The sequence below is a fragment of the Gymnogyps californianus genome, chromosome 3 (genome assembly GCF_018139145.2).
Source record: "Gymnogyps californianus isolate 813 chromosome 3, ASM1813914v2, whole genome shotgun sequence".
Taxonomy (NCBI): domain Eukaryota; kingdom Metazoa; phylum Chordata; class Aves; order Accipitriformes; family Cathartidae; genus Gymnogyps; species Gymnogyps californianus.
This window is the reverse complement of record NC_059473.1, coordinates 24536061-24607931: the sequence shown is the minus strand read 5'-3', so window position 1 is coordinate 24607931 and position 71871 is coordinate 24536061. Positions and strand designations below refer to the sequence as shown.

Genomic DNA, 71871 nt, shown 5'->3' with positions numbered 1-71871 from the left:
ACCAGAGTTTTTCCAACTGTCTGTTTCTTGTGAGCATTAAATCAAGTAAGTTAAACATTAAAGTAACTTTCAGATGAACCAGAATAAGCAAGATGACTGTAACTTAAGACTGGGCACCACTCTCCTCAGAACCAGCTGGTCTAGCAAGGTAACAACTAATTTCAGCTGTTTTCAAGCACTTTGATGTCTAAGTATCAAAAAGCCCTTGTCCCTGCAAAATAGTGAGATAATCGAGATAGCGGAGGACTACACAAACCGTGTATCGCACAACAGCGTTCTGGCTGGGCTCTCTAGAGGGTGCTGTGAAACACTCTGTTAATTAATAGGAAAGGAGTAATAATTCATTAGCATTCATTCATTTAGGATTTAAATCCTGATTAGAAATGTATCCTGCCCTACAGCTATCGGTACCTTTTTTCTCTGTGCTGGAATCTGTAAAAGGGAACACGGTTCCCACCTTCACTCCTCTATTCCCTTCCTCCACCTGCATCAGCTGTCAGACTGAAATCTATTTTCCTAATTACCGTATCCCTGCTCTGAGGTAGGTAACATGCAGCCCATCTTAATGTGGAATAAAGTGAAGCCTAAGAAAATTGTTTTTTTCTTAAAGAGCCTTTTTTTTCCAGGTTCTCTACTTGGGGCCAACCAAAACCCAGCAGCTACTTCAAAACAACATAACCTGTGACAGCAGGGCAAGTCATTAGTCCACAGAAAGCAATGAGTACTTTCCAGGATGTGGCCCAGAAGTACTTGCCTCATATATTTGCTTTAAACACACCGGGTCAGGCTCTGTCTCATGGTGGATGGACACAGACCTACTTCTTAGCAAGTAAATCCCAAGAGAGAGGGAATTGCAGCTTTACCTATGTCTAAGTACCAAGCTCAAGGATAAATGCCTTGCAACCTACAAAGTCATAAAAAGTAAAATTAGTGGGGGTGAAATGAACGAGGATTGCACCAGTGTAATTGGCAGAAACACGACCCACTGCATTCCAGCTTCACGAAAAGCAGCAGGAGTAAAGGAAGCCTAAGTATTTCTGAATTTATTTGAACATATGGGCAGAAAAGTACCCCACATTTGTTTTGCCTGAGTTTTAATGATAATTCCGCTCTGAGTCAGAAAAGCTTTATTTTCTCCAACCTTTAGAAATTTGTTGACATGAAAGCTTCTAGGCATGGCTATTACATTCAGTAGCACAGGAAGCTGGAAGTGAGGTTAAGTCCCAGGTCTGCTAGGTACTGTACAAACTCAAGGTAAGAGATGGTGTCTCATGCAAAGGACTAGCAATAAAAATAAAAAAGGCATCCGGAAAGTGGCAACAGAAAGAGAAGCATAGAGGTGAAGTGACTTAATAAGGTTACATAGCAGAGCTAAGAGTAGAATACAACTCTACTCATGCCTTCTTAAGTACCCACTAGAAGAGGCCATAGACCTCCTTCAGTGTTTCCAGGCAGACCCCCAGTATTTGTTACCCTCGACTGGATGCCTTCACTTGATCTTTTGGCAAAAAAAAAGGTCCTTGGACTGTACTTCACAGTGTTGCCACACTACTTTACAACTATAAACAGCTACAAGTGAGTTTGAGCTCATTTATTAGTTTTATTTTACCCATTTTGCACATTTATGTAGTTGGTTGTATAGGAATATAAGTATATGTGGGGTTTGACTCCTTTCTCCTATCCGTACAGACCACCTTTCGCAGTCTGACAATATGGCACCCATGGTTGATAATCTCTGTTATGAGGCTGCCACAGACAGTTTGTGGAGAAAGCACTTTGTCAGTATTGTTTGCTTGACTCAAAAAGAAAATAAGAACCAAATATGATCTGAGAGTGACAGCTTCCATGGAAGTCTACACATCCTTTTCTCTCTTAACAGCGGAGAAGCCAACCAGAGGTGCAACACCTCAATCTTCTCAGACTGACAGTAAAGAAGAACTTAACTCCACTCACTTCACACAACAGCATACACTGAAAGGGAAGGCATAGGTGTCTCTGGTTGTCAAAACCTCATGGAAGAGCTAAAGTCATGCTGATTGCAAGCCTAGGAGTGAACAAATAAATGCTGTTGATATGTATGTATTAACATGTACTTTTGAGAAGCGGAGGGGAAGCACTCATAGCTCCAGAGGACACTGGCAATCACAGATTCACTGGGGAGGTATTGACTGGTGTCAGGTAATGCCCAGTCCTCACTGGCCCAGCTGCAGCAACTGCCTGTCTCCCAGCCTTCCCGCTTTTCTTTCTGTCCAAGGAAACCAAACGACTGCTTTGTCTGCTCTGGAGGTATCCATCACTCTTTTCTCTCAAATTGCCCAATTGACCAGCGTAGTTAAGTCCAACTCAGAGGGACTATTCCCAGCCTTTACTTAGCTTGCTGACATTTCTGCTCCAGACTGGAAGGAAGTTTTGTGTACCAAAACCCACACCTGATATTCTAGCCTGACCTAGACGCAGATACTCTTCTTCCAAACCTTGCCTCTCTCCCACTGGGCTCTGCACACTTCTGTCTGCCGCAGAAACTCTGCCTTGCAGAAGGGTATCATCAGGGAAATGGAGAGGCCATGGAGAAGAATCACCGTGTGCAGGAGATCCCCTTTGCTGCTATGATTGTTACCAGCGAGATTCACTAACTCTGTCAATAATGTCACCTACCACACAGTGCTCTCCGATATCCTGAGGAAAGGTCATAAAGAACAACCTAGGAGCTGGGAACCTAACTGGCACCCGTAAGATTAGATGGGATAGAAGACATGGCCAACAGAGATGAGAGAGATGTGGAAATCAGACGTGCAAAAGAGGTGGGTGCAGACTTCCCCCAGAGTCAAAAGTCTGAAGTGCCAGTGAAGCCTTTGCTTCTGAGTCCTTCCCTAACGCTGGTGGACGACGCAGAAATACAGATTTTTGGTCAGACCTACACTGCCTTGCCAGCTTTACAGATGTGCCTTTCCTCTTCTGCATTTTTAAGCTGTGCAGCTACCAAGATAATTCTACAATGTTGAGCTTTATCTTCGGAATAAAAGATGTCATCTTGTGTCCAAAAAGACTTAGTGTTTCTCTCCATACATATAATTTTATGATTTGTCCTTCCTCATTTACAGTAACATTGTAGTTCCTTAATGGTCAGAAACCTAGGGCCTGATTTTCAAGTGTCAAGGACCATAAAAAAAAAATTCCCTGTGAAGTGAACAAGATCTGTGTGTGCACTCAGCACCTTTGAAAATCAGGCTCTCTCGTGCTTAGCTATCAAAATGATTGGCACTAGGCATATCCCTAGACAGTGTGATCTATATAAAAGTATTCCTCTTTCAAAATCTTGTCACTAATTCCAAATCACATTCCTTCAAAACCCTGTCAAAAATATATTAAATTTCTACATAATCCAGTCCAGCTTCTCTGCAGAAGAACAGTTTCATTCACCCTGTTCAATCTGGTTAGGCTACTCAAATTCTCCATTCAATTAGGCTCACTCTATTTTTGATCACATCAGCACCAGAACAAACATCATTTCCCAGATACGGTCTCAGGACATTCACCTTTTAATGTCTCCACTCAAACTCTGCCGTTTTGATGCTTTTTCTTCTGTTCCCCAGTCCTCTTCCTACATTTTGTATCATTTCCAAAGGATTTCTTTCTATGGTGCCCTGTGAGACCTTCCTCCACCATCTCATGGAGTGCCCCAAAAGTGAATGGCGATTTGCCTTCTTTTTGGTCATTATCCTTTATGTGTACATTTGCGAAATCAACAGCATTCTCTTTATGAAGGTAGTGACACTGTTCTTTCATACACCACTACTAATATTTCTTTTGTGTCTGTGGTCTTTCCCAGGAAAATTGGGATGACAGAAGGTGTCTCAACAATGGTTAGGGAATTCTCCCTATTTTTGTTGAGTGTGCTTACATCAGGCAGGCTTGTATGTGCACATCCACCCACAAGTATCTATATTTTTATAGCAAATTCAGTCCATCTAGTAGATGGAGATCAAAAGGGCTACACTGCCCTGTGACACATCTACCAAATACCCAGGAGAAAAACTTGGCATTAACCTTCAATAAATGAATGGATTATATTGCAAATAATAAGATGGCTAAATATAGGCACAGTCTATGAATTAAACATTGCCTAACTTTGCATGATGCTAATTTATTTCGGCATATCTTGATGATTGTGCTGTGGCTGTGTCCTTCTGAATGCTTTTTAATTGTCCAGTGGTTGTCCTTTATAATCCAGCTGCTGGCTACAGTAAAATATACAGTAATCCATGTCAACCCTAGATATACAACTGCACACACACATTGTATACTGGACATGGATTACGCTTTGTGTGGTACAGGTAGACAGACAGGCATATATGTACACAAGGCCTCATTAATTTAAAAAAAAAACAAAGCAAAATTCAGTCTATTGAACTGATTAGAAATACTGTCAGTAGAGTAACTGTTTGTGTATAATATGACCGTAGACTAAAGTTTTATGTGCATTTCCAAACAACAAAGCTCATCTCGCCTGTACAGAGAAATGTTATCTTATTCTTAGGAGTAAATCTCTGTATTTGGCCTTCTGTAAAAACTAGAGGCCTCCACCAAGATAAAAGCAACCTTTATTGGGCGCTGTACAACAACAGAAGAATGAGCCACTGCTCCAAAGGCAGTCTAACATAAAAAAGAGATGACAGCAGGTAGAAAGCAAACATACAGACAGGGGACTTGCCCAAAGTCCCAGGTGCATGGCGGGTATTCAGCTCCTGTAAGCTTCTGCTTGAAAGCAGGATGAGACTAACACCAGACAAGAGATGGGACAGCTGTTGGTGGGAAGGCAGCTATAGGAATAATTACCGATGAGAGAGGCTGGTTGAAGAGAGAGAATTCGAAGAGGAGCAACAAAGAGCTGAAACGCCCCGTTGCAGGTTGCAGAAGGCCCCGCGCCAAGACAGGAGGATGTGCTGAACCTGTCCCTGGCTGGGGTGCCATGAAAGGGCGCTCACGCCATAGCAGAGACATCCCTATGTATACGCATAGGGCATGCATTCACTTAAATGACACTTAGCATTATGAGCAGCTTGGTATGTACTCGGCACAACCATTTATAGCAGGGCCAGTACTATATGGCATATGACTTTGTCCTCACATGTCCATTTCAAACACAGATGCACTGTAAGCGCCATGCTCCTTTTAGCCAGAAAGGCTGTTTGATCCATAAACACGCTTTTTACTCTTTTGCTCCTCTTAGAAGCCCACCTGTGCCTCAGAACTAATTCTTGAGTGGGACTTTTAAATGCTCCAAGGGTGCTTGTTCCCCTCTCCACTCCCAGAGCTTTACCATATCTGTTCTCCCCCAAGTCAGAAAATGCACCTAAGGAAAATGTGCCAATACCTTCACACAAGACATTGTGCATATCACTGACATGCTAAGACACATAAATTCAGCCTCTGCCACCTTCCCTGTGTTCTAAATGGACGGTCACCTGGAAGGAAGCCGCAAAATCAAGCAAAGAAAATATATTTACCATTGGTCACTGTTAGAGGACACATAGCATCCAAGCCATTACAGCCTGTAAAACCTCCTGGACCAAACCAGGCGCAACGTACCCTTGTTTATTGTCTTTCTTCCTAAATTCATTTATGCAAATCCTGCTCAAGTTTCTCAGGTACCAATATCAATGGCTTGATTCATGCAAATGAGGGCTGGAGAGGGCTTTGGCCCTTTAAAATTTGTCTTTGGCACTATCATTTTTACCATGTTTTTCCTGTTATTTTCTTTCCAACTCAAAATATGGAATGTTTTGTCACTTTAAATCTGCAGGTAAGAAGATTAGCCAGCTTTGAAACATGGAAATGTGCTTCTAAGCAAGTGGCAAGCACCACCTCAAACACGCAGCCCTGAAGATGTGCTCAGTAAACTAGTATGATTTTTTTTTTAATAAAGAGATGAGCTTCCCATTGCTCTCTCTCGTGTAAAGCTCATTATGGAAGCCAGTTTCACCAGTTCACCCCCCTGTTTACCAAAACTGTATACTGAGAGCTCAGAGAAATAAAAGAAAATGCAGAAGTATATAAAATAATAAATATTGGAAATTATATGTTTAATTCATACAGCAAATTACCAGAGATTACTTGTACAAGTAGCCTGCAATGTCCTTAAAAATATTCTTTAACTGAGGAAAAGTTTTCTGACCTTTGGAGGAAATGCTTGCTTCTAGCTATGACTAAAAAGAGATTTCCTTCTTTCTCTGTTGTGTTAAGAATCTTTTCTTCTTATAAAGAAGGCACCACAGTGGTTTATAACTGTCATAAAAGCCTGCAATCCTTTTGAGGTTAAGCTACTCAGCTATTCAACTTTTACTACAGAAACTTTGAAATTCAAAAAGAAAAAATAATGTAAGTTTTTGAAGGACATGTGTTGCTGTAGGTGATCCTGTTAATTAAAAGTGATTGCCTGCTAGGAAATCATACTTTAAAAAGTTTCATGAATTTATTAGAACCCTGAAGGTATCTTTGTATGCACAGGGCTTTACATGCCATTTATGCAATTTTGTTTCAGATCTGTTTAAAGCTTCACTGACGCTCCCTGAGCAGGGAACAGCACTGCCAGCATTTGTATGTATTTTGGCTAATTGAATTATGTGAAAATACATACTAATGAAGCTTTACCAGTGATGTTTGCTGAGGATAGTTTAAGTCTCATTTTCTTCTACATTAGCAGTATCTTTCTGTTGCAGATTTACCTTTTTGAAGAGCACAGATTCCTATAGGTTTTTGTGCAGAAACTAAGTCCCATTTTTTTGCAGTGTTATTCAGAAAGTAGCTATGTGAATGTATATGTGAATGTATGTCAATGGACACGCAGCTTTTAATAGAGATGAAAAGAAGACAAACAGTAAACTGATTTGAGATTAAAATATACTAGATCGTTATTAGGAGTGAACAATTTTAAATGCAAAATTAATGAACACCTATTGTAACAATTTATTTTTCCTGTTACTAGATTTACAGATTGTATTTTAATTGGTCATTACTTAATTATCCATTTCTGCACAAATCCATCTGGCAATATTCTTATATAGACTTTTCCTCAGCAATGCTTTGCTACCCCTTGAGGTATAAATGACTGAGACAGAACAGTTGTTTATTGTGTGTGGTTTTTTTAACCTGAACCATGGGAAATACCAAAGCTGAGGTATATGAATCTGTTGCACTTGAGATGGGTGGGGATCCAAATCCCTACGCTCACCAACTGACTGCAGGTATCTCGAGTTTGTCACTACTTCACAAAAGCAATCAGCTAATTGCCTAATAAAAATTGCGATTGAGTATTTGCTACTCACATTTTCTTTTTCAGGTCACAGACATTAGAAAACTCTTTTTTTCTTTTCCGTCATGTCATTTTTGTACTTTGCATGGTATTGCATAAACTAACCCAATATGTAGGCAGCACCCTGCCTTGGTGTAATATCAAATACTGAAATGTTAAAAGGAAAAAAAAAATCCTCTGTGACTCTTACCAGCCAAGAAAAAAAGAGCTGAGGAAAAGTAACAGGAGATTTATGAAAGTTCACCGTACACTTTGATGAATGTGTGGGCAGGTAGTTTTGCACATGCTTTGGAATATGTTGTCTGTAACAGAGAAATTTATGCATCCCAGGATTGACTTGGAATGATTAGTGTTGGGGAGTTGTTGAGACTTGACTGGGCACTCGGTAACGTTAGCGTTCATCTGGAGCCGCCGCGCTCTCTTTTGCTGAGCTTTTCCAGATTGACACCATTTTAAATAATATCCCAGTGTAGCTATAGACAATGATGTGCATGATTTCAGAAAAAAGCATATTAATAGCAAGCAGGGGAAACTGTCCTTTGGTATAATTCAATCCTCTTTTTTAACTCTAGAGTTCTTTTAAATTATTGTTCTTTGTTTCATAAAGACTGGAATTTAATTTTTTCAAGCTGGGCTTCCCAGGCTATTTATGAAATTTAATGGCAGCACCTTTAGAAACTCAAATATTTAGGGTTTGCATGTGGGTATGCATGTGCATGCACTTCAGAGTCAACGTTAGAGGCTTGAGAGTTCTGTCTATATTTTACCTTTTTAAAGTCAGAATCTGCATTTATCTGATATGTCTACCAGCTGCAGCATGGACAGTTTGTTATGTAATGCATGAATAAGAGATGGATGCATTTGTGAATAACAAAGCCAAGAGTTAATACTTTAGAGGGGAATATAAAGTACAGTAAGAAAAGCAAATATGCAATTTTTATCAGTCTCCCACTAATATTGGTACTGTCAATCTAGACTATAATGTCTTTAAGGATTAAATAAATGTGTCAGTTCATCTGAATGACTGAGTGAATAATGTATTAATGTGCATTTGATGTGCACATTTACGAATATGTATCTGCCAAGCCCAGTAAAAAAATCTCTTCTACAGAGACTCTCCTTTTTTCAGAAATGATACCTCTTGAGGCATTAGAAAGAAACAGGGCTTTTCCCTCAAGCTCTTATAGTCCCTCTTCACCCTCCAAAGTAATCAGATAAACATTATTGACATGTCAGCGAATTCATCATTAAATAATCTTTAACTTCCATCACTATAATAGCAACGTGTTTCAGAAAACTTAAATGAAAGAAGCCTGCAGGTTAAGGGGAAGACTTTGTTCAGTCATGCAAGACATGTACCTAATGTGGAAGAAAGCATCTGAAAAGACCCTGAGCCTTTTGAAAAATCTGTAACTTCTGACCAACAGAAAAGAAGCATATTTTGCATTTTGTCTTATTTATCTGTCATGGCTCTCTGCTCAGTGCTAGTATCTTGTAACTGCTTCTGCAGCAGGAGTCACAGCCAGTTCTACTACAAGTTCTGTGCCACCAGTACACACTCAAATACTCACCAGCTGTTTTGCTCTGAAAAGAAAAAAAAAGACAACCTGGTGTTGTTACCAAATGCCAAGACCCTAGTTGAGATGCAGACAATGTCTCCAGGCTCCCATTATGTTGCTTCAGCCCTGAGCTCTGAAGAGTATCGATAAGGGGCACAAAATAAAACAGAGAAATCAAGAGACGCTGAGTAATAGACCTTTGAATCTTTGTTATTGTTAGATTTACAAATAACACAAACTGGTTTGGGTAGGGAAGGGAAATCAGTTTGCAGTTCAGCATTGGCCTTGATACAATATCATTTCTCATATGTGGAAAAAAGCATATTTGAACACTGAGAGTCATCCTGGTACAATGAAAGTGAATAAATCATGGCTGCTGTATTAAAGGGTCAGCCTCTCCATACCCATGTAAAACGGTTAGCAGTTTTCATGCTAACGTAAAGCTTATCCACCTGAATGCATAGTGTATTATATGTGCATTGAAAGAGAATAGTTTTGTGTCCTGAGTATTTTCCATCTTGCAAGATCCTCTTTCCTTTGTATCAGGCGTTTTTTATCTCTCTTTATATTTTGCCTGCAGCCAGTAAAATCTTATGCTTTTGAACCCAAATGAAGATTTACATAGAAATTCTGGATTTTGAATGAAAAGAAACTCCAGAAGCTGAAAGCCTATTTTGTGTGGATGTCAGCTTGTGTGCATTTGCATGCAATTGTTCAGCCTTCTAGAAAGAACATATAGTTACGTGCTCTTAAAAATGTCACCAAACCCAAAACATTTTAAGCAAAGCATACTATGCTTTACTAAAAACCAAAAAGATTTCACCCTAAATGCTCATAATTGAAACCTTTCCCTGAAGAGATGCCTGGCACTCATCCAGCCCCAGGGCTTGCCAATCTTTGTCCCTGGGTACTGTCTGTCTCTGAGGGATGTCTGGGACTGCTGCGCCTTTTCCTAAGTCCTTGCTACATCACTGCCCTTTACCCATTCCAACAAAACTGTGGTGGCATGGTAGTCCCACCTCCCTGTCCCACCGGTGCTAGCTGCTGTCGTCCCCAGAGCAACAGGCTTCAAAATGCAAAATAACTGGAATGATCACAAAGTCAGTTTAGGGCAATTGTTTTAGATGGGTTGTAGACTCAGATGGACAAAATTGCCTTGCTTAGTTCAGATCAAATTTTCAGCATGTACAAAAATGAAAACTAAAAATAATGTATTCAAGGAAAAACTGTGGTTTTGCCATCTTTGCATGTCTCTGTAAATACATGGGCTTATTGTGCCACCACTGAACCTGGAACTCACATCCTTGGCTTCAGGTAGGGTTGTTATCTGCCTGCTTTCCAATCACACTGCCCAGTTTGGCCCACACATAGACTGATCTGTGCCTGCACAGCAGCCCTTTGTCTGAAGTGACTTGGGTTTTGTATTTCCAAGGTAGCAACCCTAGATGGAACAATAAATACTCTTTTCTGGCAACGTTTTTCTCCTTAAGATGGCAGCTTGCATCCCGTTATTTTTAAGGTAGTCCACTGAAGCAGGCTACTGCTTTGTGGCAAAACCACAAGGAAGCCAGCTCTATATGTGGTTCCTGGGTAAAACACACCATGATTTCCCACCAGACTGGTATTACAGTAGAGATTTAAACCTTTCCCAAAAGATCCACCTTTCTTGAGCCTCAGTTCCAACCAGTAAAGTAAAGGATGGGTCATCCAGAATTAAAAAAAAGAAAACAGACATGGCTTTTTGCAGCTTGCAGTCCTGATATAACAGCCTCCCCAGCCTCTGGGGGATCAGGTAACAATGGGGTTTGATAATACTGCCGGAGTTTATTTGAGGGATGTTGACAAGCCTAATTGCTTGGCAGCTCGGAGCAGCTGTAGGGCCCCTGGCTGGTCTGAGGGGGGGCATTAACTCTTGGCTTGCCTGTGGGGTTCCTCATCACAGCTGAAACACTGCCCGAGAGAGGGTTACTGTGACACCGAGCTGTGAGAAACACTCCTGGAAAGCATTTGAGTCCAAAAGATGGGAAGTGACTACGAAAGATACTGAGAGGATGTAACAGTACTAGAAGAATGAATAATGGATTTTAAATGGATAGCAGGTCTAGAAGTGGGCTTTCTGCATGAGTTCTCTGCACATTTAAAGTAATGTGCAGCAGTGTCAGTTCTTGCCATAGAAGCTTTTTCCGGTGTTATCCAGATAGCTAGTTGCCTGAAAAGAAAGACCAACCAAGGCAAAAAAGCCATGACAAATCATTTCTCTAACAGAGACAATGAGTCAACTTCCCTCAGCAGTCTCTCCACCATTTATTTTTACTTTTCACTGAACTTTGATTTTTAAAGCAAATGAGAAGAATATATTTAGTATTCTACTGAGAAACAGAAGTGAGTGGGGAAACATAACCCAACACCAGCATTGCTGACTGTGATATAAAACACTGCAGATGTTAGAATCTGCATCATTTCCACTTTGTGTTCTACCCTAGTGGAAATGGGTCGTTTGCAAGTCTAGCAGCAGGTATATAGCTGTAACATGGCAGGGTAAAGTTGCTGTGGGAGTTTCAACTGTGTATTTCCCGATTATTTTAGTGGAAGTGAAGTCTCCATTTTGCATTACAGTGGCGGTTTTGCAAACAATGTAGTTATCTGATGTGGAAAATAAAACACACAATTGTACAATTGTTTTGGAACACAATAAAACTGCAATTCTCATCATGCAGTGACCACTTAATACAGAAATTCCTGAATTACATCTTAAAATTTTGGATTAGTACTTGGCATTTCACCATTTCATGGCTTGTGCTAGCAGAAGTCTGAATAGCCAGAGTTTTAGCAGAAACCAAGAAACCTGCAACTCTTCACCATCACTGCCAAAAGGTCTGCATGGTGGTAGCCACAATGTCTTGCTTTTCTCAATTCTGTGTCAGTTGGGAAACAATCCTTAAAATTTGGCATGCAAGGGCAGCTCTAAGTCAGCCCACTTGGCACAACTATCCCAGGCCCAAAGGATTTCTAGGATTACTATCGTTCAGAGAGAACCCAGCTGTGGCATACAGTGTTACGACGTCTCCCTGCCGTGTACATGTGCTGTCCACTTTTCTACCTGGCCCAAAACACATGTCATCTCCCAGTAAGTGTCAAAAGGAAACATATTCCTTCTCTTAACTATGAATCTCTTCTTCTCCTTGTTTTTATCCTTATTTAAGCATTTAGGACAGTGTTTTGAACCCATTCCTGTAACATTTCTTCATGAAATCAGGCATTTCAAGTCTGTATCATCTGTATGTTCTGTACGTACGAAAGATTTTAATTCTTTTTACTGATACTGGGCCTTCAGTGCAAGGGTTTCTAACATAGGAGCTGCAAACCCTAGGGGATCTGTGAGCTATTTCTAAGAAATGCCTAAGAAAAGCAAGTATATTGCAAATAGTTATATTTTCTTTGCAAGCATCTAAATATTCACTAGAAAAATTTTCAAGGGTTACAAATCAGAAAAGGTTGAGAGCTACTGCATTACTGTATTCTTTCTGGGTATGTAATTCAGATATGCTTGCCGAAAAGATGACTCCCTGAGCTCTGAGAACACTGAAAGCTTCCTTTGCACAACTCATGTGATTTCTTTGTGTTTGTCATTTGGCTTGGATCAGTGAATCCCACACAGTGCATCATTTCTGATAGGAATGGCCAGAAGTGCTTATATATCAATCCACACTGTCTGCTATTCAGGGAATATTTTGGCCACACCTCTCTTTGGTGCAGACCTTTGGATTTTTCCTTTTGTGATTTGCAATGCTGACTTATATTTTCTTGGCAATGGATAAACTCTGAATATGACAGAGCTATTTTTAGCTGTACATCAACACATTAAAAACAAAGAAATCATTTCCAGTACCCACATACAAGCTAATGTATAGGAGGAGACAAGATTTTAGATAGCTAGTAAACTCAAGTTGCTTTTACAGGCTTTCATGGCTGGCAAGCTAACTGCTTGTTTTGCACTGAGTAAAGTAAAAAATACCTTCCTATCTGTTTTAAATAGTCTCTCCTTTCATCACTTCTATCAGAGAAGAATACTTTGTCGTTGTTTATGAGGTGTCTTGTCCTCTTAAAGTGCTGAGAGGATTGATAAAAGCTAGTCAGTTCCAGCATTTAAGATACAGTAAATGACACAATTACCATCTGTGTATTGATGCACATCAAGGTGATTAATTTTATTTTCTTACAGCTCAGTGAAAAAGAGCACAGTAAGGTAAAAGGGGCACTGGATTCCCAATGAGTATTTTCTCCTGCATCAATATTTTTCTTTCGCCTGGGACAGTTTTGCTTTTGATTAATTTTTTTGAATGCAGCTCTTAATTCCAGGCAACCCTACATGAGCCACCCAAAATGGCATTTATGCCAAGATAGCGGAGCGCCACAAAACTCAATCTGCCAGCAGTGTCTATGTGATTTCTAGTGCACAGTAAAAGCATATAGTGCTACGTAGTGCTCTGAGGACTCGGACACACAGTGCACATTAAAAGTAATGCCTGCTTAATTCTATTCCCTTTGACCATAAACAGTTCTGTTCCTAAGTGGCATGTTAAGGACAAATAACTGCTCGATCATTTCCAGGTAAATACTTTGAGGCAGCACTAATTTGAAACACCAGAGATGTGCTCAAAAATAACCTGAACACCTGCGTAGAAATCCTACACCTGGCCCTTTCTCCTTATGTGGCTCAGAGTCAGTTATCTGCAGTTCTTCGTGTCAGTCGACCCATCCAGAAGATGGGGACAGCTATAGCAACTCCTGCAACACCCAGGGATTACTCTAGCCTTCATTTGCTGGTGCTTATGAAGTACCTTAAAAGCACGTGGCTGAAGAAGAACTGGAATTTTATTCTGTCATTAACTCACCCTTTGGCCTTGAGCATATTATTTACATTCCTTGTATCTTCAGCGAAATGGTCAGAGGCAAAGGGCTTCTGAGGGATGCACTGGCCACAGTCACCATGTGAGAGCACGGACTCCTTCCAAAGCAGGGTAGTCCATTACAGTTTCCCTCTGCAAACACAGGGAAAGGGAGAACGTAAGTGGACACAGCATGGTCAGGCGAGCCCCACAATCTGCCTGCAATCCCCCCATTTCCCGGCTCTCCCAAGGCAGCGTGAAAAGCTGCTTATACACTTCAGCACAAGGAGCTTGCTTGAAATGATACGCTGCTGGCCCATGCCTGGGCGACGTTCCCTCAGCATCCCCACAAGCACCAACACCCACTCTAACTAAATACACCGGGGCCTGCATGTACCACTGGAAGAAGGGACTTTCCATAAAAAAAAAACCAAACAAAATGGGGAATATCACAAAGGAAGGGCGCTGGGCCCCCTTGCTCCGCTGTCACACACGGCCATGCCGACCCTGAGGAGAGGTCTGCAACCGCCCGTTCACTGTCCGGCCTGGTTCCTCAGGGAGGCTGCCGCTGGCTCTGCCCGAGGAAGGCCTCCCCAGGCCAGGCCGGCTCCTCGTCCCTGCTTGGCGGCCCTCCGAAATAATTCGTGCCGTAGCCAGCAGATGTCAGCAAGTGATAATAAAAAGCAGGCCGAGCCTCGCAGGAGAGCGTGAATTTGGGGTTGCCCGCACCTGGCGTGCGCAGAGGCCTGGAGGTGCACCCGCACATTCGTACGCCCGCAGAAAGGCGCCCCGCGCCCCAAAATCCTCCCTGCGACGCCCCGGCAGGCCACCGGCCCCAGCGCTGCTCAGAGGGCCCAGGCCACCCGGGGCCCCAAGTGGCTGTGGGGTGCTGGGTGGGACACGTTAGCCTCTGAGGGGAGCGAGCAGCGGGGCGCGCTCCCACCGGTGGCATCGCAACCCAGAGAAGGAGCCGTGCCCACCTGCAGTCACCTTCCAGCTGCTTTCTGCTTGCTTGATCCCCTCCTGACAACCGCCCGCTGGCCTTGAAATGAGGGGAGCTGCCACGATGCTGACATGGGGCCACCTGGGGAAGCGGGTGTACTGCCCAACAGGACACAAATGCATCAGGTGAGCCTGGTATGGTCGAAGACAACATGGCTGCTACATCCCCACTAATAAATGAAATGTGCCTGAAGTACCAGTGCTTGGGAGCATTCGCTGGCACTGCTCATTTTGCAGTATACGAATAGCCAATATGTCTCTGGACCTGCTGACGAACCACTGTTAAGAAGAATAAACAAAAAAACCCCAAACCGTAAGGCTCTATCCCAAAACTCTTACTGCAGGGATTTAAGAATCGCCTCAAGTGGCAAAATAGCATCGCAACAATCTCCATATAACGGTGCTTATGTCAGTGTAGTGTACTTTTTATATAGGTTTAGATTTTAATACAGCCACAGCCAGAAGTGGAAATGGGAATGCATTCAACTGAATAACATACTGATCCTCTGCAAAACATCAAATATATCTGCCGACACTTTTCAGAAACACTACTTAACATAACCAGCAAGTTTCATATCAGGACTTTATATCAGCTGCTGGGTATAAGATTAGTTTAGTTCTTATTGTGGTTTTAGTACCCCAGGTAGTAAATGTGAGCAGGGTCCCAGACCAACATCCTGCAAGTTATCTGCTGACTGCTAACTCTATTCTGGCCTCGCTAGCAGAGGGTGAGATAGCAAATTTTAATTCTTTTTGCACTTCTGGATGAACAACTCATCCCCTCATCAAGGAAACTGAAGCCATGTAAGCATTGACAAGGCACATGGAAAATTGCTGTACATTTGCTAGGATTTTGAAGTAAAGCCTCACAACTAAGCTTGGAGTAATCTGTGTCTGCACTGAGCTCCGCAGGCCTTCAGGAAAGCAGAATAAAATCCAGTGTCCTAGAGCCTGCAGCTGAAGTTTTGAGTGAACGGCTGAACCCTGGAGGCAGACAGGTCAGCACACACCCCAAGAGACAGTGGTGGATTTAAGTTGTCTTTGTGGCTCTTTGGAAAAATATCTACTTTTCTCACTTGGGGCCACACATAATGTTGTTACTCAGATTTCTAGCCTTTACAGAAGGACTGGAAAGCCTCTGATTAAAGCAATCAGATTACAGAAGCATTTGATTAAAAAGCAATGAAGGAAATCTTTTAATAGAAATAAAAGGCATTCAAGTGGCATCATATGAGGGTCTGGCCTGGCATCTTTAAAATTGCCTAACTTGTTTTCTTCATATTGGGCTTTCTTTTCAAGTCTCAACTATCCACAAAGAAATCCTTCTCACATAGCTCAACCCTCTGATTTCTCTGAGCCTGTGTGTGTGAGCTGGATAACTTACATTTTTTGGCCCTGGTTTGAAACTCCTCATTTCAGGTGGTTTGGAATTATCTGAGCCTGAAAATGGACTGGAACTTATGCAGAAAAATGGTATTTTTCATATGAGTATGCCAAAGGCTTTGCCAGTTCCGCCCCAGCTGTCTGAATTGTCACCAAGCACAGAAAATACCAGCCCCAAAGGAATTGCTCCTTGATATTTATGGGCTGCTAAAGTGAGGTAAGACCAAACCCTTCTGCCCTGGTCCTTTCAAGGAGTTGTCCAGGCAGGGAGCACTTAATCAATGCTGAGACCAATGAAGAAGGTGAACATGGATGAGAATAAGAATGTTGAAATTCATCAGTGCAAATTCTAGATGATGTCAGGAAGTTATAGGAAATTCCCTACTGTAAACCTATGTATGGAAGGAGTACAGGGAAAATGGGCAATGTGGCCAAAGGGGCTGGAGATCATCTCGCAATACTTGTTGCACTGGATTTAAGTCCATTCGGATGGACAAGAAAGTTGAAAACACAGGCCGGGTTAAAGAAGCTCCAGAAAGATCTGTAATTTCAGGAGTAAACGACATAAAAACATTGCTGAATAAAATTTATAAAATTAAAGTTGGAAATCAATAAAATTAGATTTAAGGACAAACTCATGATATTTTACATCTTATTATTAATTGGGGTAGCTAATTCTTCAGGCTCCCACATGCCCATGGTGCACTAATACAAAGTAACCCAAAGTCAGAAGATATCACTAACATTAATATTTACCTCAATAAAACAAGGCAGAGCAGGTTCCCACAGAGGCTGTTACATAACTTGGTATTTTCTTTTATGCTAAATTGCTATTGCTACAGTAACCCCAAGAAAACACGAAAGGAAGGATGTTTGCACAGGTGCAGCTGTGTTTGTTATTGCAGGGTTTCTCCCGAGGGCTGCAGCACCGAGGAGTGGATACAGGTGCTGGGGGCCGGCAGGGCCCAACAGCCGCAGCACGGCTCCCTGTCCTCTGACCCCCTCACCCTCTGCCCCTTACCTTCCTCTGAAAATACCTCGGTGATGTTGGACTATTTATCGCAAAACTTAGCAAGGGGGGCTGTAATTTGAGGGGCTTACTGGTGCCAGGGTGAGTTTTTCCATAGGGTTTCCATAGGGTTCAGACCCAGTTCTTAGGTCCTTATTTGCCCGTCCAGCTTATTCGCTGTAAACGTAAACATGTCCTTGCAGGATTAAAGCAGGTGTTTCGATTGCATAGCTGAATAGAGAGACATTTAAACACGTGCTTAAATGATTTGTGGAACTGAGGCCTGGAAACCCCCCAATTTCTGCTCAGCGTGAAGGAAGAATCAACAAATGACACGAGAAGTTCGTCATGGAGTTCAGAGAATTACCTTCCCCTCCCTGAAAGGAAATTCAGAGAAGAGGAAAGTTTAAAAAAAAAGAAAAAGAAAAACAAAGCCAAAACGCTCCTCTAGCACTTCATTTTTACAGAAAATGTCCCTGGTTTCCAGAAGAGTTTAATCTCTTTTCCAGTATCCACCAGAATAACAACCTTTCTCAAAACACCATCACAGATGCAATGTCAGATGCTATGTTCTGAGAAAGCAGGCAACAACCTTCGCAGTCCAGCAGGAAGAACGTCAGATCATCTTGCCCCTCTTTCTGCTTGGAAAACCCAATGCCGCTGTAAGAACTCTGCTCAGATGTGAAAATTTTCCTCGTCCCATGGCTGCTCTTCTCTCAGCTTGTGGAGATGGACCTACCTCAACCAGCAAAGCTCTGAGCCCAACAAATGCCTGGCATCATACTGCAGAATGTCCATTATATTCTTTCTATACATTTCATTCTTAGCAATCTCCCTGTCTTTTGGCTTAAATGTCATGTTCTTCCTCCTTTAATACAGATATAACCCCAAACTATGAGTTATTTCTCTAGTCCAGAATGTATCAGATATTTTAATTTTTCTTAATGATGTTTGACACCAGGAAGAAGAGCAGCACGGTTCTCCAAAGGCACCGTTCAGCATTTTACAGTTCTTTCTAACTTACTATTCTCTATTCACACTACTTAGGTCTTTCACTGTTCCTTTCTTTGTGTTGTCAGATTTCTCTTTTGATGACTGAATTAACTCTAATGGAAAGTTCTTTCAGCTGTTTTCATCGTTCCTGCTCTGTTTTTTTTTCCAGATAAAACAAGGGTACATCTCAGCTGCTGATGCACAGTTCCCAACAGCCCGTTATGTCCAGGAAAGCAGGCATTTTGGCAATGTCCCTTCACCTGTGGAAACGGAGTCACCCATGGGTTTCTTCAAATTTTTCTAAGGATTCCCAGAAGTCCATTATCACTTCTATCCTTCTCACCTCCCTCTGACCACACTGGAGTCATCCTGAGCCCAAACCCCACTTCAGGAAGGGTGAGCACAGGTTCTTCAGGAATCCCAATGCACTGTTTGAGTGCTGATGGCAAATAACTCTACGTGCCATAAGGCATGAAATATTTTATGACTGAAAGCAAATTTTAGTGGGAATCCTCCAGAAACATGAACGGCAGGGGGCTACCTTGGATGCAGTCCTGTCTTCCATCAGGCACTATATGTTGCTACCAAATGGATGGAGGTATTGGAGTTGCTATTTCAATCTTGATACTGCGCACTCCTCTTAGATTTTGCTTGTGCTAAGCAGCAATCCAAGTATCTTTTTGGCTATATTTTAGGAGGTAGTACAGGTTCCACATACACTTTTGTGTCTAAAACAGTAAGAAAAATTATTCTTTGCGATACGTGAGATCCCACTGCAAGGGAATGCTTGAGGAATCCTGATATTTAACAGGAGGGTGAGGTTTCTAAAGAACTGGCAATGTGGCCAGACTGCAGCAGGATCAAAGAGGAAAGACATCAACACTCTTTGACACATTGAGGTTTATATCATAAGCCTGAGATAAATGGGAATTTATCTAACGGTCTGAAGAGAAAACAAATAACTCCTTAGAGCAAAGCTGTACTCTCTCTTCATCCCATGTCAAGCCTAGTGAGTTCTGTGATTCCTGAACAGCTATTTTACCTGCACTTAAAAAAAAAATTTTCTTTATAATGTTTATATAACAAATTAACATCTAAAATTTTGAAGAAAAGACAACTTTTCTGATTGTATTGTTTGTACAATCTCAGACAGCTTTAAAATTATCAAAGTTGTAGTGAAATATAAGTAGCTCATCAGGCCAGTACCATGCAGCTGTCTAAAGATTACAAATGAAGGTAGAACATATCCATAAAAATAGAAAAATATGGATTATGGACTCATTCTTGTAGAGGACACTCTCAGCTTCTACAAATTTCATTGAGGGCTAGATTGTGATACTCTTACCCATGTCAAGTGATGTCTTAATACTTCATTCCAATGGGATAACTCAAAGAATTAGGTATTATTCAACTTGAGAAAAGTATCACAATCATCTAACCTTAAAAGCTGAGTGCTCTTAATGCACAATAGCACCAGGCACATTGTGGAGAAAATTAATGTTAGACTTTTGAGGTGAATAATATTAATTGTTTTCCATAAATGATACTTTCTACCAAAAATCATCTGAGAAATTGCTTAACTTACATGCTAAATCCTCTGGGGGGAGGGGAGAATAGCTCCAGTTTCACTGCCTAAGTGTCTGTTCCATTTAAAGGATATTAGCTAGCCAAATGAAAAATGCATGAATCAATCAGCAACAAGGACCTTGATCTCTGAATGAGACAATGCTGAGCTTTGAGATTTATGGTCTTGCTTCCAGAATTCCATTATTTGGAGGAACAACAACAATAACAATGGGAGATGACATCAGAATAGCGAGTGTTCTTCTTTTCCTTTCTTTTCCTGTTGATCACAAGATGCTGACTTCTGTGTCATTCACCCCTGTCAAATGAGTAAATGTTCAGTGCTTTAAAACATTACCACATGCATGCTCAGTTCAAAATAAAATAAGAATGTCTTGAATGGAAGGGCATTATTGCCGCTTGCATTTTGTACTGCTAATTAGTTTATCCACAGAGCAATTACCTATTGCTTACTTTTCTTCTGTATTTCTTCTGCAGGCAGAACTCCTTTTTATTTTTACACGTATTGTTGGGAGTCATACTGCACTGACGTAGAGCAGACAAGGATCTCATTCTAACCACTCATGATTCTTGTTTTCCATTTCCCTGGACGACTGCAGAAAACATAATAGAGTTGCCCCTTAACTTTATGATATTAACTTTATGATATCTACAGTGGGTGAAGTTCCTTCAGACATTGTCTGCCTGACAAGACCTGCCTAACAGGCTTAAACTCTTCTGCCATAGTGCCAAAAGTGAGAGAAGGTAGGAAGGGGATAGATTTACTGGAGGAGGCAAGAGGGACTCACATTAATACTGGCTGGACATGGTGACACTCTCACATAATGTGATATGCTTGTGACCATACAGCTGTGGGGTGTCCTTTCCCATTCAGGTTGGAGTTGTGCATCTTACTAGTGAGAAGTAAATCCTGTTTCAACCTGATCGCACAAAGTACGTGGAGAACCAGCAGAGGATAGATGGGGCCTTTTCTAGAGTCCAGGTTCAGGCCAACCTCTGGATTAGAAAAAACCCCAAGGCTCTTATGCCACCTTGAACATGACCAAAACACTCTGGTTACATGTATATAGAGAGATGGGTAGAGACAGATAAAGACTGGATGGAAATACTAAGAGGATAATGTGTTCAACATATAGATTATTAGTAGCCATTTATAGCACTAGTTCTGATATTCCTTTTAGCATGCAGCCGTATATACACATTTCTGGTAGGAGAAATAGGCAAAGGTAGCTTATTGTGAAAATATGCGTACATTTGAAAATGGCAGCAAAGATCAGATGCAAATCCAGCCCTAAAACTCTCTCCAGACTAGGGGATATTTGGATTTAGGCTTTGTTTGGTGCCTTATCTTGCATGAATGGCTCCCCTCTGGTGCTGTATCCCTTCTGCAAACATCACGGCATAGCTCAGCCAGTGAGGCAGGAAGGAAAGGTGAAGGATTTATCAGAGATGATAGGAATGCCATTGCTCCCTTATTTCAGCAAGTACAGGTTATCCAAAACCTTGATATAATCTTAAGACGCGTCAAGATAACCAGCTAAAGCTCTTTTCCTGATGACATGGTCCTCATTTGCGATGCCAGTGAGTTTAATACAGAATATATCATGTTAGGGAGGTAAAGCAAGAATTACATCACTTGAAACCTCCTCACATTTCAGGAGTGACTCAGTAACTGGTTACCTGCAATGAAAATGGCATCCAGAGGGAAGCCATGGCTCTGTATACAAATGTGTGTATAGAAAAAATAAATTCCAGTGTTAAACTGCAAAAGCAACAACCTCATTGGCATAGAATCTCTTCTCAGCAGCTTTGTACAACCTGTTGCAAATAAATCTGCACAGAACATAATTTACTTATTCTACTAGCATAGAGAAAACACCTCCAAAGAAATCGGTATATATGCTTGCTAACAGATAACAATGCATTTTCTGTATTTGGGTGCCATATCCAGTAGCAGGAGCAAAAAAATACACATAAAAGTTAGACCCGAGATAAATGTAGTAATAGACCTGTTGATAAATCTGTTACTTCTACGGTACTAGTTGACATGTTCTTGTGAAAAAAGTCAAAGCACTGATTACTAAACTGCAGCAGTGGTGGTGTTTGTAGCCATGAATGTATTGTGCTATCTGCTCGGTGTTCTTTGGAGAACGACCCAGCGTGCTGCAGACAGAACATCATTCAGTTCTCGGTAAGAAATCCACAGCTCCTAGCAGAAACATAATTTAAACCAAGACTGATTTCTTCCACAGATTACTTAAACATATATTTTAATCCTCTTTCAGCCTGAATATTTATAACATATTACATTTGCATTTGCTTTCCTGGAAAAACTTTTGTTTACCGTGTCAGGATACATTTTACAGAACTTATGATGAAGATTATGAGGAGAAAGCAACTGTCTTCAATACTTCTCACCTGATGCAAAAGCCACTGGAGTCAATATAGGAATTCCTCACTGGTTTTGGTGAGTTTAGGATTCGATAAAACACAACATATGTGTTTTAAATGGTCTAACGGAAAATGGACATGGGAAAATTCTGAAAATATGACAGCTAAGAAACCGTCTTGCTTGGAAAAATATTAGATTTAATAATAATTTTAAAAAGTCAAATGTTGTCCATTTTGTATACTTTGAATAAGTTATTATTATTTATTAGCATTACTGGGGATGCTTGCTTAACAAGAAATTCTTATGTTTTCAGAGTTCACTTGCTCCTGCTGTTTATAGGAGCAGTTTGCTGAGACCAGCAGTCCTCCAGCTTTTCAGGTCATTTATTTCAGACAAACCAACCTTTCCCTGTCTGGCTACCGCTGCTGTCCTGAGTGATGTGGCCATATAGAAGGCACTTCAATGTAGGACATCACGGCATTGTCTGGTGGTGGTTAGTTGATGACTCAGTGCCATTTCTAGGCAAAGCAAGTGACAGACAAACCCACCTGTGTATCTCATACATACCCAGGTGAATCAGGTTTTGGAGAGAGAGTTAGAGATAAGGCAATGGACTGCACATGAGCTCAAAATGAATCTGTAACCTTAAAAAAAAAGATCTCCATGCTTTATGGCCTTGAGGAATTAGAAGGTTTGTACAGCTTCAGGAAGAAAAACACAACTCAGTCTGAGGGGAAACAGTAAAGGTAAGCAGGAACTACAGTTTCCATTTTGTGGGAAATTCTACCTTTTTGAAAGTGTTTTCCCTATTCTGAAACAGAATAAAATTTCTTCCCAAGTTTTCCTTGAAGTAAAACACTAACATAAAAAAAGTATTTAAGATTTACCCAAATGCTTTGCTTTGACTTTGAAATTTTTAAAACATTTGAATTAAAATACATTTTGAAATGAAAATAAAAATGTAACATCTTTATTTCGATCGGGTGTTTTTTACATTTTTTTTGTAATCGGCTTGAGGTAATGAGGTAACATTTTCCATATACAGTTTTCTGTTTATTTCTGAAAATTTCCAGACAGGCAGGGAAAATAACTGGGAACAGTTACCACAGAGCTTTTAAAATATACCCCACTGCAGCAGGTAGCTACACATACAATAAGCCTTTGCCAGTGCCATTCTAACCTGGTCTCGGCACAAAGTTTCTTTACTTGCCTTCGTTGCTCCAAACGTTCTTCCAGACAGATAATCTGAAGGAAGGGTCCATATGGTCCTGTTGATGATGCTCTTTTATTTATCAATAGATTTCTACTGCAAAAAAAATGATAATGTCACTTCAGTGGCCCCCTGTGGATGGAGAAATCTGGAGATCTAAAGTTAGGTTTCCCATTTTAGCAACACATTGTACTAACTTACGATGGCTTTTCTTTTAGCTAAGAGCATCACCCAATTTCCAGCATGGTTACAGCTGCAGGAAAAGACTGGCAGCTAACATAGTAATGAGTCAGTATCTATTGAGATTCACTCATTACTATTAATTTCCCTGTTGCTTCCAACTGATTCAGGAACTACTTATGGAAATTCTTCTGTCTTCCTAAAATCCAGCACTGTTGCTGTCAAACCTGCCAACAGGCACAGCAATGCTACTGTGATAAAATAAGTCCAATTCTATCCCAATCTTGCTTTCCTAGGGAAGAACAGAACTCATTAAATAATTATCAACTGTGACAAGAAAGTAGCTGGCCAAACACTTGCTGCTAATCTAGGCATGACAGCAGGACTATACCTTTCAAAGCAGTAATTAGCTAGATGAACAACAACATAAGTACCAGACAATGACACGGAAAGGACTGTCCCTAAAGGACAGATTCATTATACGTAGGGTTTAGTGTTTGTGTGACTTATGAATGTTATTTTGCAGTATACAATTACATTTCTCTTCTGCTGCCTTTCTCTTTGTTTTCTGCACAGTTCATGGAAGGGGACAGAGAGAAAATCTGGAGCTGAAGCCATGAGAGAACAGGTGACAGAAGCTCTGCAAGACCTTCCTTATGTTCGTGAAACGAGGGTGGCTGCATAGATCTCATGGTAGAACAACACCATCAGCCTGCACCCCCATCTTGCGGGAATAAGAAATCCGGTACTTGCACCCTGCCCTCATTTTATGCTTGGACTGATATTCACCTAGTGTTTGTAGATTAGGTCTAGTAATCCTTATGATTTTTCTTTCTCAACAGGGCAGATTCTCAGTTGGTGTAAATTGGTGTAACGCTATTGAAGCCAGTGGAATAATATGGATTTATCCACAGCATACGCCAAACCAGCAGTCAGCACCAGTGCTAGAGGAGGTGTCCTATCAACTAAAAGAAATCACAAGCCCAGACTGCTTCCATTGAATGTAAAAGGCAGGACTACAATCACACCTAGAACCAATGCTGGAATTACACGCAGCCAAACTTGTTTTCAACTGGACTGTTCAAGTGCTTAAAGTTAAGCATACACATAAGTGTTTGCAGGATTAAAGCCTCCGTTTGGAATGACAGAGTAAATCCAAATGGAGATGGATTAGCTGGCAGGGGGCAGGTGAGGTGGTCAAAGGCACACGCAGTTTATCATATGGCTCTGTAATTTACTACATGATTATCACAACTACATATTTGGTGTGGGGATATAGATATACATCCACACGTGTATACACAGAGCCAAACTTTTTTGGCACGGGGGCCACACAGTCATTTCAAATTGAGACTCTGGGCTGCACTTGTTCCAGGACTGCTTGTCTGTTGCCAACACACTGAAGCGCCTCAGGCTTCAGTCTGATTCTTTGTTTGCTTGCCCATTAAAGTTCTTATCCCACACTCCCTTTTGGCAGAAAATTTTGTTATTTCTGCTTTATGCTGGCCTAGGCCCTTCTCTTGCCTCTGTTCCTATTAACCTATAGCAGTGACAGCCAGGAGCAAACTGAAGCAGCTGGTTGGAGACACTACTATCAGACTGCGAAACAGCTGTTGTGCAGAGGGGCCACCCTGAAAAACTTCTATTACAGGACTGCTGGGCCATATTTTGGCCATTGCAGACAGGGAATTGGGGAAAGAGAGCACTTTCATTTGCAGATATTTAATTGCTGAAAAATGTAGGGGTGTGTGCGGCATCTTTATTGGATGTCACACAGAAGTAATGCTTTCCAGGTATTTTTTTGGCACTTCGTGTCATTATCCTCTTACTGCCAGCATGCAGTGGCCCCATGTTGCAACTCAGTGTGAAACTGATTTCCAGTTTTTCTGTTTAAATTAATATTTACCAGTTGGTTATTTTTGGCAGACTTTTATTGATAGCATTGATTCAAGACAAATAGCCAAATTCAGTTCTTGGTTACAGCAGTATGACATCTGGAGTTAACTCCACTTTTATCAATGTCACCAAGAGCAGACCTGGTCCTTTCTCTGTCTTTTTATAGCGTAACATTTGGTCTGTCCTTACCTATAGATAAGAGTTGGGCTGCAGTTTTAACTTTGGAAAAGTTGGGATACAGCATTGAGTATAGCTCTGAAATTTATTGATTGGGCACTTCTCTAAGATACTTAACAGTACCTGCATCTTAACCTTCGGGAACCAGTCACTTCAGAATACCATTATGTATGTGCAGAAATAGCTCTTGCGAAAGCAGTATAAATTAGACATTCGCTATCAGCCAAAAAAAAAATATTGAGTACTTTTGTATCCATCATCAATCAGGTGGATTAATCACTTCAGAGTTATTTTAGCTATTTCTAAACTAAAGATGTAGCAGAATCATTGACCAGGGCATAGGTCCTACATTGTAATTTGAACGGACTCGTAGCAAGTGAGGTACTTGACGCAGCTGCACAGAATTGTCTGCATGTCCCGTTGTCTGGTAGGGGCATATTGCCTCCACATCTCTGTAAGTGTACAACAGTCCACATTGCCTAGACTGAATCCACTCTGTTGGATATTGATACAAGTAAATACCTCAGCTATGTCTATAGAAAAGCTATAAAATTGCACGACAATGCCTATGTAATTGGCATGCGAGCCTAAGCACTGTTGCGTTCAACTCACATTAAGAGCTGTACTTCGAACCACATTCCTGTTTGTCATCTTAAGGGTGGGAAATCGCTAAAAGAACAAAGTCAGCCACCAAGGCTGCCAAGCTAAGTTTGCTGTGACATTGATAAATATTCAAGCCAATGTCTTTCAAATGTTATTGTGAATCGCCTTTCCCTCCTTCCTTCCCCTGCTTCAGTCATCTTGCTGGCTCAGAATATCCACCTTTGTCTCAGACCTCAGCTGCCTTCACTTTATTGCATATGATTGCTATTGTCTTTGTCTCTTTTATCCGCTTCGCTGTGTCTCATTTTCCTAAAGTACCTGGCACCCACTTTTCCATAACACTGTTCCTTTGTTTCAGGAAAACATAATTTCAGGAGGCAGCAGAAATACAGTTCCAAAGGCCACAGGGTGACATCCTCTCTCACCTGATCTTTATTCATATCGGGGTTTAATGGCATTTTTTTTTTCCATTTCTCAAGCACCCTGCAACTCCCTTCCTCCCTGACAGGAAGGCACATTTTATTTCTCATAAAAATGCTTTCCTACCAATCTTCTGTTCTTCAGAAGTTTCAGAGGCCCTTCTGTTAAATGTTGGTTTTCTCATGTGGATGGACCTGTTGACCTGGTTGTGGTTTATTACTGTTTTGACATTTTTTCTCCTTCCTAAATTTGGAGGAACTTAGACCCTTTTGTCATTTCTAATCTCTGATGTATTGGCTTCAGCAGCAATCTTCCCAAACTCTGTTTTTAATTTGTGGTAGGAACAATTGAGAAGTTTCAGTATCTGAACTGGTTGGCTTTCTAAAAGTAGTATTTTTAACATACAGCTAATTTTGTGTTTGTGGTTCATACATAATCTACCTGCCTCAGATATCACCAACAAAAAAATGTAGTTTCTCTCATTTCTACCAAGTCGGGAAAGGATGCTGTTATGCAGTCCTTTATGTACACTTTCTTAGCTCCCTGATGCACTAAAAAAGGACCCTCAGTCCATTGAAATAATACAAAACCTCAGTTGCTGATGGAAGTGGTATGTGATTTTCTGTGTACATTTTACACCAGAAGGTACAGTGCCTATTGTACATCCCCCATTTAAAACTCAAACACAATGGCTCATGCAGCTGGATGGTGACCTGCCAATGAAGTTTAAGACGGCATAGACTTCCACGTGAATCTGCAGATTAATGAGACAGAGAACTATCTTCTTTTTTTACCCACAAAAGGCTACTGGCGCATTCAGAATGTGCTGCAGACTAAAACCAAAGTTCAGCTCGCCACAGGAGTAGAGAAGAAACACGCACAGGATACACCTCAGAAACAGCCCAGCCCTTATGGAAAACTCCTGTGGAATTTAACACAAAATGATAAGCTTTCTGCAGCTTTTTTTTTTTTTGTACCATCCTATAGCTCAGATACCTCTGCTATTAAATTCTATACAATGGCTCAAAAAAGTTCATATAAAAGAGGTAATGCTCCATAGGTTTTAGAATAATTTCTGCAGTGTTCTGTTACATTTCTATAGGACCCCCTTGTTTCTATTCCAATTATGTTACCTAGAACTCTTCATAAAAGACCTATCTTATAACAGGCCCTTTCCCTCTCTCCCCGTTTTCCTTTAAGTATAACAAAATGTGTACAGACATATATATTACATGTGTACTTCTTACAACTCCATGATTTTAGGTGTACTACCACATGTGGCAAAGGCATTATTTGTCTTTTGGCTAGTAAGGTAAGTAAACTAGTAAGCAAACTGTCAAAACACGACAAATATAAATAGCAACTGCCTTCTCATCTTGATTAGGCCAATGAAACAACACTAGTGTGGGAGAGAGGGAAAAATGAGCTTTCAATCCTTTTTTATTATAATTTTGAAGCAAAGCCCAAATTATAAACACTTACAGAAACCTTTATTTGTGAACGTCCTCTCAGGACATTATGTTGCAAGATGAAGTAAGTTGTGCAAGGGTTAATTTAGCTCCTCAGATAAATAAAAAAAGTCTTCAGGAAGTGTTTGGCCCATCATAGTCCTACAATTCTGATGTAATTCTTGCGTATCTGTCCTTCTGGAATACAGCGGCAGTTGTCTTATGTGTTGATTCAAGCAGTTCCATGAAAATGGGCTGCTTAATATTTGTCAGTGGACGCAAAGACAGCAGGTACTTCAAGGCTGACTAATCAGCTTTTAAGGTATTTTTGTTGTCTTTTCTTTTTTCCTCTCCTATCAGTCAAAATTTTCACAATTTGCTCTTACCCACCTCTTACCCTCTTATGACTGGACCCAGTGAGCTCCATTAGAGTCACTGTTTCTGTGTTCCCACCCCGTTATCTCCTGAACAGACTCTGGATCCACCTAGAGAGGTGTAGATTGTGGTGGAAATTTGGCCACGGGAGACACGGACAAGCTGCTTACACTCTACCAAGACTCAGTGGCAGTGCCAGTGGGATGGTGATGCTGTCAGGCAGGTGGCTGGGACAGCCTGATCACAGGTGACCCAAACTCAGAGCAAGTCAGGTTAAAAAGGAACATCTAATTTATCTCAACAGAGGCTCAGAGAGCACAACCCTTCATCTGCCTCTTCCTTCATCTGCCTCTTCCTCATCCTAGGGCTTGACGGGGAGAGCTGAAACAGAAGATTAATATGATCTGATACCTTTCTAACCAGAAGGTGGTAATCCACCATGGAAAGATAGTTCAGACTATTGTTTGAGCTAATAATTAGAGGCCAAATTAATTTAAAATGGACTGGAGAAATGGCAGTAATTAATAGAATTTTTCATTTTAAAGGTCACCTAGTTAACTATGTTATAACAACATTGGATTCACTGGTCCCTGTTTGTCATGGTCACAGCTTCAAACATGAAATTGTCTTCACATATGTCGCTCAGAGGGAAGGGGGCTGCAAGAAATTCCATATGACCTTATGATGAGCAATACAAATGACAGTGACTAAAGTGACACTGTCTAAGAAGTAGCTTTCATTATTCAGTTTTTGCATTTACAGAGGTAGCGATTGAAATAAGTAATTCGACATCTATGAAGGCAAATGCTGGTTATATGAAGTAATGTATAGAAGACTAAAAGTTAAAGTAATTGAACCAGTGAAGGTCCCATGGTCTATTATTTTTTTCTCTTCCATGAATTTCATAGAGTAACCATGTTTTAATCTTAAAGAGGCAGGAGATGGAAGCATAAAGCAAAGTGGCAGGCTTTAGCTTATCAATTTGAGACAAGTATTTTTAGTCACTGATTCTTGACACAAGGATTACCCATGCCAGCTTTCATGGCTTGAAGAGAAGGGGCCCCAGAAAGGTTTGTTGAAGTCAAAATGTCTTTAAAAATGACTCGCAGAAAAAATACAAGTTACAGCAATCCTCCTTGAGATGACTAACTTGATTTATTAAGCAACTATTTTGTGTTAGTTTTGGCTCATCAAGAGCTTATATAGCTCATGAGGATGCCTTTGATGGTGTAAAAAGATCTCTGAATACATGAATCACAATTCAATACCATCCAAAGCATCATCAGATGTCATATAAACGGATAAGTTCAAACACCCAAAGTGTTTATGTGGATAATGTCTCCACTTAGTTTTATTATCAAATCTTTATTTCATTCCTGAGACTACAATATCTTGTCTTACTGCTTTCATGATTGTTTCAATTCATCTAGTTTCTGCATATCTTTGAGTATTTACTTTTCATTTTTTAAGTAACTCCCTTGAGAAGCAGCTTTGCATTGACTCATTTTCTTTCTTTGCTTTCTTGAAGAAAGTTTTGTCTCTGTGGATTTTCTCTGAAGATGTTTGGAATTGATGACCTGCGATTTCAACACTGTTTCCCAGACTGACTTGAGCAGTAGAGTCTCATTCATGTCACGAGTGTGTTTGCTGAAGTTGGTACTATGGGTCCAGCTGAACACAGTTTTCAACTGTTCAATCCTAATGCATCTTCTGCTCTCTGTCTTTCCTTTGATAATTTAAAATATTTCTTGGAGTGTAGACAAGCCCTACTCCTCTTCAAAAGTACCATATTAATCTTTGGGGATGCTGATTTCTGTTTCTAGTTTTCTAGTGTTTGGAGAGATCCTGACTTCCTGTTAACACAGTCATTATCTGGGACAGAGCTTATGGTTGATATATTTGTCCATGCACTCCTGTTTTTAATTTTATTATTTTAATGAAACAGATTAAGTGAAATCAAAACAATATATTTTTACTTTCATATTTGCACCAAATCCTTGGGTGGATCTAAACCCAGCTCTGTTACCCAGATCTGCTGCTGAATAGCCTCATTTTCTCTCTTATATGTTGGATTTTTCCAAATTGTTGTCTTAAAGAACATTTCCTTTTCCATCTGGTCAATCATGTCTGCTATATTGGTCCCTCTACATGCCTGAGCCCTACAGTCCATTTACCCTGTGCAGCCCAGGTGCCCCAACCACATGTATGGAGTCTGACAGCTCCCAGTCCCACATAGCCTTCCTTTCTCACCATTCACAGACTTCTAAGTCACATAAACCTGCAGGACAGTCACACCTGAAGGTAAAAGTTCCCCTAGTTTTATCACTAATATTATTATTGCCATTGCCATTCTCTTAACTCTGAAAGCTAATGAGCACTGAAAACAGGCAAGGAAGAAGCAAGTATTTATCCAAAATGTACTTGTTCTGAATCTAAAATATTTTCACAATGTAAATCTCCACAGTGCTAAATACCTGAAATCCCTGATCAGTTCACACTGATAGCTTATTCTCTGGCTCTGTTCTGGACCGCTCCAAGTACATCCCCAAAACAGTGCCCTCGCAGTTTGACAGATGGTTTCCTCCAGAAAGCATTCCCAAAGGCAATACGGACAAGACTGCATCGTGTTATCTCCCTTCCCCATCCCCATGCCATTCAAGCCCTCCAAGTATTCCCCTGTGCAGTATCCCTGGGCTCACAGCATTCTGTTCAGTGGAACTAGCACCAAAGGGGCTGCAGCCTAGGGGCTGTGTTATTTCATATACGTTGAACAAACACCACAAATTACGAGTGCTCTCCTTGGGCCAAAGGCTCACCACCCCAGGCCCAAAGGTGAGCCCGTGTGAAGAAACGGCCCAGGGGACACAGCCAGCTTGCTGCAAAGAGCATTAGGTGCGGGCAGAGTGGACAGGAGCCAGACTGAGCCCCTTAGCCCCGGGGCCAGGGCTGCGCCCCAGGTCCTCTCCTAGTAGCAGTATAGACTCAGCCAGCAGCTAACAGCATAGCTCCCAAACACGTTTTAGCTCCCAAGCACATGGTCGAGGTGCAACTTCTTTTTAAATAACTATTTCGCTAAGTGTAAATGTAACATAGTAGTACGTGGCCTGATAGCTATCTTCCTATTAACGTAAAAGAGGCACAAGTCTACTTTCATTCAAAGCAAAACTCTCAGGCTTTGACTACATTTTTTTTTCTCTCCCACTAAGCAAAAAGGATCCCAAACAAGCAAAACCACCACCCAAAAAAATTCTTGCAAGGAATGAGAATTCCCCAAGTTATTGGTTGTAATAAAAATACTCTACATTTGTCTTTATTTTCAAATGCACTCTGTGCCCTCAGCTCTCGCTGGTACCAAATGCGAAGCTGGGAGAGCACTGTATTTCTGTATAAACACATCTGGAGGCCTTCTAGCTGCTGGTGGTGTGATGCCTCTCAGCGTGGGGTCGCTTACAAATATTTAGTACTCTGCTGGACCAGATTTCATCTTTCAAGAAGTAAAAGTCCCTGTCATCTGATGATGGATGGTGGCTCTTCTCGCAGTAAAAGTCTGTGTATTCTCAGCTTCTGTCCATGTAGAAAAGCAGTCACAGAAGGAAAAACAGAAGAAGTGGCTGGCAGAGAAACCACCAACTACGCGGATATGAATTAGCCTGTTGAAAGATGGGCCCCTCGGTCAATAGGGAACACCAGAAAAGGGAATAAGAGGAAGCTGGTATCACTCCTACTCCTTCTACCTGGAGCACACTTAAAAGAAGGCTCTTTGGTTCCCAGAATACATCCACTCAATGCTTGTTAGAGCACTGGGTGCAGCCAACTCTTTCATGAAGTTAAACTGGGACAGTAAGGTAAGAAGGTAAGAACAATATTAGTTATAATTAAAGAGACCCTGAAGATAGCAGAAGAATGAACTCTCTCCTTCCCCTTCTCTCTCCTTCCAGCTATTACTTCATTTTGTAGGAGGCAGAGATTAGAAGGAGGAATAGTGGCCTGCAGCAAAGGAAGAAAAAGGGGAATTATGACGCACAGAAAATTGAAGCTTAAGATATCTGCATATTCAGCAAGGCAAAAAAAAAAATGGACAAAAAAAAAAGAGTATTTGAAGTACATTATACACAGAAGAAATCCCAGCAATGGAATTAGCCAGTTACCAGATGAAGGTGGTAAAATCATTAATAATGAAGAAAGCCATATTCAATAAACATGTCTCTCCTTGATTTGGAAAAAGTAGGATGACAGCAGTATCATATCAGGCAGCCAAAGCCTTTTTCAGTCCATTAGTAACCAAATAGGATGTTAAACATCTACTTGTGATAAAAACCTGTAATTCATCAGGCCCAGATAACTTGCACCTGAGGAGTCTCAAATAGTTGGTGGAGGACATTCTTCCTTCCACACGTTAATTTTTAATGGGTCTTGAAATAATACAGAAATTCCAGAAGACTGGAAGAAGACTGATGTTTTGCCAGTATTCAGCAAGGACAAACATGATGACCTTGGTAAATATAAGCCAGCTAACCTAACATCAAACTGGAGAGGAGGTGAGGGGCAGCAAAATAATAGAATATGGGATTCAACTGATAAAGAATGAAAGGACAGGAAGTAATTAATGCCAGTCAGCATGGTTTTATGGAAAATAGGTCTTGTCAGACAAACCTGATTAGATTACAAATTTGGCTGAAAAGGTAACCGCTTCAGTGCTATATACTGAGACATTTGTAAGGCATTTGATTTAATTTTGCAAAACATTCTGATTAAAAATAATATTGTGCAGTCTCAGTGAAATAATACCCACTAGCAGAACAGTGGTCACTTAATAAGCAGCAAATCTCAAAAATGAGTTATCACTGGGAAGTCATTACTGAATAAAGATATTTTTAGCAAGGCTGGAAAGCAGTCAGTCTTAGGCCTGGCACTTGAGTATTTTTGTTGCTGAGTTAAATATAAATTACTGTTGATTCTACTGTTAAAGCAATCTTTGCACATATAAATAGAAGAGCAACCAATATGTATACAGATGTGATGTTACATCTTGATACAGCATTGGTGTGGCTACTGAAATGCCACACAGTTTCAGTGATCATGTGTTTAATGAAGCTGAAAAAAATCAGAAGTTTGGAAAATAGCTGCAAAAATCATTGTTACACCTGAAGAAAATGCCTTACCATTAGAACTTTAGAGAATACGGAGAGATTGCTTGATTACAGTGTGTAAATACGTCCATCAGCAGAAAAGCAGCTCACCCACTTTCCTTTTCCAGCATCCCCAGTGAGCTGGGGCAAAAGACGTACGCAGTCTTAGGGCCCAGGTCACCCTGAAGGGTTTCTGTTTCCACATCAGTAGCAGGATAGGTCAAGCACAGCCGGTGGCAATGGGGTGTCCCTCATGTCAGGAGGGGTGCCTGACCTACTACACACAGCAGCACTCATGTAGGTCGCCTGCATCTGTGAAGGCTCCAAGACTTTTCTCTTGCCTGTAATCCCTCTCCAAGTAAAAGGGCAGATAAAATGACCCTGGATAACTCAGGAAATGTCCTGGCCAATTATCTTAGGGAGCCTCAAGGAGTTATCAGAGGATCAAAGACCCTTCTCTAGTCTTCAACGCAGAAAAGTTGCAGCTAGATGACAAAAGGAGAGGCAGGGGAAGAATGTGACAACTTAATGATGCTATAGTAGCACCGGGTAAGATCCTCAGCTTGAGCGAGCAGGTGTTGTTCCTTCAAAGTCAGTGGAGAGATGCTGATTTACACCAGTGGAGAATCTGACATATTGTATTTTTTTATTTGCTTGAGTCCTGCCGTGGCTCCATAAGCAAAGGTTAATGCAGGTCTGCCAGGGGCAGGCTGGAGTTAACACAGAATGGCAGTTGTGAGGTTGCTGATTCTGATAAAAGCAAATTGTGAACTGCAAGCATCTGAGTGTTGAGTGTCACATTCACACCTAACAGCTGCCCTTGCCTGTTCCCCACAGTCATCCAGTTCTGTCATCATGATATGTTCCTGAAACCACATTTGTGCTGCTGTCACTTTTTGTCTTTGGAAAGACAGGCTTTCTGTAATGACATACTAAAAATGCTTGTAAACCTCAAATGAGTGGATTAAAATATATTTAACCCAGGCAAATCACTTCCATTAATTAGCCAGAAACTTGAGTCTTCACTTCTTCTAGGTCTGCGCTCTCCTCTGTAAAGACTTGCAGTCGGGATGTTAATATTTATAAAGTTGTAGGAGGTATCCAAGGGGTGAAGGTGGTGAAGAGTTTGTTCCTGTCATGAAAAAAATGAGGAACCTCTTTCTAGATCTCTGGGTCTTTCACTATCACAAATGTCTCTAAAGAGAAGAGACGGACATCTCTGTGGGGTTGCCCAGCTTCTCTGTTTCCACCAGTCCTTCTTGGTTGGGAACAGCCTGACTATCAACAGAGCCAGGGCATCTCTAGAGCATATTTGTCTGTGTAGCAGTACTGGGCAATGTCAATACTGTCAACATGTCAACAATCTGTGGCATAGATGTGGAAGATAACACGAGGACAGATTTTGAATGTCAAGCCCAGGCCCCTCCAGCTCTGGGAGCTGGGAGCACACCAGCCTGAGAGACGTACCGGTGACATGCCGTGCTTGCAGCCCCTACTGAATTCTGAACTCATTGTCATCCCTGAACTCCCACCTTGCAGGTTATTTCCTAAAAGTGATTAACTGCACTTTTCCTCTTTGAAAGGCAGCATTTCCTAGCTCCTGCTGAGTTTTTACCTTCACACTTAATCTCTGGTTTGCAAAGAATAATATAGACTTGCACTCACCTGCTGAAAAGGTGCAAATCTCTGAACCCAAACTACCCATAAATTGCCAAGATACCAGAAGGAGCTGCCTAGCTACAGCAGGACAGAGTTTACGGTGAGCCGTGAAATCTGCCCACAAAGTCTATCAAACCAGCTTACGCTGAGTTTTTTGTTACTTGGACTGCAGCGCACGACATGCTTCCAGCTGCCCCAGCTATCCTGTTGTCAGTACCTGCACTGGCCAGCTGAAAGCAGCTGATGGTACCAATAGTTTTGGGGGGAAAAAAAAAAGAAAAAAAAAGAAAAAAAAAAAACGACAAGGTTAGTAAACCAGATCTCTCTGGAAATAATTGCATTAAATATAGAAAAGGTTATACACAGTTTCCTTTGTCCTTTCTCTCCCCATAGGCTGCTGGCCTATGATCGTTCCTTGTACCTACCCTGTAGCTGATTTTATTGTTTATTCCTAGCTCACCCTCCAGTCTGCTCGGGGCCCTGTGTCTTAGCGAGTGACTCCCCGCTCCCCTTCCAAGTTCAGAACCTTTCTGGCTAAAGTCTGTGGTGACACGTAACACAAAAAGACAGCTTTGGGCACAGGGCGTGCAGCCGTTCCTGGAGAATACAGTCTGCGGTTCGGCGGTACCATTTCTGGAAGATTAAGTGATTAAGCCTAACTAAAAGTGACTGACAGGGATGGATCTTTTCCTGTCAAACACACACAGTTTTCTGTAGAGTGGCTCCAAGGTTGTGAGTGAAGGTGAATAGCTCTGCTTCTAAAGACTCCTTAATTTTAAGAAATTCAAAGAGCAGGCACGACACTTTGTTCTGTGACTTTCTTAAACCTATACCCTACTTCACATCCTTTCATGAGCCATCATCTTTCATATTTAAAACAGATGCAACGGAAGTTAAAAAAAGACAGAGGAGATGAGAAGTACAAGTCTCTGCAGATGTAAGGTATAATTTAGCAAAGTATCATTTTATCACCCAATCCTGCCAGGTCCTCAACACATCCTGCAGGGTACAGACTCCTCCGCTCATCTTGTGAGCAGTGGGGAGTGAGAGCACTCCAGTCTTTTTCTGGTTGCTTGAAACTCCCTGGTGTTAGCTATTTATTCAGCAGTTGCATGCATATTTATATGGCTAAAGCCTTGAGAATCTTCATAAATTGATTAACAAGTCTGTGTTTAGCAATAAACAATATTTATTTAGGCATTCAAACTGATTCATAAAAACCCATGTTCAGATTATCTGATGAGCATGGTATGAAAACACAGATGAAATAGGGAGATCCAAAAGAGTATGTTTTATTTACAGGTTTTGTATAAATATAGAAAAAGGGGGACAGGACAAATATACTAACAAAGTAGTTACAAAACTGTTTTCATTAATAACTTATCAAACCAGTTTTATTTCTTGAAAACATCCAAAGTAAGCTAAAAGCTATGCAGGCAGCTGGTCGAATGTCTCCTGGAGGGTTTGAATGGGGCTGCAGGCCGGTGCTGAATTTCACTCTTGTGAATAAATTCAGGCATTATCTCTTGGAAAGCAATGTTTTTCAGGGTGGAATAAAGCCTATTTAGTAAATTATTATTTTTGTTTTTAAAACTAAATGACTGTTTATTAAAAAAAAGAGCTACTGAAATTCAAATTTTTCCTCATTACCTGAGGCATAATCAAATTGTCAGCTGTTCAACAAGGGTGATAATGTGGAACAGGAGTGTGATAACGTTTGCCATCATCCCAGCTGGTTCCCCCCCAAAAGAAACCTCCTCACAAGCTTCTTGTCAGTGAACCTACACAAGAAACCTATGACCCAGCACAAGGTATCATTTAGAAGTGATCTGATAACGTGTATGAGTTGTTAGACCTCTTTTATTTGGACGCAAAGTTACTTGAAACGGAAATTAAATCCTGACTTCATTAAAGAACATAGGAATTTGTCATTGACTTCAGTGTGACCAGGATTTCACTACTGGAGTATATAATGCTATGTTTTCAGGTTTCAGAAGCAAATGCTGAATCATTTCATTTTACCAATGTCTACAAGTACTAATGCAGAGAGAAAAAAGCTGAGAACTTTTCAAGATAGTTTATAATCTTATAACAAGATCCAGTAGCTGAAAAGACAACTGGGCATATTAAGGGTAGAAATAAAGCATATGTGTTTAGTAGTTTTTTTGGTAAAACCACTTATTAAGGACATTTTAAAATCAAGGCTGGCTGTTTCCTAAAAGTTTTGCTCTGCTTTGAGCAGGAATTAGTTCAAGGAATTCAATAGCTTGTGCAGTATAAGAAGTCAGAGTAGATGGTTTTAGGAGCTGTGACTGTCTATCTATAATTGACCCATCAATTAATCAAACTGGATTGAACATAGGGGCAGTTTCCCAGTTAATGCTAATTCATTCATAAAGTGAATACATTATCGATTACTATTTTTAAATATACTTATTTGTAGAAATGCCTGTAATTAAGAGTCCAGACCTTTGAGCTAGACATCCATGATCTACACTGAACTGGGATACAGAGTAAATGGCAGTCCTCGCACGCAAGATGTGGTACTCCGTTAGTCAATTAGATACTGCTTTTATTATTCTAACTGGATACACTAATTCCATCCCTGCTGTCCATAGATCTACAGTGGGTCATGATTAACATTTAGCTCAGTGGTAGAGGGTGATAGCATATTTTTCAATGACAGAACCTATTTTTATTGCTCACTCTTTCCTTGTAAAAAAGCGATGTTTTAACTAATGCAAAAAATGCCGGTCCAGAAAGATACATTATTTTTGCAGCGGCTCCATTAGTTTCATCATGTTACGATGGATGAGAACGTCAAAGACGTTAAAGATATGCAACTGGATATAAAATACGTTAGTTATATGGAATAGTTTATTGTTAGGGCCCTGAGGGCACAAATAGGCCTTCATTTCCCTGGCCAGCCTCCCTGGGGACCCCCACCCACAACCTCCGCACCTTATCTCCTGCTGCCCCAGACAGGGCCTCTGGACCTGGTTCACCCCCTGGCCGTGCCTGGGGCTGTCGATGGACCTGTTTCCAGCACAGGGCTTTGTTTGTCCAGCTCAGCCCCTGCGCGAACGTGCCCCGGTGGGTGAGGCAGCCAGCTTCAAAACAGGGGGAGGCTGGGGTTTGGGGGGTTGCATCATTTCCCTGACACTAGAGTACTTCCAAATTCTGATTCTCGGGGTGGCCCCACAAACAGTTGAGCTTACGCAGCTGGGGAGGTGCTTCACAGCTGAAAATGGGATAAGGTTAGGGCAGATGCAGACATACCTACGCTGCAGCTCAGGTGGCGTGCTGAGTTAGCTCTGACGTGGCTCGTTCAGGTGCTGACAGTAGAGGAGGACCAGCAGTGCCCAGCCTGACGGACATCCATAATGCTGGGGAAAGTGCCTTGCGCCCCAGCGTTGCTTTTCACCCGTTTTGGCTGTCACCCTGTGTCTGCAATGAGGCAGTATGGGATGTGTTACATTTTTTACAAATTGAATTTTGCATGCTTATTGTCTCTACTGTTATTTTAATGTTTCTATTTCTACTTAGTTGAAATTATCCAGAGAAGCAGACTGGGTTGGAATATTAATATTGAATAGCTATAGACTACTGCTGCTGTTTTAATTTAGGACTAGATTCTCAGCTCAGCGACACAAGAGTAGCTTTAGCAAAATGAATAGCTCTGTTGCATACTGCACTGTTAATAAGATTAAAATCTAGTCCTTTCATCTTGATCCTACTGGATCAATTTTTATTTTATTTTTATTTAGTGACATTCTCAAAGCACTTTTGCAAGCTCATTTCTTATTTCAAGTTTGCTTCTTCAACATACTTCTTTTCTTTCCACTTTACTGATTTACTTCTTGTGGAAATTTTGAGCCTCAAGTTTCAACCGGTGTGTTTAGTCAAAAAGGAGCTTAGCAATGATTTATTGTACAAATAATTTAACACAAAACTAAATACACAGATACTCATAGCAGAGATTACAGCCTTTGGATGCTTACATCAATCTACACTGCTCGTGAACTACAAGTGGGACCAAAAATATTTTCATTCACTTCAATGCTTTACTCGTATTTCTGAAAGGAATATTCTTTTAGTGCTGTATCAGGGTGTTGTACAACTGATAATTCTATGCTAAATACTTGGGCACAAAGCTGTAGCACTTTTCTTAGTACAGACAGCTTTATTGGTTTCCCTTGGGTTGCATTTGGATTTCAGTAATAGATTTATTCTTAGTAGTTCTAAGATAGGAATTCTTACTTTGCATAAATTCAGTATTTTCTTGCTGTTGGAGGTTTTGGTGTATTTACAACACGGCTGTTGCTGTCATATTCAGGCTTCTTCTTGTCTGTTTCTTTGCCGATTGACTGATTTATTATAAAGAGAAGCCCATCCCTTATGACAATTTTTCATTAATTCCATGAGATTTTTTTTGGCTCAGACTGCAGGATATTATCCTAAAATACTAGGAGAGGATGGTCAGCTTTCCAGCCTCTGAGCTGTAACCTAAATCTGGCATCCACAAGCCACGCACGACAGCGCTGGGCTGGCCAAGGCCCTGGCCTGACTCTCAAGCTGGCCCAGCTGCAGCAGGTGTGGGCCAGCCACATCCAGAGGCCCACCCCACCATCTTCAGTGGCCTTGCTTCCTCACCGCACTGGAGAAATGGGTCATGTGTGGGTCCCTCTGCCATCACAGCCCTACGGTGGGTGACATAAACCAGGACGGGCGGTGGGGAAACCTGAATGGCACAGGACTTGGGTGAGCTGAGTCCTGCCCTAGTTATCAAGCAGGCCATGACACCTGGAGGCCCCTGTGGCCTGAACAGCAAAACTGCTCATGACTGAAGTGCTTTGTCTCCGGAGGCCTTGCTGTTACTCTGGATAGGGGCTGTGAGGCTGGTGGGGTGAGCCTTTCCCTGGGGTGCTCGCTGCTGGAGATCTGGGTCGAGGCCGGGTCTTGAGGAAGCTTCCGCCTCGTCTGCGAGTGGAGGTATGCGTGGGCAGCCCCCTCCCTGATGCCAGCCCACGGCGGGCGAGCTGAGGGGTCCGTCGGCCGGGCGGCTCTCCTGGCACCAGGGTTTCGGGGCCCAGCGGGCCGAAGCCGCCCCGGCCCCTTCCAGCCAGGCTCGGCGGGGCCGCGCCCGCAGCGGGAAGACGACTTCCCGGGTGCGCAGCCGCCGGCTGCCCTCCCCGCTCACCGCCGGCTAATCCCCCGCCGCCCGGAGGAGGCGCTCCCCGCACCGCACGGCGGACAGGGGCAGGCGGCAGCGGCCCTCCGGTGTCCCGCAGCGCGCTAGGACCCGGCGGGCCCCGGCCGCGGCCTCCCCGGGCGCCCGCCGCCGGCGTACGCGAGCCGGGAGGGGAGCCCGGCGGAGGCCTGCCCCGGCGCCCCTTCCCTTCCCCGCCGGCGGGATGCGCTCGGAGGCCGCGCCGCAGCCGGTCGGCCTGGAGAGGTTCGTCAGCGCCGGCAAGGGCCGGGGGCTGCGGGCGCGGCGGCGCTACGCCGTGGGGGAGCTGCTCTTCAGCTGCCCGGCCTACACCGCCGTGCTGACCGTCAGCGAGCGCGGCAGCCACTGCGACGGCTGCTTCGCCAGGTAGGGCCGGAGGGGAGGCCTGGGGCGGGCCCGGGGGGCGGCGGCGGCTCGGCGGGCGGCGGCGGGGCCTGCCCCGGGGCGGCTTCTCGCGGTTCGGCCGGCGGCGGCCCGCCCCAAGCCAGCGGCGGGTCGGCCCGCCCGCGTCCCCCGGCCGTGGCCGTGTCAGTCAGGGGCGTGCAGGCCGCCGCTCCGCGAGCGGGCCCTCTGCTCGGCCCCCCGGATGCTGATCCTGGCAGCGGTGCCCCGCAGAGGGTTTGGCAGGGCGGCTCCGGGGGCCTTTCTCTGCAAAACTTTCCTCCTCCTCGGCTCGTGGTTCTCTGGCGGCAGTGCTGTGACGAAACTTTTAGCTCAAAACTGGTTTTCCTTGCTTAACAGTTCAGGAAAAAGGAAAAAAAAAAAAAAAGTTTTGCTCTTCACATGCTCTGGCAGTTACGAAGACACGTGTGTAACCTTGCTCTCACGGGAAGTTTCATCGATCCATCTAGTTTTGTAGTAACGTAATACTCGCTGATTTTGATGAAGTTTTGACAAGGGAAAAAGGGTCTGCAATTGCCTAATCCACGCTTTGCATTTCCATGGTGCGAATGGAGTATATATGAATGGAATAGATATATATATCTGTAATGAAATATCGGATATGAAATACCTGTGTATTTCTGCTTCTCTGTCTGAAACGTTAGTCTTCTGGCAAATTACTTTTACTAGGGCAAAGCACAGGCAGCGCGAGAGGTTTGTTACCGTGTGGCTGTGAGCATTTAAACTCGAGTGCCGCGTGCGCTGACGGCAGGCCTGCTGCTGCACGTTTCGTGGCTCCTGGCTCTGGCAGGCTGCGGGGTGCTCGAGTTTTCTGGGGGCTCAGCAGCAGCCCTCCTCGCCTGTGTGGAGGGGCGGTTTGACCTGCTGCGGTGTTCCAGTGGTTGCCATAAACCTCTCAATGTCAGCTGCTGCAGCAAAAAAAAAAAAAAATGCAGTTTAGGGTTATCGTTAGAAAATTAGGCACGGATGTGACACTGTGGCATGTCACACCACACCACGTTTTTTAAAAGGTATAGTACTTTCCTGACTTCTGGCAGCTTGCTGAAGAATCGCAGTGCTTACCTGGTTATAACTCAGAGCGAATGTTAGTGTTTGCCTCAGTAAAGGAAAACTTTTGCTGTTGTCGTACTTTTTCTATTTTTATCAATACATAAGTATTGCTTGCATATGTAGACTGAGAGGCAGACTGAAGAATAGAATTATTACACTCTAGTAGGTCTTTTCATCTCATGTCCTGTCATCTTAGCTCACATTTTTCATTTTCTTCTCTTTTCTCTTGATGTTGTCCTTTTTCTTTCCTTATTACATTATCTACTTATATGACTTACTCATTTTATTCACCCCTCTCTTTGTATATGAGCACCTAATATAGTTCCTAGTGAAGTCAGTGAAGAGAGTCACATTAATTTGAAGAACTGTAGAACTGAGGTGATTTTCCTCTGCTCTTTCTTTTGTTGGGTTTTTTTTTTTTTATCTTGTGCCTAACCACAAATTCCCTTGTGCCACAGAAACTGGCTGGTTTTGTTTGTCACATCCAGAAGATTTCTCTCTGTAAAAGGACCAAGGAATACTTTCCATGCTCCATTGATATGAAGTAATATTGTAGAGATAATAGTTATCTCATGGAATAGCTTTTAAAGATCGTCTCCAGGAGCAGCCGATTTAAATGCTGCTTGTTCTCCATGCAAGCTTCTCCCCTGGAGCTCTGCAGGAGCGCAGTGATCAAGGAATATACTGAATGCAGTACCATAGCAGTTACAGTGGGGTAGTTTGAAACCTATTTCACACCAGAGTGATGAGGTTCCACTAAGAGGAAAGATATCTCGGTGATGTAACTTGATCTGCCAGTGCTCAGAAATGTGTTTTGTGTCTGTGCCCCGTTGCACTAGCACCGAACTAGCACATACTAGATTCTGAACTGTGCTTGTTGAACTTGCAAAGAGTGTTAAGAGGACGGTTGTGGGCTCAGCACTAGTCTTGGGAAGAGAAACTTTGCTAAGTGGTCATAAAACTGTTCTAGTAAAATGGGCAGAATGAGACTAGAACATTGTATTTGCATCTGATAGTATTTGTTACTTTAAATATGCAGCTGTGCTTGAGGTACATACTGTCAGCAAGCAGAGTCATGATGTTAGCCTGACTCACTCACTTTGCACCTTCTACTTTGCAAGAACAATCGGAGGATGTCAAGACTCGCTATGCTTCATGGACTCCGAATGCCAGTGACCTCTGAAGTGTTGTACAGTATCATGTTGTATGAGGACACTCACCCTTGTTTTACTCCAATAAACTTACCTGAGTTCAAGACAATTCTTTTGCCACTTGTACTGGGGAGGGTGTGTAGACATTTTAAAGTGTTCAATACTGAGAGATCCCTATTGCTGTCACACCAAAATGTCATGTGTTGGGTAACACATGCTCTATTTTTGATGGGATCTGCTGCAACACACGCACCTTGAAGCAGGAAAGGACCTTCCTTTTGGCAGTTCCCTGCGTTGGGATATATACAAATATGAAAAAAGGAGAGCACAAGCCTTAGGTCACCTTAGAATACACAGATATTGGAGCAGACATTAGCGGGACAGTAAGAGGCTATGTGGTGACAGGAAATCAAACAGTGTATTTAATAATGCAACATGTTTTCTTAGTGTTGGGAGGTGGTTACTCACGAAACAATGGTCATGCTTTCTGTAACCAGACAGAGAAGCAATGGAACTGGCAGAGCAGGAACAAAGGGTTAGTATCAGTGAGGAAGTACACAGAGCAATTGGGAAGTTTGGAAAGCAAGGAAAAGTTAGCTATCAGTATGCATCATATAGTGGCAAAATATGACGCTGTCTGTCAAACAGCATAGAATAACATGTTTCCAAACCCAGCAATTTATCGGGACAACACAGTGCTTTTGCATAATAACAGTTGTTAGGAAAAACTTGCTTTTGAAACTCTAAGCAAATAAAAATAGCGTCTGCCATCGGAAGATGGGGTTCAAGCTGTAGTTGTAGTGTTCTGAAGAAAATACAGTTTTCATTGTGAAATGCAAAATACTGTGCAAAAAGTGATACAGGATACATTTGTATGTCATTCAGATTTATAGAATAGAATAACTTCTGTTTTCTTTTTAAGGAAAGAAGGATTGTCCAAGTGTGGAAGATGTAAACAGGCCTTTTACTGCAATGTGGAATGTCAGGTACGGTAATGCAATTTGTGAGGATGTGGGGGGAAGGAGAGCGGGGGTAGCTGAACTCCATTTTTTGTTTGTGCGGCATTGATAGTCTCTAATTGTAGCTAGGGTTAATAGTAGTCCAGTCAGTTTCAGCATCCCACAGATGCTGACCATGGAGTTGTACACTGGACAATTACAGGATTTGGACATGGTCTGCATGAGTCTTTCAAGATCAGTAGCTCCAGGGCTTGGTACCACTGAGACTTTGATTAGAGCTGCCTGTCAGCCCACTAATTATGTCTGTATTACTTCTTTCTTTAAGCACAAACCAGATAATTTAACATTAGCTCGCTAAACTGGTAAGAGAGTCTGTGTCTGACGGAAAAATCAAATCACTAAATAGCTATCTTAAGGGGGTTTTGTTGGGGTTTTTTTTTTTTGGAATCTGTGCAAATATTTTGGGTGACCACAGCTAACAGTAGTCATAACCATTTGAAACCTACCATGTATTCTCCCTAACTCACTCATTCTGGCAACTTTTATTCTTTTTGTATACTTTGTTTTTTAAAAGCCCCTGACAATAGAATATAAGCATACACTGAGGTAGAGCAATATGAAGACATCCGAAACATTTGCATGCAGTTTCAATTCCATTTTTACTTCAAACTAGAATAAGCACCTTTTAAAAAAATAATTTTTGCCAGAACTAGTATCTAGCCTGTGTGGGCTGTCAGCTTGATATGGAAGAATAATCCAGTTTACGTGTGAAAAACTCAACTGGATTGCTAGCTAAATAATGTAAGCTATGTAAGATCTGTGGTGCTGGGCACAGAGTATGGAACAGTGCTCGTGAAGGATTTGAGTCACCAAAGGTCTGGCATGCAATTATGTGTTAGCTATAAATAATCCAAACCTTCTCCTACATAGTAACATGCTGTTGAGTGCGTGGGTTGCATGCAAAGTATTCTCCATTGTCATTATCTGGACGGAGATGTTGCGGTTTGTGCTGTTCAGTTCCCAAGCACTTCGGAGATGGCTACTGCTTTTATTTTGAGGATGTATCTTATTCTCCTATTGCGCAAGTTGCAAAGCGAGCCTGGCCTCCCCTTAGTTTTCCTTCTGTTGCCTCCCCAGATTCCTGCTTTCCCACAGTGTCTTAGTGAATTGTAGGTGAATCAAATGGCCTTTTGGTTTTGAAGCACCAGGAGGACTCAAAATGCTTAAAAGAAATAAGTTTTTTACAAAATTTGCAATAGTTCACAGAATATTGAAAGACTGACAGCCAGCAGTTGCTGGGAAGAAAGAGAACGCTTACTGTATGAGCATCGTTAAGGCTCTTGAGAGAAATGTGGATGAGTTTTAAAGACAGTATAGAAAAAAACCCGTGATTCATTCATGTGAAATGCTTATTTGTAACAAATACTTCCATATGACATTATTTCTTAGGAAGCTTTTAACTAGATAAGGGAAGGAAATACTTCAACAAAGCAATTTATTGGCTGTTTAGTGCTTTTTGTCTGAGATTGTGGGTTTCTTCTCTTACCACATAAAATTCACAATGGTTTATGAAGCAGGTAAGCAAGATTTACTGAAGTAGGAAAGCTCAGTGATTTGTGCCAGGAAAAACAGCAAGTAGATATCATGGTGGAAGTAGTAGAACTTATTTCAGCTGATCCACAGTCCTTTCCTTTTACGTCCAAGTCCCTTCTTCAGTCCATCCCTCAGTGTCCTGACTTCTAGCCTTGACAAAGTTTATACTTTTATATTTAAGAACAAGGAGGTTTTTTTCTCTCTTTCCCCTGGGTAGTCTTGTACATGTATTGCTTTCTTAATTTGTTTTTTTAATACGTTGGTTTTTTTGGTGGTCAGAATACTCTTTCTCTAGTGGGGCATATTCCAAGAATAAAAAACTGAACTGCTCAAACTGAGTGTCCTTAAGACTGCAGGAGATGATGCTCAGCAAAAGCCTGTCTGTCTGATAAGTTAATGAATTAAAATCTTTTCTACCTGTTGGTGTGTAGTATGATGCTTCAGGTATAAAGGCATTTTTTAGATGTTGTGATGTCTAGACAGTAGTATGACAAGCACAGGTACTAGCGCTTCACTCTTACTGGTGATATGCATATGGTTTTTGACTCCCTAGTTGATATAACATTATCTTCCGTGTTTTGGGCCTTTCTGAGTCAGTCTGATGAAATTTATGTATGTTGCTGAGATTGAATTCTTTGACATTCTTTCAAAGTTACCTTCAAGCATAATATTCTCTAGAAACCGGTCTCCACTGACTGTACGTGCTGCACAGTCTGCACTGCATCTTCATCCCTGTCTTGTTCAAAGGCACTTTTCAGCAGTTCAGCAATTCTTTGTCAAAGCCAAAAAGGACATCTGTGCCTTGATACTGAACTTGTAACACTGGGATATACAGTAAATGTGTCCCTTTTGCCTCCATGGATGTGAGACTTCTTCATGCAACACTGATAAAAGGGCAGGGCTGTACTTGAGAATTGTGATGGCATTGTTCATTTGATTTTTATTTTTTTAAGTTAATTTTCTCTGTAAATCCGTGTTTTCTTTGCTCAGTTCAGCTAAAAATTACATGTACCCAATAAGGACATGGTATGATTTCACATGTTGGTTAGTACCTTGTTACTCAATGTAATTCAGTTTGACAGCTGTTTATCACATGAAGTATACTGTATGGGATAGAAAACCAAATTTTTTGAGCTTACTCTTTTTTTTTACTTAAAGACCTGCTATACCACAATTCATAGGAATTCTTTTTAGTGGTGGGGAGAGATGGATCAGAAGGAGACAAGAGAAAGGTGCCAAAGTGTGCAGCAGGAAACACATTTTTTGGATGTCTTTTTCAGAATTATGGATTTTATAACTGCAGACATCTTCCTCTCTCTAGTGCGTTTCTGTTGAATGAGATTTTTTTTTCTCTTTCAGAATAACATCATTATTGAAAGTAAAGTTAGTGACACTGCATGTATTTCCCACTCTGTTGAGCCATGTCGTATCCTTGTTTTGAGCTTCTTAAAATACTTTCCAAGCATTTAATGAATGAAGCCTCACAGCAGCCTTTGTGGCATTTCTGTTTTTCCAAATGGGGTATCGGTACACAAAGATACATTGACTTGCTGAAGGTCTCCCAAATGGTAAAAGAGTGCATCTCCTGCCATATGGCCAGGTGTTTGATGCATTGACCAAGTCCTGCTTTGCAGTGTAATTCCTTTGCCCTGGTCTCTGGGAAAGGTGGTGTCACACTGTAGTGTGAGGGACTGAACCCAGGGGAAGACAAAGTCTTGCAGTGATACAGTGGCTGATTTGTTTAGGGCTGTCTCTGTACACACACATATGCACACATGCTGGCCCTGGCACAGTTCCCTTAGTGCTAATGTGTCTTTTGCCTGTTTTGGTCTATTATTTTGCTTTTAAGATAGACAACCTTAGGTTTGACCTATATTAAGCTGGATGTTTGCATAGGCACAGAGTCAGTCTCAGATGCGGGGCATGTGAGAGCGGAAGTTGTCTTCACTGCCTGTCCTTGCTGCCTTGAATGTTTTGCGGGTTGGTAGGATCTAGCCTGGGTTTGCTGTGTCTTTCTTTTCCCAGCTTCTAATCCAGTTCTCTTTAAAAAAGGGTTTGTGATTTCCAGCTGATTCATACGTTCTGCTCTCCACTATTGCCTCCTCGAAGCACAGGCCTGTTATTGTAGTAGTGGCTTTCAGACCCCATCTGCAGCTGTTCGGGTCTTGACTTCTTAAATTATAATAATTTTAGTCAAACAGCAGGAGACCTGTGCTCATTTTTTCTCCTCAGAAATTAGCTGCTGAAACACTCTGAAGAGAAATGTTTTAAGAGGGTTACGTGGTTGCAATTGTGGAACCGGTGAACTTGAACCAGCTACTGGAGCTCCTCTTTCTGTTATTACACATAGCTATTATTTATCCCAGACAGAGTGGAGATCAGCTAGCCAAAGTGCAGAAAGAGATGTTTTTGTCATGACTTTCCATATCTGAAATATATTTCGAACAAAATATTTACGGGTTTTTCTTAACATGTCATGTTAAAGAGTGCTGTAGTTGGTATTTCTGGAGTAAGGGAAACATGTATTTTTAACCAGCTAGTAAGCCTCAAAATGTAGTTGTAGACCTGGAATTAGCATCAAGCAGATGTGTTTTAAATGGGGCCTTGTAGAAATTGCCCATTCCTATTTGGTGAGCTGTAGAAAAAATACGGAATTCTTACTGTAATGAGTCTGCAGAAGAGGAATCTGACACTGCAAGACCCTGCTTAAGATTGCCTTGGGGAAGTGTCTGTCCCCCTATCCAAAATCTTTCTCCATGTGATTTTCTTTGATAAATGTCTCCTGTGAACCTTTTGAACATTAACCCATGGAAGTCAAATACCCTCTGTGGCCCGGCATTCGGTAAATGATGGTAGGGAAGGATGGCTGTGAAGACGTGTGAAACTTACCTTCACTGCTTGGTGAAGGACTGTATCAGAGAACTTTACTGGATAATATCAGACATCAGAAGGTGCCTCACTGAAATGCAATTAAAAGAGTTGGATGCCATTTGAGCATAATTAGGCCTTAAGCTTTTGAAGAAGTGGGCTTAACCCCTACACTGGCTTGCCCAGCATTTCTGTCTGTTATTTGTGTGTGTTTCTTTTTGATCAAGTGAAATACAACAAATTTTACATCCTACTGAAAAAGTCCATGTGAGGAAGGAGGTGCGAGGACATTTGTTTGGACTTAAGTCTTATTTTTTTGAGTATTATGTTTTGTTTTGTGGTTGTTTTTTTTTTGTGCTGAGCTATGTGACAGTGTTCTGGGAATTCATCCAGTAGTCCTGGATGGTGGAATCATTTTGAAGAACTTGGTGGAGAAGATTGTTTCCATGCTTTGATGTGAAAAGCATCAGCTTTAAGGAACTTCCCTTCCAAAAATGTTGTCACTCACTCCTAAATGAAGGGAAAAGTACTGCGGATGTAATGAAAATAGGAAGAAAATATCATTAATGTAGCATTAGGGATTCAACTAGAACAATGCTACCTGTTATAATTCAAACTACTTAGAGAAAAACGTGGAAAAGAATGCAAAATACAGTCCTACTGTGATGGCAGGGAAAGCTGCTGTCACAGTGTTTCCATCCCAGGTATTACTCAGTCATCAGTACTCTCTCTTCTTGTGGTGTTTCAGGCTTTTATCTCATTTCACACAATTCAGCTGTCTCTTGTCCCTTTAACCTCCCTACTAGTTCATATAACTCAGTATGATTCTGCCTGGGGAAAGATTTTAATTAACAATGTGTAAAGAATAATGGGAACAAATAGATTTTTAAAAACACTGCTTTGAGACAGGCATGTGATTTTGCATTTTGTTTTTTTGTTTTATCGGGTAATCTCTTCTGTTTAACTGGTGTGTATGGATGTGGGTCCTACAAAACTTCAGGTTCTGTGCCTTCGCTTCTTGCATAGCCAGCAATCATGATGAAGTTGGTGGGTGTTGTGGATGTGCAAGAAGGGGTGAGAGATGAGGTCTCCCTCTGTCTCTCTTCTCAGCCTTTAGCCTGTGGATTCCTAAGCAAAGGCTATCGGGAATTTTCTAGAAAAAGGTCTTGGGGCATATGTAGGAAACAGGCCTCTCTGGGGATGCATTTTGTAGTGTGACAGCTGTAGGAGAGTTGAGAGTGTAATTTCACATGACTTGATTACAGTGTAATATACTATTTTGGTTCTCCTGGTCTGTATTGCCGCATCCTCTTAGAACGTTTACACTGGAGCTTATTTCAAGCAGCCTGTACGTAGTTTTTTTTGGAAGTACCATACTGAGATATCAAGGACAATGACGTTGACATTGTGAGGGGTTGAATGCCCTTGCAGTGTTGCACTGCTTCAGATCCTACATGAGGCTGAGGTGGGTGTTTACCTTTGTCGTGGTTTAACCCTAGCTGGCAACTAAGCACCACGCAGCCGCTCGCTCACTCCCCCCACCCAGTGGGATGGGGGATGGAATCAGAAAAAAAACCTCATGGGTTGAGATAGACAGTTTAATAGCACATAAAGGAAGGAAGATAATGATAATAATAATAAAATGACAATAATAATGCTAAAAGATTTAGAATATACAAAACAAGTGATGCACAATGCAATTGCTCACCACTCGCCGACCGATGCCCAGTTAGTTCCTGAGCAGCAATCTGCCCCTCCTGGCCAACTCCCCCCAGTTTATATACTGGGCATGATGTCATATGGTATGGAATATCCCTTTGGCCAGTTTGGGTCAGCTGTCCTGGCTGTGTCCCCTCCCAGCTTCTTGTGCCCCTCCAGCCTTCTTGCTGGCTTGGCATGAGAAGCTGAAAAATCCTTGACTTAGTATAAACTCTACTTAGCAACAACTAAAAACATCAGTGTGTTTTCAACGTTATTCTCATACTAAATCCAAAACATAACACTATACCAGCTACTAGGAAGAAAATTAACTCTGTCCCAGCTGAAACCAGGACAACCTTTCTTTTCCTAATAAAATAAACTCCTAAAGCTGTCCATGTCCAGGGCAATTAAAATGGCCATTTTCAATGGAAGAATTTTTGGAATACTAACTCTGAAATTAGCGATCTCAGCTTTTGTTTTGATCTGCAAAACCTGTAAATCAGTGGACCAGCCAAGGCAAGGCAGGAGACACTGGGGGTCCTGATTCAGCTGGCTGTTTGAGGTGTCTTGGATTGTCCTGTGTGGCCTCCAGCTGTAGCTCCCACAGGGAATGCATCTTCCAGTAGACCTGTATCGTATCTACTGGTCCTACATAGATGTTTTAGATAGCCTAGGGTGTCTCAGATGGCTCTTGCCATCAGTGGTTAGGCAGCTGAGGGAAACTCTGTGTTTCTTCTGTTCCTGCCCCTCAGTCACTCTGATGGGCTATATTGATTTTTTTAAAAATTATTTTTAAGGTGGTTTTTTGAGTGGGCTAACACAGGGTCTGTGATACAGGGTGAATCACAGTAGGGGGAATTAAGAACTTTCTGGAGGCTGCAAAAAGTTTTTCAAGTTTTCACTTTCAATCAATTATAAATTTGTGGGATTTGTTGTGATTTCTTTCGTCTGCTACCATTTTCCACCAGTTTAAATCTGGTCTCAAAACAAAACTTGATGCTCCCTATACAGGCAGAACACTATAGGTCTGTTCTAACACAGTGCTATAAATAAGTGGCTGAGATGAGATATAGAAATAAATAACTTTACATTGCTCAAATATAGAAATTAGAATATTTCAATGTTTGAATAAATAAATAAAATGGAATTTGATGCAGTCTGAGGACAGCCCATGCCAGGCTCTGTGTGCCAGTGCAGAGTGTTAATCTGTGATTCTGTGCTCATCTTTGAAAGATTCTGTTGCTTTGGAGGAAGTCTGTAGAGTGCCAAAAGCCAGTGGCTTGTGTCATCACTCCAAGCGTTATTGTATGTTGAGCTAGGAATATGCTATACATTCTTAACTAAAATGTGTTTGTCTTTATTAGTGTGTTTTCATTGCCTAGCTGTACTCTTATTCTACAACATTTAAGGAAAAAATCTGATAATTCTGTTCAGTAGGTCTGGGTTTGACCTTACATATACCGATTCTTATAGTGGTTGTGAATCCATTGACTTCAGACACATTACTCCTGATTACACCAGGGTCGTCTCATAAAGAGGGGCCAAGGTATTAAATGGAAATAAACCCAATAAAGCCATCAAGCTCAGACCTACTCTGTCCTCACGTGCTTGATCTGAACAATAAGAACTGGTGATTTACAAATCATGTTGTCTGTTTGCTTCTTCGTCATTTAATTCTTTTTTTTCCGTTGAATAAATGAAGGTGTTCTGACCTTAACTCATCCCTTGTGAATTTGTTTGAAAAAAGCAGGATAGCTATACCCCTTAAATGTGACTCAAGCTTTTGTTCAGATTTAGTGAGCGTCATCTTATTTTTTTAAAGGAAACACATTTCACTTGACCTCTAGGATCTGGCAGGACTTGCTGCATCCTCTTTTTCATCACTTTATCTTCATGGCTTTTTTTTTTTTTTAATATTTTTCTACATTTTCAGAAGGAAGACTGGCCAATGCACAAGCTAGAGTGTTCTGCCATGTGTGCTTTTGGGCAGAACTGGAGTCCCTCGGAGACCGTGAGGCTAACGGCGAGGATCCTTGCCAAACAGGTGAGCAGGAGGCTGAACTTAGGAGGTATGTTCCTACAATGGGTGCCAGGGAAGGCAGGAAAATGAAAATTGACTGACAGTAACTGTCCCTGCAAAGCACATACATACTAGCTTCCTGTGTACAGACGGGTGTAATACAGAGCATGAGCAGCTGAACAAACTGACCATCGGACCACTGCAGCAGCGTCAGGGCCACCATAGTCCAGCTGGAGCCTTTTGGGGGAAGATGGCAAAAAGCTAGTGAGGTTTTAAGCTGTATAGCTGTAACTTACGGCCAAGGTACTGTTGAATAGAGTCTGGAAAAGTTTACTGATAGTTTCACAATGTGCCTGGTGTTTCAGCCTCCGTTCTGGTAGATTGGAGCTCTTGGTTACATGTGTGGGGTAGCACCAAGGCCACATGGGTGAAGAGAAAGAAGAGTGAGACTTGGCATATGTGGGTAAATTCTGAGGAATGCTCCTAGTGTTATCTGTCTGCAGGTACTGACGTCTTTATGAAGCAGTTGCCTGTTCTACTATTTTTCAGCTATATCTGTGTAGCATTGTGTAGTATATAACTCCCAGCACATTTGTGAGTCAAGAACACCTCTGAGGTATTCAGGTATAAATGTTTACAATTACTGGAGTTAACTGGTGAAAAACAGAGACTGAGAGAGAAATCTCAGGCCCTTGGTCTTTGGAGAAAAATAATATTATTAGTAAGGAAATAAGGTTGCAACGTCAACCTCCATTTCAGTGTTCCCTAACTATGTGGATACTGAGGATAACACAAGTGCTTACAGGGAGGGGATGGGATTCATGAGTTTCAAGGTTATTATGCTGTGTATCTTTGTAGAGCTCTAAACTCTCTCCGCAAAAACAAATCCTCTTTGAAGCATATTTGTGTGATTGAGGTCTGCTTATGTGACAAGGGCAACCTGGATACTGTATGTAGTGAGGATTTTGGTGGCCTGCTGGGAAGGTAGCTGCATACTTGCTGTGTGTGTAGATGTGTGTGTGTGTGTGTGTGTGTGTGAATGTATGTGTGTGTGACTTAATTAAAGCGTGGTTTAGTGGTGATCCACAAACAAAATCGAATGTTTAATGACAAAAAGTCATTGGAATAAATTTGTGCTTTTATCGCTTACAGGGAGGGGGGCGAACCCTACATGTCATATAAAAGCTAAATATGCAAACCATAGTCCCTGAACCTCAGCTGCTGGGCCACCTGCAAAGCCGTATTTAATGGCCAAGATTACAAAGAAGTGGCCTTAGGCCAACAATGGAGCATTGCTTTTGAACTCTGTCAACAGTCAGTTTATTCACTTTCCTCAAAGCGAAGCCTGTCTCCTGCCTGCTTGCTATTGTTAGCAGCTTTCTGGGTGTCTAGAACAAAGCAAATGACATATTTAAAATACTGTTCAGTTTATGTATATAAATTTGATAGGAGTTAATCTTTGGCGGCCTAATTTGGTGCGGAGAGAATATTTCTATGGCTTTACTAAGGGCAGTCAGTTTAACTCATTGTTGTTCATCAACTTCTATAAATTCCATACAGCGTGGATTTGGGTTTGTCTTACAGGTAGGAGTTCCCAGCTTATGAATGAGTAGACAAAACTGCCAACTTAAAACATTAAAATATTTTCTTGTTGGTTTTTTCCCCTTATTGCTAGAAAACTCACCCTGAAAGAACACAGTCAGAGAAGCTGCTTGCTGTAAAAGAATTTGAATCACGTAAGTAAAAAAGGCTTGCAGGTAAACAGAGGCAGTTATCTATATTCATGATTTGCTTCCCACTGGTCCCCCTCCATCAAAACCTTTCAGAGCATCCCACTCCTGTTGGAGGAAGGGAGTAAACAAAGAGAATTGTGGTTCCTCGTTTTTTGAAAGTGCAATGCTCTTATTTCTTTCTTTTTTTTCTTGGTTGCTTGTGGGGGCTGTGAAACAAGGGTGAAAACCTAGACAGAATTAATTATGTAGCATACATCCATTTCATGGCTTTTCTGGTACTCTAGTGTCTTTTGAGAATTGTAATGTTGTAAAATTTAAATAGCTGGTATTTGTTACCAGGAGGCATAAAATCAGAGACAGCACAGTTGCTTGATGGTGACAGTGACTAAGGGGCTAATTGCAGAACCCTCTGGACTGTGCTTCAGTATCTGTCACTGCCAGTCAAATCTGACATGTTATATACGATTGTGTTGAAATTCCATGTCCTAAATGCTCCAAAATAATCCAAGGAAGGAGATGAGGCAAGGGCTTGCTTTTAACTGGAAGGCCACTGTTTACGTCCGGTGAGGCAGAGTTAGAAATTGAGCAACTAGGGGACTAGTAACCGTCCTGGCATAGTTTTCACTGGTCTGTTGTTTCTCTTGGTGCTGGGGGTAATATACAAGGAGACAGTAGGTTTGTATATTCACATTTCTCACTCTGATGGCTTCCAAAACCCTTTATAAAATGCTGAATATATACAGTCATTGCTACGACTTGAGGTAGCAGAGTAACCAAGCACAGCAAGATTACAGTCTTATTTGCTTCCTGAACAAAAGCTCCTGTCACAGCTGTTGGGACAATTGGGGAATAAGGGGGAAAAATGCTGACATTTGATTTTGCCTAAGGCAAGGATAATTTTTACAGGTAGGTTAGTAGGATTGAGGTTGAGGAGGATGGGTAAGTGCTGAAGTAATTTCTGTATATTCTTCTGCATTGCAGCTTGTCTTCAGTAGTTTATTAATTTGGGAGCTAAAAGGCTGAAATTTTTTCTTCTGTTGCAATGGCCCCCTTGTCCTCTAGGACCCCTTGTTTTGGTTCTGGTTTTGTTAGTAAGAACCCGTGTTCCTTCTGCCTTGTTGACTCTCCTCATCTCTTAGCACACCTTTGCCATGTTCAGCAGTTGCCTTATGCTTTGCAACACGCTGCACAGGAGAGGAAAAGGCACCTGGCTGTCAGTTGGAAGCGCAAAGTTTCTTATTTCTGATTTCTCCTAATTCTCATCAAATTGTCCCATCTCATTTTCCTCAGTATTTTTTGTGACTTTCCTGTCATTCACGTCTGCTCTTACAAATCATTTCTCCCTTCTTCTACTGTTGTGCAGCCTTTTCTCTTCCTGCATGTTTTTCTCTCCACTATTATTTTGAGTTGGAGAGGGGAAACTGTTGAGTTGCTGGCTCTTAGAGCAGGAGTGAGCTGGTGACACTGCCACTGTGAGAGAGAGGATTAGGAAAAAACTTTCCAACGCTCTGGTCTTGAAGAGAGAGAAGGGACCAGGAGTATATGGTCGATCATCTAGCTTGCTCTGCATGGACCTGGCAGGAAAAAGTTCAGTGGCCACAGATTTGGCTAGAACCTGTCATGGGCCTGAGGGTAAATCTCTGAACAAACCCATAAGGGAATACACTTGGCAGGTGTGCCAGGACATTTCCAGTGATGTTCCTGCTGTCTCCTATAATCCTCAGGTATCTGCAGGTTAAACACACCTCTGTTGATGGTCACCCCCCAGCCTACAGAGACATGGGCATTCTCAGGCACTGGTTGTTACCTCCTGAAGCAGGTGCCTGCAATAGGTCAGGTGGATAGCACTCCTGGGCACCCTCATGTTATCCTCCTCTTGCTGCAAAGGGAACCCCTGGTGACTAGCCCCAGCATTGTTGTCAGCCTTTGTTAGGTCCCTGTCACACGTGGCCACAAATAGTTAGGGCCTCTGTGCTGGGAAAGACCACATCTTTTAAAAGTGTGGATAAGCAGCCTTCCTTAGCAGGAGTCTGGGCTGGTTTGTACTGATAAGGATTAAGTCCATATGAGGAAGTTGCACTATGTAAAGCATGTTTTAAGAAGTGAAATGTTGAGTGTGACTTCATACCACAGTAGATGGAACCAGGTAGCTCATATGGTTGTGTTAGACAGCTGAGGATAGCTACCCACAGTTGATAGGCTTCTAGAGGGCAAGGGCTGGCTGGTCTGTTTGCTAGGGTTAACAAATGCACTTTAAAGACTGTAACCCTTCTCCCAAGAAAGGGAAATTTGTGTCCAATTACCTGCTAATGTAAAGATGTTAGAAAATGCTTTTTAATCCTGCATGTTCTTGTAGTGCATGTGTGGCTTTGGCAGAAGCAGCATTACGTTTATGGAAGAACAGACACTTCTTGCAGTACTTCCAAGTAGCTGTTCCTTGAGGGGTTTCTATTTAAGTCTGGGCCTGTTCTAACCTAAGTCTAGCTGCAGTTCATGAGGGAGCGTTCCTGTTACTGAAACGGAATGTATTCTTTGTCCACAGACCTTGACAAACTAGACAATGAAAAGAGAGAGCTGATTCAGAACGACATTGCTGCTCTTCATCACTTTTACTCAAAGCACTTGGAGTACCCTGACAATGCTGCCCTTGTAGTTCTCTTTGCACAAGTAAGTTGGCTAGAACACAGCCTGCTTAGGTGGATGGTGTTGTAGGAGTTTAGCCTTTGTGAAAGGGGAAAAATGTTAATTGCAATGGAAATGGTAGCTTTTTGCTTATCTTAGGGAGAGCTGGGTGTGCTTGATGGAGAAGATCCACTTCCTTGAGAAGTGGCTGGACATGCCCCATTTCAGTAGTCAGGGGAGAGACTTTTGTCTGCAGACTTTCTATGAGGTGCTTCTCAAACACTGCAGAAAAGGGGAAATGGCCTGTATTAGACCCTGTCAAAGTTAGGCTTCTTGTCGGCCAAGCATAGTGCAGCTGTTGTTGGACTTAAATGGAAGACTGCTGGTCTGAGACCCTGCAGAGCCAAAATCCTTCTTCGTTCAGGCTTCAAACTTGTGGAAATCCTTGCTGGTCAGGTCACCATTCTGTTTGACCTTCGCAGGGAGTAAACTTCAGAGAAGTAGAAAGAGCAGTCTGAAACTTTTATCTGGTGTGTGGCTTTTAAATGCAGCCAGGTAGTTTGGTCATCTGGAGAGATGAAGGAAAGGCAGAATGTCTTCTTAGATAACTTCTGAAATGTGTCACCTCTTTTTTTCTCACCTGCTTTTCATACACATCTAAATTGAATGTATTGTAGCAGATGGAGTGACATACCAGTGGAATACTGAAAGATCCATTTTCTTCTTTTTCCTCCTGTACTTCAAAATAAGCTAGTTTTAAACTTAAACATCTGAGTAAAAAGTTTAATTTTTTTTTGAGATGAGGGCAAATGTTGACTGCTGTGATGAAAGCTGAGATGGCAATACCCTGGTTGGTAGAGCTGGGTATCTACCAACAAGGAGGCACAGTTACTATTTCCTTAATACAGAGATACTGTTATTCTGTAGGGGGATGATTCTTTAGCATGTTTAGCATCTGCTCATCATCTATTGTGTTGTTTCTAATTATACGTTTCCCTTCAATGAAAAGTTTTTTCTGTTTGGAAGACTTTACAATTTATATTTGTCAGAGGGATACTATAAAGACATCAGTACATCCAGTTTCTTCTGGTGTTTTTGAATATTTTTGTTAGAATATAGCCAGAATCCCCAAAGATTACATTATTTTGACTATAATGACTTTTGCTTCATGTCCTGTCCTGGACCAGCTCCACCAGATCGTGGTACTTTAACTGACTTCTGTGAACTGCTGACTCCCAGATCTGATATTCCATTCGGTCTTCTCTGTAGATGTCTAATGTCACCCTTAGGTGTCACCTTAAGCTCATCCTGATCATCAGGTAACTATCTACCACTATGGACACTGTGGTTTTTTGAACTAAAATCTCCAAAGGTCATCCAGATGCTCCTCAGAAGTGTTTTACAGGACACAACCTTTTGAGGTTTTAGCCCCAGCATAAATCTTTCTAGAAGAAGTGGAGGCATGTCTGTACTTGGTATGTACAAACATGTTTCCTAGTAATTGGTTAACTTGAGCTAAAACCAATAGCATGGATGTGCTGCTGCTCCTTTGTTTTGCTTCAGCACTTTCTCTGGCCTCATGTTGTCTACTTTGCTCCATGATTCGGCATTCCTTCTCCCTGTGGCTCAGGGCAGTCGTTTGGGACTTGGATACCTCTGACTCCTTGCTCACTGCTTTTTGTGGGCTTTGTCTGATGTTGTTTCTTACTCAACACAGCTAAGGCGCAATTGGTCCTTTTGAGTGGAGCAAAGATTTTTGTCCAAACCATCCCTGCCTTTCACTGGTCTCTTCCCCAGCTGTTGGTATCATTCTACTCTCTTTTGTCCGTGTGGAACATAGCTCTCGAGACTGGCACTCTTCCTCCTCAGTCTCACCTTGTCATACTCTTCTAACAGTTTCTCTCTTGTCTCAAGTTCCAGCATCTCATCCTTTCCTTGAAGACCTTGCATAATTTTGTGCCTTCCTTTGCACATTCTCTTTTCCACCATTGGGAACAACATCGAGCTCTAGGTTTTTTTGCTGTTGTCTATTTACTCCCTCCACGTTGCCTTTTTTAGTCATGCATTCATCTGGTGAAACCAGTTGTATCTCATCCCTTCTAATTCTTCCTCTGGCGTCATTTCTGGTATGATGCATTCAAGAAGTGGGTTGTCTCTGGCTTGGTGGAGGGGAGTTGATGATAACTCACTACATATTTTTAAATATTTCCCTGTGATTCAGAACCATCAAGCTGTTCTTCATGTCAGCCTTTGTAGCCTTATGTTCTTACTTGCTGTTGATATAATCTTTCCCTCCTATTGTTTTTGTATTCAGCAATTACATTTTGGTTTTGGTTCAGGTATGCTCATACATTGGCTAGTGCAGTAGCATGCTCATCTTGAGAGACAGGGAGCCTTTGGATGCTACCTTGCTAAAAATAGCAGGATAAAGATCAAGCAGAGATAGCAAAGATACTGGTGAGTGAATCAGAGAAACAGGACACTTTCCTTAATTGTGAACTCATCCTGAACAGTTCATACCTGAGGAGTGGCTTTGGGAAGTATTTGTGTATTTCTAAAATCCAGTCTGAGCTGCATTCCAGGCTGTGGGGCATATCATTGTTGGTAGCGTTTGTCGTCAACTCTTACCCTTCCGGAACAAGTACTTACGCTGTATTTGATTGACTGTTCCTGTGCCCATTGTAGCTTCAGCTGGACTTGGCCATGTGATAGTAGTTGTTTTAGTGCTTTACTGGTGCTTCTGTGAACATTTTGATGACTGTAGGGAGATGTTGGTGAATGTGGAGAGGGTTCTTTTTGTGTTGGCATGTACATGACTCGCAGTGAAAGTGGAATAAAGTATTTGATTGAGGTGCATTTTGGTCACTTAAAGTCACACAAACCACATGAAACAAAGCTGAAACTCCTGTAAGATTCCCTTGAGTTTAGTGAGAATAAAAGAGAGAGAGCGTTTTAAAACCTGCTTCAATCTATTCTATAAGAAAATTGGTGAACAAGCTCTTTTGATCCTGTGTCTGTTTAAATTAGGAATACGCTTCCTCCCATACTCTGTCCTTCTTCTGTCCCCTCCTATTCTATGTCTTTGTTAGGTTCAAGTCTTTCTCGCTGCCTTTGTTGTTCTTTATATGTGCTTTAGCTGTAGCTGATATGTGCAGTCCTTGATGACAGACGTCATTGTGGCAGGTCTCCGTAACATATGCTCCATCAAAGCTCTGTACTGCCCCAGCCCGGCTGAGTTTGCTGCTGTACATCCCCACATTGCTCCTTGCGTTGGTAGTTCTGCTTCAGGGCTTTACTTGTCATGGCCAAATGAAGTCTCTTTGCCCTGTCAGTGTCAGGCTTTGTTTCATGTTTGCAATGGTCTTGCTTTGTCTGATACTTCTAGCACTCTCTTCAAGCCCCATTTCTCTTGGTTGGCCTTCCAAGGAGCAATCCACTAGATGTTGTGTCCTGAGCAGGTGCAAGTGTTGGACTGTCAGTTCTTTACTGTACTGCACATTCCTTTGGATAGGGACTTTGTCCTCACCTCGCTTTTTGAGATGATATGTAGCTCCCTGGGAGTACTGGTGAGATGGGAAGACAATTGTAAGCAAATTACTGCAACTGACTTTGAAGTATGAGAATGTGACATGTGAGTGTGGAGTGCTTAGCTGACCAGAAGCTGATCTAGTCTCTTTCTCTTTTTTCCTTAGGTTAACTGTAATGGCTTCACAATTGAAGATGAAGAACTCTCTCATTTGGGATCAGCCATATTTCCTGAGTAGGTTCATTTTAATATTTTTAAAAATAAAATTAACTTATTTAAAAACAAACAAAGGTTCTTGCACATGAATGGAAGTAGATCTCTATTGAAAGAAATTTAATTAAACAGTTAATTTGTCTTGTTTTAAATATCTTTAATTAGCTAATAAAATGTGGCCAATGATTTGCAGCAGTTTTTCTTAAAAATCTGGTAATTTTGGTGAAATTGCACTTGTAGTTTGTTTTGAAGCTTAGATTGTGAACTATATGCAGGTTGGTAGGAAACAATTACTTACTTGGCTAGCAGGTTCTGGACAGGGACATCATGTAATGATTAAAACGAAATGAAAAGAATTGCAGGTGACTTGCTCTATTCACAACTTTCTGTTTTGGCTGGATATAATCCTTCACCTGGTGTTCTCTGAACAACATCCCTTCTACCTTTGTTCCTTGACAAACACTAAATCCCTTTCATAACTTCTTTCAGCCTCCTCAGATGTTTTAAAAACTGCAATGCTTTATGTTGCTATGACAGTGGAAAAAATATGTACAAGCTCCTTAGCTTTACAAATAAACTGCAGATGTTAAGTGTTAACTGCAGTTTGTGGACGGAGGAGCACAGCTCTCTTTGAGGCTGAGGAACATTTCTTCCATTTAAGTCTGTGCTTCCCACTTAATGTTGTAGCAAAGGAGGATATTTTCTGCCCCTGTTCTTTGCAAACCCTGTACTGAAGGTATTATCACTGTCTGCTTAGGTTGACTTCCTTCTGAGGCGTAGGTTACTAGTAGCTTATCTGTGTCAAAGTAATCTGAAACTTACAGATGCCCAATTAAAGCAGGACCTGATTTTGCTAAGTGCTGCTTACAGACGGTAGTAGATAGTCCTTGCTTCACAGATTCTCCTTCTTCAGGCAGGTCTGTCTGAAGTCCATATCCCTGATCTACGGATTGGAAATTAAGGCCTTGAAATGCCCGGGATCAGAGTCATGGTGGGAAGAGGAGAGTATTAAGCGAGGATGTTCTGGAAACATGTCCAACACCATCCTTTGTTTGTAAATGCTGACCATGCAAGAGCCAGGTCTTTCCTACTTAACAGTTACGCCTGTGAGCTCAAAAGACTGAAGAGACAATTATTATTTTGCTAGATTGGAAGAGAAAGAATTAAAATTATACATTTTATCTCAAATAAGCAGCAAATTGCACTTTCTTCAAGCTTGGTAGTAAGAGGGAGTACTTTCCTCTAGCAGGCCAAGTTTTTGTGTAAGTCGTGTGCTTTATAACAGACAGAGATCTCTTCCTTCCTACTTCAAACATGGAGGCTGTTTATGTTTGCACAGAAGCCAGCTAAAATTTTAATGCCCATCTTAAGTTGCAATGCATCAAATGACTTATTTTCCTGTAATTGTTTGTTTCCTTTAGGTTAAATGTGTTTCTCTTCCTCCTCTGAGGAAAGTAGTCTGTCTATCATAGGTACCTAAATAGGATGTGCATAAGCTATGTGAACACCTGTCAGCTGTCCCGTAGCACTATAAGAATGGGAAAATAGTAACTTGCCTAGTCCTGCAATAATAGGATTTAAAAATTGTAATGATTTATTAGCACAGCCATTCTCCATATCATTAGAATAAATAACAGTACAACAGATTTTCCCAAGGTTACCTTCATGTTAAGCCTCAGAATAAAAACAGCGTACAGGGAGAGACTGACTCAGTCTTTCAGACTTACTTGTTTTGTGAAGGGGTGCTTAACTTTTTGCCTGTTGCTTTTGGTGGTGGTGGGGGAAAAGGTTTACTTTTCTACTTTTACAGTGTCGCATTGATGAACCATAGCTGTTGCCCAAATGTGATTGTAACTTACAAGGGGACCTTGGCTGAAGTCAGAGCTGTTAGAGAGATTGAGCCTGGAGAAGAGGTAAACGCACTGTGTTTGAATGTACTCTGTTTGCATGCCCCCTAAAAGTAGGTTCCATTCTGCTTTTCAGGATTCATTTCAATTAGATGACAGTTTAATAATAGGGAAGAAGGATCTCTTGTTTCTCAGAGAAGTGTAAGATGTTGCTTTGGAAAAGTTGCGGTGGCTCTGGAGGACCGAAGTGATTCTCGGAGGCAGTATCCTATTTTGTGCTAAAACAAGGGAAGGGCACCTGCAACAGTCACTGCGTATCTGCCAGCCTCTGTCTCAGTTTACCCATCTGTAAAATGAGGCTGAGTTTACTGGTGTTTGGCTGGTGCTTTGAAATTCCAAGATCAAAGTAAATTATTACTGCTATAATAGTTCCCAGTATAATAGTGATGTATTGAAATTGAAGCCAGAATAAACAAGGTAAACCGGTACAGATAAGTCCTCTGACTTCTGTTTGGACAGAGCATCCACAAAACACGGGACTCGGTCATATCACCTCAGCGGCGTTTGCTGGGAAGTCACAGAAGAACAAGAGTGTGGTTTTAGGTGGAGTGAACCTGAATAGTGATGGATAAAATTCTGTGAAATTGAGTAAGGCTCTGGGTTTATCTAGAGACTTTCTCAATCAAATAATGAACTTGGCAGGGAGTCTTCAGCAGCAGAGCTGCTTTTTGCTTTAAAAAAAAGAAAAAAGATGTTAAACAGAGTTGAGGAGGATGTTCAAATAACTGCAGGGGATGAAGATACAGAACATTCTCTCTGGGGATGGAGTTTGCATAGAGTTTCAGTGGCTCATTTGTTAATGTTAATTCTGCGGGCAAGGATAATGCTGGTCAAAATAAGTTCAGATTTGATTTTGATAACTCCTACCACTTTCTGAAGTATGTGATACCAGTTTTGAAGAAGGGGAGAGAGGTTATTTTTGTGGATTATAGCTGTTCACCATTGTGAACAAAGCGAGTTTAGTTGCTGGAGCCCAAGGGTGAATGACTCAGGTGAGCAACTTCTTTTTATGCCGTTTACTAACGATGATTTGCCTGTGATGTTGGCAGTCACTGCAAATGCATTGTGGTAACGGACAAGGACTGATCCTGGTTTCGGAATTTTACTGTGGAATCCCAGACACTTTCAGCATTTTTGGGGAGGGCTTACTGTGAGAGGTAGAGACGTGGAGTATTTACCTTGCTTGGCATCTTTTGATTGGGCTGTGTCTTAGAAGCTGCCTCAGTTCTCCAGGACCTCATGGCTTTTGCACATTTGCTTTTCTGACACTTAAGAATTTTATAAATGTGAGCTTGTGGTTTTGCTTGGGCTCTGTGCGGTCTTACGGCCTGTGTCTCCATCTTCAGGTTCAATGCAGCCATTGCATCGCAACATTTTTAAAGTTTTTGCTGTAAATGCGGTTCCTGCATTTTGCATGCTTTGAAAATAAGGAAGGGAGGAGAGGAGTGTGAGGGAAAGTGTGAGATCACACAGAGTAAGAAGAAGAACGTAGTGTATGAAATTACATGCACATTTTACTTTAAAGAAGAAAGAAACCTTAAGCAGAAAGACTGAGCAAAACATTTCAAATAACTATAAATGAGGAAATGGAACTAAAGCTGGTCCTTGGTCTGCAAAATGATCAACTGCACTGTGCATATGACATGTTTCTTGGGGGAGATTTCATTTTAAAAACAGAGCATTAAAGCTAGTTGCAGGGGTTCTTTTCTGAAGACCATTGAAGTAGAAGAAAACTTAAGAATAGTGTATGTGAAGGGCCTTTGAACTGTTCAAAAGCAGGTTTTCTTTGCTTTAAAATATTGCTGCTGAAGTAAATCTGATGTTCATTCTCCTAGAACTCGAGCACCGGGCCTCTCTTCTTTTCAGAGATCTAAAGGTCTTGTCCTAAGTTTCTAAAGCTACTAGTGACTGCTGTTGCCCCAATTTTTGTAGGTTTTCAGAAAGAAAAATTTGAGATTCCAGCCTCCAAAAAACCAGGCCACTGTAATTTATCCTAGGCTGGATACCTGAAATCATTATTTTACTTCTGAAAAGTAGGCATCTCTTTGTAGTCTGACAGGAGCCTGAGGTTTACGCTGTGATAGTTTCTTTATCCACACCTGAATCTTGCCGTCCTGGGTTTAAGCCAGGGTAATATTTGAGGGAAATTCCATAATGAATAGGAAAGGAAACACTTCCCTGTCAGATTGCATTCACAAGTGGCAACTCCTGATGCTGCCGAGAGGCTTGGAATGTGAGGGAACAGGCAGGTGATGTGGCTGCAGGGATCCACAAGTTGCATGAATATGTAGTCGTCATACTACATATACCAGAACTAGTAGTGATAAAGATGTATAGTTACACTGCTTTTCACTGACAGCTGTGTTTTTACCATATAGGTTTTTACCAGCTATATTGACCTGTTGTATCCCACAGAAGACAGAAATGACCGGTTAAGGGACTCGTATTTCTTTAATTGTGATTGCAGGGAGTGCATTACGAAAGAAAAGGTAATAAAATTGGTGTGGAATATGCTTCTTACTGTCCAGGCACCTACCCAGGTCCTTAGGTGTAATATTCTATCTGGTTTAATTACATTTTGGAGAGTACGATAATTTGTTTTTCTGTCTAGAAGACTTTCTGATACTCATTCTTTCCGCTGTAATCATGACACATCAGGAAATTTCCTGGTAGAGGCCTATTTAAAGTTGAGCTACAAAGCAAAGATGAAAACTTTGTTAGAAGTAGATAATTATGCTGTGTCTATGCTACCTGACCAAAAGAATTTAGCTCAGAACTTGGTTTTTTTGTAACTGCATGTTTTCTGCCGACGTCCAGTGAGTGAATCTTGCTTGAGGCGTTTCTGGGGTCCTGTTCTGGGGTAGAGTCCTGCTGCAGTTCCCAGTTGGGACATCTCAGTTCTAGGTGACTTTGTATGACGTTGCTGGATGGTTTGGAGACCCAGCAGAATCTGCGAAACGGCTTTCCTGCGACGGCGTCATATAGATCTTCTCACGGACACGGTGGTCCTGGGTCACAGCCCCTTGTGATGTGCAGGCCAGATTTATGTTCATTAGACATCACCTAGTGCCCTTCAAAGGACAAAGGCAGACATCCAGACAGTGTTCCTTAAAACAAGGTGTTAGTTATTTTGAAGAAAAGCGCTTACAGGGGGAAAAAAGGCACCCAAACCCAACAGATACTGAAACAACTGTGCCTGTGCAATCATTTGGACCTCCTTCGCTGGAGGTCCTAGGAGAATTGAGCTCATCTGTCATTCCAGCCAAGATCAGTCTGGCTGGCATAATCTGATCCTTAAGTTCCAGATCATTTTTCTCCCCATTTTCGCAAAGGTGTCCTTTTAAGAGCTGCTTTCCAAACTGACCAGACAACCATCTCCTTCCTCTAAATAGTGTCATCTTTTGTAACTTTTTTCCCAAATAGTACCCAATATTCTTGTTTGAGGCCATTCTGTTGATACTGTAGTTGTGTTTTTCCCCACAGTTACCTTGATAATTTTGCCACTGAGTTTAACGAAGCCAGGATTTCATCTGTGATTTCCAACAACGTACTACCTGTCACTCAGCCTCCTTCAGCTCTGGAAAGAGTCCCCTATAGCCCTCTCAGCTGGCAGATGAAATAATAAAGAAATCTAGCAACAATGTGAGGCTTAAACAGCAAAAGATTGTCTCCAGATTGCAGCTGACTCTTCATGAAGTAGTAAGTTAGATAGAAGGATAAGAGTAAGGGGAGCTGTCCAGCAGAAATAACAAAATATGTGGAAAAGTGGTTTTGTCTGTAGATAAGAAGGATCCTTTCTGTATTTAATATCATCTTGTTTTCCACTGAGCTATCACTTGGTGGTAGGCCTAAGGTATTTGGGCTTTTCTAGCCTTAAAACTAAATTCGTTTTAATCCCTAATCTCTCGGAAGCAGTGAAATTTCCTATGTAAAACTGCTTTCATCACAAAATCGAAAAGCTCTTGGGTCTTTCAAAAGAAAGGGACTTCATGGAAGTAGAGAATGGCAGATGAACTGGAAGACGTGGAGGATTCTAGAATTCCCAGCCAAGGCTTTAGAGAAAAATTGCAGGTGCACATTCTACCTTTGTTTTTACGTTCTTTGAAGAGCTTAAGTTCCCATCTGTGTCTTTGTATTAGAGTAATTTTGTGTAGCAGGTGCACCTTTATTTTTGACGCTTGGAACCTGCATTTATAACGGCCATTGTGTTTCCTTCAGGATAAGGAGAAACTGGAAATCCGCAAGCTGAATGATCCTCCATCAGCAGAGACAGTACGGGACATGATCAAATATGCCAGGAACGTGATTGAGGAATTCAGGCGAGCCAAACACTACAAATATATCCTTTGTCTCACCCTGACTCCACTAGCTTGGTGTGTGACCTAAAAATCTTACCTGCTGGATTGCTTCAGAAGTATCTGCAGGAGAAGTACTATGACCATTAGAAGTTAAACTTAGCTCTGTCCTCTTTGTGTCTGAAGAGTTGTCCCTGGAGACAAGGGACAGTTTAACACTGCAGGTGTTTAGGGCTTGTGAGACCCTGTGTTTGTTCCTTCCTGTGCGGTTCTCCGTTTCTAAGAGTGCAGCACATGACTCCCTCCATACAACAAGCCAGAGACTAGAGTGAGCATAGGTGTGTGCTTGTATTAGTCTGCTGTAATATTGCGCCGTTTTGAGAGACTGCACATGAGGCTGCAGCTATTGCTGATGGTCACAAGCCTACCTGTTGTAACAGTGGTGTGATGCAGACAAAAATGCAAGATTCATTGGGCCAGAAGCAGACCAGGCTATCTCATGCCTGATTCAGTACCCATTGCGTGGGGAATTTCACTCCCCCTTCTTCTGACACATTGCTGGTGCAGTGGTGATTCAGGAAAGCTGCTTTTTTTGTGGCTTTTTAAATCTGAAAGCTAGTTTTGTAGAGTATCTGAGTAGCAGGGGGAATAATCTCATGAGCAGAATACCGCTGAGTATAGAATACCTCTCAGAGTAACTCTGGGGTTGTAGCATAGATGCTTTGATGCCATTTGAGAGAAAAGAGGACTTTTCAGAACCACTCTGAACAAGTTTAAGTCGATTCTTCTTTGGCGTTACCAGGTAGTTGTCTAATGAGAGGCCATCTATTTATTGGGTTCCTTGACTTTGTCATACCTCCTAGTGAATTACTGGAGATCTGTGAACTCAGCCTGGACAAGATGGGTGCAGTGTTTGAAGACAGTAATGTTTATATGTTACATATGATGTACCAGGCCATGGGTGTCTGTCTCTACGTGCAGGACTGGGAAGGTGCACTGCATTATGGGCAAAAAATTATCAGACCATACAGGTAAATATGAGACTCTCTATTTTTTTTAGTGCTCTAATTCAGTAATCTGAATAATTAAGACAAGTCTGGGCAGAGACCACTTCTCTCAGTACGTATTGTATAAACACGCTACCCATGACATCACTACTCGAAAAGGAATGTTTAAATGCTGGGACAGATTTTGTTACTGTCAAAATGCGGTCTGCAATATATAGCAGAAGGTGACTCTGAAGTCCTTGCTTTGAGTTCTGAAAATAAGTTTGTACCACCTTGGGTGCTGTGCTAGTTCTGCTTAGCTAGACAAATACTGTTTTTTTTAATATCCTAATACTTTAGTAAAGCAGAGCTTCAAATTGCATCTGCAGTCAATATTTTGCATGAGGTAATGGAGGCAAAGCCCGCTGTTGCTGTCAGCCTCCCGCCCTCTCCCAGTCCTTTCTCTCTGCAGAAGCACAGTGGTCATGGTTGCAGGAGAGCAGAGCCCCTGTCCCAGGCTGGGGCTGAGCAGCAGAGGGAGCTGGAGCTGAGCTCAGTTCCTGCGCTGGGAGGCTCTGGGTGCCCTGATATCCCTGATCTCCGCTGCCCTAGAGCTGGACGTGTGGGAGAATGTGCAGGGTGAAGCCCCGTATGGGGCAAGGCAGCACACAGCCTCTGCAGGAACAAATTAATACTCTGTCGGATAAATTTTTCTGTGTTTTTGCAGTAGTGATCTTGTTCATTAGAGCCAGCCGGTTACGCACTGTATCTGATCCTGCCATGAGTCTCCCAAGCAGATTCTCATCTTAAGGCGTGACTTTCTTGCCAGCTGGGGGGAGCGCAAGTAAAGCTCTCCCTTTGGAGCAGATGCCAACGTAAAGTCACAGATCACTTGGCAGAGAGCAGCGATACAAAGAAGGAGCCAACATTCCCCCCCTGGGGGCTCAGTACTATTTATCTTCCCTGGGATTTGCCCAGCTCCTCTGGCTCCGAGCCTGGCATTCCAGGTCAGCTCTGCTGAACCGGACTCTGCTAGCTCAGTGTGTGCGAGTACAGAATGGCATGTGTGCTGTATGCGCTGCCGAGGGCCCCTCACTTTCTATTAAAGACCAACTATTGTGGAATAGGCAGAGTTACTTCTGCGGGTGTAGGGTGGCTCCAAAAACTCGTAACAATGCAGTCTCTTTCTGTAGCTGGCTAGATTAAAAGTAGTGGCAGAAAGTCGTTGCCATCTGACAGCTGTTCAGAGGCATATGGTAGTTTCAGTTCAATTCCCAATTGACAGGCATCCCCATCCCAGACACAATTGGCACTGACTCTTGGCAGTCGTGGCAGAGGGGATGAGCGTGAATGGGCAGGGGCAAGGAGAGGCAGGTTCTTGCCCCCTGAGAGGGGGCTGGGAAAATGCTATGAAACTGCCAGGTTTGATAAAGCTGAATTTCTTTCTCTCTTGCAGTAAACATTATCCCTCCTACTCTCTGAATGTTGCCTCCATGTGGCTGAAATTAGGGAGACTGTATATGGCGCTGGAGAACAGAACGGCTGGAGTTAAAGCCCTGAAGAGGGTATTTATTTCCTGGTTTCTTCGTTAATAATACCAATTCAGGCGTGGGATCATTGAAACACTACGTGCCTCTCTGTCAGTAAGCCTGGCTTGGTAGGAAACGCACCATGTGTTAATATATTTGGTTACTGGATTTTTGGCTCAGTTTTGATTTTTCCAAAGATGCAGTATAGGTCTGTTCTTGCATACAAGGGGTCTTACCTTTTCACGGTGGACTTCTGCTGCAGCAGCTGGAGCGAGCATTATGCTTAAACATTTGCTATACATTCTTCACTGAGCTAGAGCTGTACTAGTGTAAATGAAGCAGAACTCTAGCTTCTCCTCACTTGTTAGGTAAGGACAGAAAAAATGCTTGGCTCTTATAAAAGGCACATAGTGTTTCATTGAAGTCTGTGATTTCTATATCCAAGTTAAACTAGGCATGCTTTTGGTGGTTATTTGTTCTGGAACCAATTGATTTTTAAATAGCTGAAGGGAATTCAATGCATCTGGTAATGCTGAAATTGGCAAATACAGCATTTGGTTTTACATTTTTCTTCACCCCTTTTTATTAGCCTGTTCCTTATTCTTTAGGTTTTTATTCTGCTATTTTTTTATTAGTCTGTACCATGTTTCTTGACTTCCCCTATTGTTGTTGGACAAAGTTTATTTTAGTTTCTTAAGCATCAGTGACTACTGTAGCATATAATGACTTGCTGTGGAATGTCATGATTTTTTCTTTTCTTCCTTTTTAGATGCTGGCCAGTTTTTAGCCAGCAATAACAGAGCCATCCAGCCGTGGTGAAAGATACTACAAGAATATATGCTCTAAAATTTAACTGTTACCTAGTTTAAAGTTTGCATAGGTTTCCCTTCGCTGTGGTGTTAAAGCTTTGACTAAAACTGGGATTTGTGCCAGTAGGAACAGGGGATGGGGGGTTGGGAACTGTAGGTAGATTTGTTGGCATAGTTAGCTTCCTAACACAAACATTTTCTAATGACTCACTTCCAAAAGCTGCCTACAGGAACTGCCCAAAGTTATCCCAGCCCCTGATGTTTGGGATTTAGTGGAAAAACAAAACCATTGTTCTCTGTCAGTTTGCAAGCAGGTCATCCAGAAGGCCCTCCTTTTGGGCAGGAGGGGGAACAGTCATTTCTCACTGCTGCTGAGGTGGAACCAAAGGCTCTTGTTGTACTGACGGAACAAATATAAGAGCATAATTCCATAAAAGTTTCCCGAGGAGAAAATGACTAAATGCTCTGAGGGCTAGGATGCTGCAATTCCTTGCTTTATCTTAGCACTGTGCTCTTGAAATATTCTCAGACTTTTTCCGAACTCGCTTCTTTCAGTCCTATCATCTACTGCTGCCTTTTATTACGTCTGTTTGGGGCCACTGCTGTCCTTCTCTCAAGTGGAAATCTTGCCTCTATACCCACTCTGCAATGCAGCGTGGATAGTGGCAGGGAAGTGCAGTGGGTTTGGCTGCCTGAAACGGTCACTTTTAGGACAGGAGCAGGCCGTAGGTGAAACGGCAGGGAGTCGGGCATAGCAGCATCTGTCCGAATCTGGCGAGATCTCGCTTTTGCCTCAGTGGTTGCCTAAGCAGTTCCTTCCTTCGTAAAGCATTGGTAGCCCCTGGAACCGGTGGAGGGTTTACAGAATCAAGTCTGAAATGCCTTAATGTAACTTCTGCAACAGGCCTGCTTGTCAGGCTGACAGCTGAAGGATAAATTGGTAGGAACAGCGCTCTGTCCGATACTGGTTAAGTCAGTCCTCTGCCAGAATATTACCCACCCCACTTGCAGTTTTCTGTCCTGGAGCTGGTTGCATTCAAAGTAGTTTTGTCAGGAATATAATTTTAAAAGGTGCTTTGGGATCCTTTAAGATGAAAGATGTATTCTCTGAATGTAAAACCTTTATTACTTAGTTTTGAATTTCATTTTATTTCCTACTGGGTTTATGACTACAAGGGGACAAAAAGTAGCTAGAGGTGTCAGACTGTTTCAAACCTCTAAAGAGCGTATTTAGAGCCTGGTGTTACATATGAATCAATTGTGTGAATATTTTTTTCTTTTCGTAGGCAATTGCTATCATGGAAGTAGCACATGGGAAAGATCATCCATATATTTCAGAGATCAAAAAGGAATTAGAGGACCACTGAGCCTTTGAATCTATGCAATCCTTCAAACCTTTATTTAAAAAGCCTTGTTATGGAAACCTTCAGGAGCGCTTTGAAAAGCGGTAGAGTATGAACACAGTTCTGTCCTATAATTGGAATGACAAACACACTTAGGCCTCGCAAAATGTTCCTAGCTTCCACACATCTACAATTGCCTTTTTTTCTTTTTTTTTTTTTTTTTAAGGAAACATCCATGGTTTCTTAAAGGTTATGCCTTTTGACAGCTCATGTGCAAAAATGGCCATTTTTTTTCTTTGTGGGTTTTAATGTGTATCTTATTTGTGTAAAGTAAATAAAGTGGTCTTGACCCCTCTTGATTCCACTTGTACACTTACATGGGTGCAATAGTTTTGTGACATCTACTTTTGCCTAAGTCATTTCATTTAATCTGACAAATTAATGAGCAAAAGCTGTACTACTTCTGTTGTGGTTTAGTATCCAGTTCCTCTTTTCACAAATCATTTGTGTTTGCAGTGGCTTAGCTGAGAGAAAGGGGAAACAGGGGTGATGAATTCTGTGCATTGTGCAGGAAAGCCACCACCATTCCCTCAGCCAGTGAATCTGCAGGCCCATCGCTGCTCTGGGCAAGTGGGGATTCATCGCTGTAAGGGCCCAGAGTTCAGCATGTCTTGTACAGAGAATGCCGGCACCTGCCTCGGAACTCAAAGGCTT

The 71871-nt window shown here is 41.9% G+C and overlaps 1 protein-coding gene and 1 long non-coding RNA gene across 4 annotated transcripts; both read left to right on the top strand.

Annotated features, from left to right (window-relative positions):
- Positions 1-24108: 24108 nt before the first annotated feature.
- On the top strand, positions 24109-24976 carry LOC127015236 (uncharacterized). Its single transcript, XR_007766305.1, has 2 exons — positions 24109-24258; positions 24356-24976. It is a non-coding gene; the product is annotated as an uncharacterized LOC127015236 (long non-coding RNA).
- Positions 24977-40163: 15187 nt separating this feature from the next.
- On the top strand, positions 40164-71516 carry SMYD2 (SET and MYND domain containing 2). Of its 3 annotated transcripts, none has more exons than XM_050894941.1 (12): positions 40164-40212; positions 43976-44039; positions 52108-52218; positions 53870-53930; positions 56470-56594; positions 60242-60309; positions 62099-62201; positions 64574-64684; positions 66414-66534; positions 67347-67521; positions 68933-69041; positions 71101-71516. In XM_050894941.1, exons 3-12 carry the CDS (start codon positions 52123-52125, stop codon positions 71179-71181), a joined length of 1050 nt encoding a protein of 349 aa, XP_050750898.1. In that variant the 5' UTR covers positions 40164-40212; positions 43976-44039; positions 52108-52122; the 3' UTR covers positions 71182-71516. The 3 variants fall into 3 exon arrangements, with proteins under 3 accessions (XP_050750898.1, XP_050750897.1, XP_050750899.1); XM_050894940.1 differs by lacking the exon at positions 40164-40212 and adding an exon at positions 40633-40816; XM_050894942.1 differs by lacking the exons at positions 40164-40212; positions 43976-44039 and adding an exon at positions 40783-40816.
- Positions 71517-71871: the final 355 nt, after the last annotated feature.

Bases quoted from the DNA above. Each gene is read 5' to 3' on its own strand.
- SMYD2 (XM_050894940.1), top strand. From the start codon at position 40,635: ATGCGCTCGGAGGCCGCGCCGCAGCCGGTCGGCCTGGAGAGGTTCGTC. The intron at 64,685-66,413 runs GTAATAAAATTG...TGTTTCCTTCAG, and splicing joins AGTGCATTACGAAAGAAAAG to GATAAGGAGAAACTGGAAAT. The intron at 69,042-71,100 runs GTATTTATTTCC...TTCTTTTCGTAG, and splicing joins GAGTTAAAGCCCTGAAGAGG to GCAATTGCTATCATGGAAGT.